Source organism: Thamnophis elegans, chromosome 9, assembly GCF_009769535.1.
Source record: "Thamnophis elegans isolate rThaEle1 chromosome 9, rThaEle1.pri, whole genome shotgun sequence".
NCBI classification, from domain to species: Eukaryota; Metazoa; Chordata; class Lepidosauria; order Squamata; family Colubridae; genus Thamnophis; species Thamnophis elegans.
In genome coordinates, this window is record NC_045549.1 from 13,717,258 (window position 1) to 13,789,346 (window position 72,089).

General features: G+C 39.1%; 1 protein-coding gene across 1 annotated transcript; it reads left to right on the plus strand.

The window, feature by feature from the left end:
• The first annotated feature begins 10,035 nt into the window (after positions 1–10,035).
• On the plus strand, positions 10,036–57,218 carry DSPP (dentin sialophosphoprotein). The gene is made up of 2 exons (XM_032224326.1): positions 10,036–11,789; positions 56,266–57,218. The coding sequence occupies exons 1-2, from the start codon at positions 10,091–10,093 to the stop codon at positions 57,216–57,218; spliced, it is 2,652 nt and encodes an 883-aa protein (XP_032080217.1). The 5' UTR covers positions 10,036–10,090.
• The last annotated feature ends 14,871 nt before the right edge of the window (positions 57,219–72,089 follow it).

Consider the following 72,089-nt stretch of genomic DNA (forward strand, 5'->3'; position numbering starts at 1 on the left):
CATAACTAATTGAGAAGGGGTTGCTGGACAAGGGGTTGCTGAGATTATGAAAATGGAAATGATTAGGTCCCAATAAAACAGAAAAATATGCTGTAAATCGGTACTCTTGAACAGTTTACAAAGGGAATAACACTGGATTGGTAATTTAGTCTCTTATCTTTACCTTTAATAATCTACTTTCACTACCATTTTTTAAAAAACAAACTATTGTTAGCCTATATATATTAAAAAGAACCAAACAGAAGTTTGACTCAGTTAAAGTCAGTTCTCTAAACCAGAATATTTTGATATCAGCATTTTAAAATGGGAGGAGGGGGAAGGGAAGATGGTGGAAGCCAACAAGAAAAAAATGCTAATCCCACATGTGTGAGGTGGCCACAACCAGTTTGAATCATTAGACTCATATAGAGTACGTACCCATCATGAACCAAATGTTGCTTGCCTGTGTAAACATATTTACTATGTAGCCATAACCATACGACCCTCCTCCCACGCGGGTAGTTATCAGCAAACCTATAGGGACCCCAACTTTGCAAAGTATAAAATAGATTTGGTTTTTTAAAAAAAAATCTTTGGGTTAAGGGTTGGTGAGGAGAGACCCAACAAAAGTCCCAGAATTCAAAGCATGTTCTCTGAACAAATACTGGTGGTTTGCTGTTGGGGAAGGGAAAGCATGGGATAGAGTATTATTTATTTTTATGTATTTCATTTCTATCTCGCCTTTATCCAGAGAAGAACTGTGGAGCATTCACATAGTAAACATGCATTTACTATTTCTTTAATGTTCCATTTTCCTTTGTGTCCTGAATAGTACAGGACAGCACATGCTGTGTACTATTACTGTATACCTTTCTACAGTGTATTTGGATTTCATGTTCATTGAATTATCTCTTTATTTGCTGTTTGTTTCCAAGGTCAGGCTGTGCCTGTCGGTGAGGATGAAGAAAACAATTGTGTTTCTTTGTATTGTTGTAACAGCTTGGGCACTCCCGGTAAGACATTTTTATGGCTTCATGGAATTAATGACAGACCTTTACATTTGGAACTGCATAGTTTATGGGGGGAAATGAATATTCTTCTACAGGAAAGCAAGATTATTAGAACAGAACAGAATAATAGAATTGGAAGAGACTTTGGAGGTCTTCTAGTCCAACCCCATGATTAAGTAGGAAACCAATTCACCATTTCAGACAAATGGCTGTCCAGTGTCTTCTTAAAAACCTCCAGTAACAAAGACAAGCCATTCTACTGATTAATTGTTCTAACTGTCCGGGAACTTTTCCTTAGTTCTAGGTTGGTTCTATCCTTCACTAGTTTTCATCCATTGCTTCTTTTTCTGCCTTCAAGTGCTTAAGCCCTCTTTCTTGGGGAAGCTTTTAGATATTGGAACACTGCTATCATATCACCCTTAGTTCTTATTTTCATTAAACTTGATATATCCAATTCCTGCAACTGTTCTTACATAGAACAGAGGATGTAGGTATTCCCATTTTGGTTTAATTCTACATCACTCTCAGAATTCATTTTTTAAAAAGTCCATAGGATGTTTGCATGTTTTAATGCAATTCTTTGAAAAATCACTTTTAAAACTACTTTTCCTAGCATGCTCCCATTTTCAAGTGAATTTTCTGTTGACGTTGCACTTTTGTACGTGCATTTATTCAAGTTGCAAACAGCACAGTGAAATTCTGAAAATTGCAGATTTAAAACATCAGTTTGTCCACTTATTTATTTGCAATAAAATTTGACACCGCCCAATCCAAAGAAGTTGTGCTAATTTGTATTTTGCTCAAAATGCAAATTGGATACTTTTATATAAAACCTGACAATCCATTGCTGTAACTATAGTTAGGCAGACATCCATCATGAATACGCTTAGGAGGCTCCAGGATGTTGTCTGACAATTAATTCCGTAACATGCCAAAGGTACGCAATACACATACACAACTCTGTAAACTACAATGTGGACCAGAATTTCCATTATGCTCTCATGGATCACATCAATCTCTTGATGAAAATGTTCCATACTCAATTGTTAAGCAATGATTTTATCATGACACATCTGGTCAAAGAGAACATACCGTAACTCCTGCTCAGAAGCAATTAATTATCTGGTAATTTATTATTCAAGAGTGTGCTATTTATTTACTTTACTATTCATATTGGGTGAGTACTCCTTTTTGAAACTTGGTACTCTGTTAATCATTATCATATCAGAAAGAGGGGAAAATAAATATTCAAAGAATTGATGACAAAGTGCAAAAAGAATTCATTCAAGTGACAAATCAAATAACTTTCTTGGAGCATGTACAAATTAAATAGATTACTTCTATGGAGTGCTCACAATCTCTTTTGTTTAAGCTTTTCCTCTCCATTCTTTGCCAGATTGTTATGTCATATCGCATAAACTGCAATGCCATTTACAAATCAAGGAGAAATATTCTGGGTGTTCTACACTGATTATTATTTTCAATAAAATTTAATTGCTGTTTCAATTGTTTTTCTGATTTACAAGCTCCTTCAACATGAACAAAGGAATATTATTAGCACTGTGGAAAATGTGGTGAGTAAATCTCTATAAAATTTCAGCATGTGTATGTGACTTAATTAAACAATGACAATATCAGATTTCCTTTAAAATATGTCTACAGTTAATTGGTTTTGGACATTATTTCTATACTGCTTTTCTCATTGCTAAGAACTCCAATATAGTTTAGAATCATTTGTTTTCATGCCTTTCTCCAGAATACAATTTATCAAAGAATTCAGCAGATTAAAAAGAAATAGAGTTAGCCATGCCACATTACAATGGAGATATGGTTAAGAGTAGGGGAGGAACAGCTTAATAGACATAACAGTTTTTGGACTGCATTTATTAAACTTCATATCTTCTATTATATTTAAACTAAATATCTTCTATAGCACAAAATATCTTCTCTCACAAAACCATTACGAAGGGTGAGATAACATTCTCTGAATTTGGAGTATCATAATGAAAGGACAGTCATTTTATGAAAGGACAGTCACTTAAATTTAATAGGTGGGTAGAAAGACATTTTGATTTTTTTCAGTCTTGGGCATCATATAACTCCTTCACCTTGAGAAAGAAACTATCTTTGTGCTACCCATGATAATTTATGCAGTAATTCATTTGTATAATTCAACAAAACTACAAGGTATTTATCCTGAGGTGACTGGCATAAGAATAGGAACAAATACCAAAAATTTCTTGATGACAAAGTAGGAATTATTGTGATACATAAGATGGAAGAGGGACAGTAAACCTCCTAATATGACATGTTAAAAAACAGGAGTTTGCTGCCAGGATAAGGTCAAATTATTTGTTCAAAAATCTTGGCCTTTGAGTGGTATGTCAAGGGTGAACTGTCCAAAAGTAAGCAGGACAAGTCAAGAAAATGAGTGGGACAAGGACAAAAATTGTATTTGTTTTATGATTATTTCCATATTTTCAAATGGCTTTACGTTAATTAAATGCTAAGGGTACAACATTCGTTCTCCCTGTATATTTAATAATTGTCATCAGAATTCATGCAGTTTGGTGACAAACATAGACATGGTTAGATTTAGGTTTTCGGGGACCACCAATGGTTTCCAACCTTGAGGCGCATAGTACCACTATACCATAATACTATTTTCTTCATTCACTGTAGAAATTGATTATTGTGTTATGCCTTTTCAGAATCAAAGGCTTCTTAGCTGGGCTATATCTGTAGCATAAGAGAAGCGGATTGGGTGGGTGGGGAAAGGTCAGCAAATAATGCAATGACTCTTCTGGCATTTTTCTTAATGACAGAAATAGAAGGAACAGGTGATGCTATCTTTATACCAACTGTGTCGTTTTGATCTTGCACGCCTTTGAATTCTGACATTCTGTCCAGGTTTAACTTGGTACTTCCTGACAAACTAATATTTAAGGAACAGTGGTTTTCCTGTCCATGCCAAATTAAGCTCCCGTTTTAGTTTCTAACACAGGTGTCAATATTTGGCTCAAACCTAACAACAGAACTCTGCCCATCTGCCTTTGTCACCCTTCAGATCATGCAAGAGAGCCCTATCAGTTGGAAGATGGGAAATCCTATCAATGGGGGAATGAACTTTACAAGTGTTTTAAAAAGTGTTAGTAAAGATATTATTAAAGAGACTTTTCTTTAAAAGCAATGTAATAATTATATTGAAAAATAAAGAATGTGGCAGAGAGAATCACTATGATTAATAAACTAGGATCTTAATTATAATTGTTTGGATCTGTTGTTGTTTAAAAAGGTAAATTGCTTATATTTGTTGTTTCAGTCTCTGCTCCCCAATATTCTTTATCTCAGACTTGTGTCCTGTTTGTGACTTTCCCTTTGTCACGCAGAGGGAATAAAATTCAGGCCAAAATGCTTCTTATGTCTTAAACAAACATATTTAGTAGCTGAGATGGGGGACTTTTTGCCACGAGTTTCAATTACAGAATCTCCCCTTCCATGGGAACTCATGATCATCCTTCCTTGCAGATAATTTTAATTTTAATTTAGGAAGCCTGCAAAGCTTTTCTTTAAAATATTCTTCTTTTTAAGTCAGTCAAGACAGTCAGTCAAGCTCTTTTGTGTTTGAGTTATTATTGATTTTAGCATACAGATACAGTATATATCTCCTCTTGTGAGCAGGTTTTATTAAAAAGTGAGGTATTAATTTGTAAAAAGTGAGCAAAACAACTTTTCTTTCATACAATTGTTATACACTGCTGGTAATGTGAAGCCCTGGAAAACTTCTCACTGGAAAACTAAACATCCATGGGACAGCCAGATCTCAATGCCAACCTATAAGTGGGGAATTGTCCACATGCAATTTAATAGTGCCAGCATCCACTTGTTAGAGTTTTGTTCAATCTGACTAAAACAAGCAAAGACAAAAGACAATTAATTGTTCAGGTCAGTAAGTAGACATGATCTGATTACCTTGATGGCATCATATAAGATTCTGGATGTTTTGATAGTGTTGTTAATCTTCTACTTACTTCCTTGTGCCAGAATTGAGGTATAGCTTGCAGATTAGAAACCTGATAACAACAGAATGTAAGTAAGACTATAACAAAATGCTTCGAGCCAAATATTAAAAAAGGAAAAAAGTAGCGCTTCAATTGCAGTAGCAGCCATCAACTTGCTTTTTCAATCATACCTTGCAGATACCCCTACTCAGGATAGATGTTCATGTTTAATCTTTCAATCATTCTTTCACTCTCTTAAGAATATTTCATCCTAGAGGCCAGGGGTGAAATTCAGCAGGCTCTGACAGGTTCTGGAGAACCGGTAGCAGAAATTTTGAGTAGTTCGGAGGACTGTCAAATACCACCTCTGGCTGGCCCCAGAGTGGGGTGGGAATGGAGATTTTGCAAGATCTTTCCCCCAGGAATGCACTATCCTTCCCCTATCATGCCCACCAAGCCACACCCACAGAACCGGTAGTAAAAAATTGAATTGGCCCTCTATTCATTTTTCTGTCTTTTCTTCTTATAGTTAATTAGTATTCTAAGCTATGTTCATTTCTCATTTAATTGTTTTGCCTTCTCTCCCCTTTTCCTTCCTTCCTAAAAGATATTTCAAATGTTTGCAAATATTAGGGTCCTCCCAAGCTTCATAATATTTCTTTCCTGAACATGGATAATGCTGATTTGCTACATAACAATAGGTGCTATGGAGGGGATGATGATTTTTTTTGTTAGTATTTTATTATTTTTATTAGTATTTTATTTTATTCAGATTAATCAGATAGTTATTATCAGGAAACATATATTTTGTTTGAGATTTCTCAGCTACTTAATTTATGATCCCGCTTTGAATCTCTTTTATGCATCAACTACAAAATGATGTATGGGAGGCTCATATATTGCTATGTTGCTACTCTGAGAGCAGAAACCTGGTTAGCTCAGCTTTGAGTTGACTCTTCAAGACTCTTCTCAGCAGTGGTGAAATTCATTTTTTTTTACTACCGGTTCTGCTGGCATGGCTTGATGGGCGTGGTGTGGCTTGGTGGGCGTGGCTTGGTGGGCATGGTAGGGGAATGATACTGCAAAATCTCCATTCCCATCCTATTCTGGGGCCAGCCAGAGGTGGCATTTGCCGATTCCCTGAACTACTCAAAATTTCCCCTACCCGTTCTCCAGAACCTGTCAGAACCTGCTAGATTTCACCTGTTTCTTAGGTTTTTATGCTACCACCAGAGACAGCAATGGAACACAAATTCAACCTTTAAGTTCACCTTTAAAATGTCACGCTTTTCATTTCTCTCTCTTTACTCCTGTTCTTAATCTTGCACTCCTTTATAGGATACATCAAATGCCGATCATCTTGACAACGGTGGAGAAGACCTTAGAGTTTTACTCAACAACCTAGGATATACCAATGGAAATATTAATTGTGTATATGGAAGGAGTATTGGCCCTGGACATGAAGAATGCAAAACAGAAGAATCTATTACAAATGCAGATAGAGTTAATGGAACTGCTGGTTTTGTTAATGTCAGTGAAAATGAAGGTGGAAGACCTGAAGATAATCTGAGAATAAATGAAAACAGAGAATATATACCTGCAGAAGCAAATGCTACTGAAAGAAAAGAAGTTACTCTAGAAGGTGAATATTTCAGTGATTCCAATTATGGAATTGCGGAAGAGAATATTAACTACACAGCACCAGGAGAACTTTTTGAGAGTGATCCAAATGATAAGCAGCATGGCACTGAAGATCAAATTAATGATCAAACTGGAGAAGAATTTAGAGACAGTAGAGGACTCCACGGCAATCACATCCAAAGCTTTATTGACATGGATGAAGATAGATATGCAATTTATGGGCGCGGAGATAACACAGAAAATATACTGATGGGAAGTGAGGCCCGTGGGGAAAGTATTCATTGGGCATACATTGATGAAGGTGGAAGTGGTAATGGTGGAGATCCCAATGAAGAAGGTTCTAGTGATGGTTGGGGAGATGGAACCTCAGAAAGTACAACAAACCATGGAGAAAATGAGACAGAAACCCATAATGATAGGAACAACACTCAGGCTTGTGATACAAAAATAACCAACCCAAACAAGGAAGGAGAGGGTGATGCAGACACTGTGGAGGATTCTCTCAACACTGATAATGAAGAAGGTTTTCAAGGTCGTGGTGATGTAAGCCCTGAAACTAAGCATGTGACATGCCTTGAAAAGAAAAGAAGTGATGGACTAGACTCAAATGGCAATACTAAGGTGAGCTATTTATTTAATTATCCAAAAGATGTGCATACTATTTGTGGCTAGAAAAGATCAAACCATCATCATTTTACAGATGATAGTAGTGTTTGTATCAAGGCACATAAAATTTTGCTATGCTGTTTTCCTCAGACTGATTTTAGAATACAGAATAACAGAGTTGGAAGGGACCTTGGAGATCTTCTAGTCCAACCCCCTGCTTAGGTAGGAAACCCTACACTACTTCAGACAAATTTTCCAGACATGTAAACAGCCACTAGGGATTGAGGAAGAAATAAAGAAAAGGAAAGTTTCCTTCAATGTTACTGTATTTTGTAAGTTAAATTAGCTTACAATCTCAACGATTTGAAGGATATTTAACTGTTAAGTCAGTTTCCCTCCCCTCTGATGTTGTCAGAAGTACTGTATTCAAATTGGAACTCTTTGATATTCATAATCTTCCGGATGTGATAGGCTGTGGATTCTGGGAAATTACCACTTTTTCTTTGCTCTGGCCTCAACCATTTCAAAATGCAGAATAACAGAGCTGGAAGAGACCTTGGAGGTCTTCTAGTCCAACCCCCTGCTCAAGCAGGAAACTCTATGCTATTTCAGACAAATGGTTGTGCAGTTCCTGGGTCTTCCAATCTTGCCTGCTATTCATGAATCTCTTCACGTATGTATGTAACTCCTAAATCTCATCCTATAGATGGAGTGACATCTGTATATGATTATCTCTTTGATATGAGAGTAATCTACTTCTCTTGCTGGAAGATAACTGTAACTCTCAAAGCCTTTCCCATTAAACATGGGGCTAGTCTGACCACCCATTCACTCTCAGGCCACTTACAAGAGATAGTTACTCTTTGAAACATTGTGAAATAGGCTTCTATGTTGTATTCCTCTGACAACTTGGAAATTTTTATGTTTTGGTGGATATCCATAAAAATAAGTGGGAGATACAACTCCAGGGGAAACCACACAAGGGGAGATGGCTTAAATTCAAGCAGTTCAATGTGTGTTCTGGAAACTTTAGAACTGAATGTCTCTCTTCTGGTTACTGTATCCCTTTAAATAGGTCCATCAGCCCCTTAAACTCTCCCCTTCTTACCTCTATTTCACTCCTTTCTATTCCAGCCTATCTTTCCTTTCCTTCTCCCTCCAAAGCAGCTCTTCTTCCTCTTTGATTAACCACAGCCTTTCTTCCAGCTTCTGCCTTATCAGTTCTGTAATCATATTAGCCCAAGTATCTGGGCCTAGAACCATTTCTGACTAGTCTACCTTTGCTTTGGCTTTACCGCATGTTATGGATAGATACCTGTCTCTATCAAGGTAAGAACCTTTTCTGAGGGAGAATCGTCACTTTTTGCTTTTTCAGTGTGTTTGGTGTAAGCTCTGATAAGAGACCTGGTTTCTGCAGCCAGGATGCTGGTTAATTCCTGCAAAATCTGAATTCTGCAAAGGACCCTTCCTTCTTTATAGCTCCTTTTAAAGCCAAAGCTTGTTTTATTTTTATGGTGTGTATGTGTGAACAGAACTGCTTTACTTTAAGCCATCCCCACTTGTATGGTTTCCCCCTTGTGTTGGATATCCCACCTCTGCCACCACTTTATCATGCATTTTTTTCAGTATACCCAGACTCAAGAGAAACAATATAACCACACAAGCACTCAAGGGATAGTACTTACTGCTCACTACTCCACTCTTCCCCAGTTCTACTACAGCTTCTAATACTTCTCCTTCACTACTATTACTTGTGTGTCCTATTGCTGGAAAACAGCATATCTTTCTATTTGCCTTAGGCTGTTTCAGGCTTTATTTAGAAAAAAAAACTTAAGCCAACTTTTCTCTCATTCCAACTCCAACATTATTACCCACAGCTGCCTATCTGTTTATATTTAATAGTCACTAGTTGGTTTGCTGAGTAGGAAAAGGTCTGAAAAGGACAGAGTAACAGCAGCCAAGATGCTGGCCATTATTGAAGGCAGCTTACTCTCGGAGTGATCAAGAAATCTAATTGAAGTCCATTCTCAGAATTAGGTGATTTTGGACTAAGCATTCAGCCCAACTTACCTCACTGAGAAGAAAACACTGGGTATACTGGAGGAAAGGCAACAAATAATTAACTACTACAAAGAAGCCTTGGTAATTAATTTGCATTTCAATTCAATTACATTCATCATATTATCTAGGGCTCTAGAAAGAAGTTCTGTTCCTTTGACAGAAAAAATGATGCTTGCAAATTTTGGGAATTTGATCTGGTACAGATATTTCCATTGAAATATCTGAACAGATATTTCCATTGAGGGGTTGCCTCAGATTAAACTAAAAACCTTATAGCAAGTTACAATCGAAGGCCAGTATATCTCTCAAGGGTACTATGCCAAAGTATTATGCCAAATCTAGTGAAGAAGCCTTGTGGAAGAAAAGATATCCAATGCCTAAGGGGCTGCCACAAAGAAGGGGAAGTCAACCTATATTCCAAAGCACGTAAAGGCAGGACAAGAAGCAATGGATATAAATTAATCAAGGAGAGAAACAACCTAGAACTAAAGAGAAATTTCCGGAGAGTGAGAACAATTAACCAGTGGAACAGCTTGCCTTCAAAAGGTGTGGGTGCTCCAACACTGGGGTTTTTAAAGAAAAGTTGGAGAACTATTTGTCTGAAATGGTATAGGGCAGTGGTTCCCAACCTTTGTGGCTTGGTGGCCTGGATGGGTGGGGTGAGAAGGAAACTGGGCTGAGTGAATGGCTGCTCCTTGATATACTTAGTTTATGCTTTCTTTTACTTTTTGTCATCAGGACACAGAGAATAACACTGAAGCTGTAAATAATAGCACTACAAATGGTGCTAACATGCATGATAAGGTTATGAATATACCCAACCGTGAAACCGTCCATCAAGATACCATCCAGACTCCACAGAGAAGTGACGCAGAAGGTAGCAGTGGCCATGAGGACACCAGTGAAAATGAGAGCAACAGTGTGTACAGCTTCAGTGATGAACTGATGCAAGGGGATGAACCCAACCAAAGCCAAGATTCTGAAGGCTCAGAAAACAGCAGCCAGCAAGATCTCCCCAATCAGGCTAGTGATGGGGAAAGCACATCTTTAGGAGAGGAAGAGGACCAAAACAGTAATGCCGGCAGTGAGCAATCAGACAGCAAAGGTCAAGACAATGAAAGCCAACAGGAAAGCAATGAAAGTAGCAGGCACCCAGGCGGTGATGACAGTGACAATAGTGGCCCATCTGTCAGCAGCGAAAGTGAGAGTCAACCAGATAGCAGCCAGAGCCAGTCTGAGAGCAACAGTGAGAATGACAGTGAGAATGAGAGCATCAGCGAAAGCGACAGTAAAACTGAAAGCAGCATTGACAGTGGCAGTGAATCCAAGAGCAGCAGTGAGAGTGACAGTGAATCCGAAAGCAGCAGTGAAAGTGACAGTGAATCCAAGAGCAACAGTGAGAGCGACAGTGAATCCAAGAGCAGCAGTGAGAGTGACAGTGAATCCGAAAGCAGCAGTGAGAGTGACAGTGAATCCAAGAGCAGCAGTGAGAGTGACAGTGAATCCGAAAGCAGCAGTGAGAGTGACAGTGAATCCAAAAGCAGCAGTGAAAGTGACAGTGAATCCAAGAGCAGCAATGAAAGTGACAGTGAATCCAAGAGCAACAGTGAGAGTGACAGTGAATCCAAGAGCAGCAGTGAGAGTGACAGTGAATCCAAGAGCAGCAGTGAGAGTGACAGTGAATCCAAGAGCAGCAGTGAGAGTGACAGTGAATCCGAAAGCAGCAGTGAGAGTGACAGTGAATCCAAAAGCAGCAGTGAAAGTGACAGTGAATCCAAGAGCAGCAATGAAAGTGACAGTGAATCCAAGAGCAGCAGTGAAAGTGACAGTGAATCCAAGAGCAGCAGTGAGAGCGACAGTGAATCCAAGAGCAGCAGTGAGAGCGACAGTGAATCCAAAAGCAGCAGTGAGAGCGATAGTGAATCCAAGAGTACCAGTGAGAGCGACAGTGAATCCAAGAGCAGCAGTGAAAGTGACAATGAATCCGACAGCAGCAGTGAATCTGACAGTGAATCCGACAGTAAATCTGACAGCAGCAGTGAAAGTGATAGCAGTAGTAGCAGTGAGAGTGACAGTAAATCCAAAAGCAGCAGTGAGAGTAATAGCAGTAGCAGCAGTGAAAGTGATAGTGATAGCAGTAGCAGCAGTGAGAATGACAGTAGCAGCAGTGAGAGTGAAAGCAGCAGCAATGAGAGTGAAAGCAGTAGCAGTGAGAGTGACAACAAATCTGATAGCAGCAGTGAAAGCAGCAGCAGCAGCAGTGAGAATGAGAGTGAGAGTAGCAGTGAGAATGAAGATAACAATCAAGCAGACAGCAGTGAAAGTGACAGCCAATCCAACAGTGACAATGAAAGCGATTCAGCAAACCAGTCCAGCAGCGACAGTGCTGCAGATACAACGGAGGATTCAAATGAAACTGAATCTGAAGCAAGTGAAGATAGTAACAGCAGCTCTCATTCAAACAGCGCAGCCTCTGACAGTGACTCTCTAAGTCAAGGAAGTAAGAGCAATGATTTAACTAGTGATTACTAACCCAAGAGAAGAATGAGCAGATGAAAATCCATTTTCAGCAATGGGAACTGTTGGGATGGCAGGGGGGGGGGGGGGGAGATACAAAGTCTATTTGTAGAAGCCAAGTCAATAATCCTTAAACCAGTTATTTTTTTTTAACGTTTAATCAGACTTCAGAATAAGTGCAGTTAAGGCAAACTAGGGAGCCATTAAGAGAGAAAAAAACCCACGTCAGGTTTTGGTAGAGATGAGCCAACAATGCTCAAAGCTTTTGTTTCGAAGTAGAGCCATTTTGCTTGCAATGCATATGTAACTTCACCTGCGGAATTTTGATTGTCAGTAAATAGGAAATAAAATCAAAGCTCAGGTTCAGTTCTTCATATTACATATCTGCTCCTAAAAGGGTGGGCTTGATTTACTTAAGCATACTTATTACTTGATTGCAACATGAAATGATGACTTGAAAGTGTGAATGAGCCTTTACTGATATATCTCCACTTTTAGCAACCCAATGTGGATCTGATTTATTTATTTGTTCAGTATTATGGCTCCAATATCACATGTTTAACTCTACATAATCCCCCTGTGTAAACTGTAAAATAAATTATTATTTTTCATGACGTCTCAGGAATATTTTTTAGGAATAGTTCACCCAATTTTTATTCTGTGATTCAAAATAGAAAAAGGATGTTCCTAAGCTGCATGTATCTTTGGGCAGAGGCTATAATGTGTTCTCTGCATCCAGGATTTTTATCCTAATTAGAATTTGTTAACTAGTGCTTTTACAGCCCTCTCTAAGTGGTTTACAGAGTCAGCCTATTGCTCCTAACAATCTGAGTTCTCAATTTACCCACCTTGGAAGGATGGAAGGCTCAGTCAATTTTCAGCCGGTCAGCATCAAACTCCTGACAATGAGCAGTGAGTTAGCATGCAGTCCTGCACAATCTTTTATTTGTAAGCTTTCGGGAGTTCCTCTTTTTCTTAGGGCAAACTCTTATGAAGAAAAAAAGGAAACAAAAAGCTGAAAAATGCCATTTGCTAGATAGTCCCTTTGTTTACAAGGAACATTTTCAAATTACAATTAAATTCAGACACTGCTTCATTTAAACAGGGGGAGGGGTGAAGTTTGCTTACTATGCTTTTCAATACAGTATTATCTAATATTGTATTTCGCACTAAGCTTAAATATTTCATCTCTGAAATATTTAATATTCAAAAATTGTGCAAAATATAAAATACATATAGAGAGAGGCATCAACCTCAAATGAAAGTAATGTTAAAATATATCCTGTTAGAGGGTTTTGTTTGGTAAAAAGTGCATGTCGGGCAATATTGTATACAAAAATACAAATATTCAAAATAAGGCTACAAAAATACAGTTTTCTGCTTAATATAGGCATAGAATGAACCACATTTTCCGTGAACAAATATAGTCTGGGAGAAATCAAACTCTGTTTTTAGATAGAGAAATTCAGATTGGCAGATTTAATCATCCATAATCAGTCTCAAAAACTCCCAGTTTGGAATTGGATTTTTCAAAACTGACATCCTTCAGCAAAGACATTATATTTCATTCAAGAATGTTGCCAATTATTTATTGCAGTGGTCTCCAATCCCTGAACCACAAACCGCATTAGGAGTTGGCCCATGGCCCATTAGGAACCTGGCCACACAAATGTGTCTACACATGCACAGATCTACATAGTGTGCAAAACTATGTCCCCCTTGGTCTATGGAAAAAATATTTTCTAGGGAACAGGTCCCTGGTGCCCAAAAGGTTGGGGTGGGGTCACTGATTTATTGGGTTTATTATTCCACGATGTGCTATTTCTTTCTAGAAATGCAGAGCTGATCTGAAATTGAAAATGGTTGGAGGGTAGGAAAAATGTTTCAAAAATACCACAAGCCATATGTACAACATATTTCTGAAACTCTGGCCTGGCTAACATATAGTTCCAGATGCTATTGCCTAAAGAAGAATCTGAGAAATACATTTTGAAGAAAAACGAATCAACAGTCTGTGTCTGAGCACCACATTAAGATACGAAAAATATATTTTAAGAGCATTTGTTCTTTTTATATTCTGAACCTCATAATTATCAGAACCGGATAAACATACAACTGCGGAAGTGAGTCTGCTCTCTTTGGCACGCAAACCCATGCAATAAACCACTTTTATTTATCAGAGTAGATCTACAACGGGCACAATATGTAAACTGCAAGTTTGAAGAAATCTTGATGATACTAAACATAAATCACATGAGTGCCAATTCCATGATGAAATGTGGTTTGAAATTGACTCTAACCTGGCCTTCTAAAAAAGTATTTCACCCAATTGTGACTATTCAACAAGTCATAATTAAAACATGGTTCAGCACCTGTAAACCCAAGTCTCAATGAACCACAATAAGTTGTGATCACATAGAAGATTAAGCCATAAACAAGTTAAATTCATACAGCTAACATCAAACAATCCACAATATGATATAGAATAATATGCAAACATGATTAACTTCTTGCCATATTAGGCATGTGTCAATTTCATCCTGCAACAATCCCTCATATCTGCCCTTCAAAAACTGGAAATACTAAGATTTGAACCCAGACTATTTATTATGCCAAGCATGGTTTCATTTCATTTCATTTCATTTTAATGACATTTATAGGCCGCCCTTTTCCCTGAGGGGACTTTAGGGTGGCTTACAATAAAATAGGAAGGGGGTGCAAGACAAAACACAAGAAAAAAAACGTGTGAATAAAAAAATAAACCAGTAAAACACAACATTCATTCAGCATTCGGGTGGGGCGAGGTTAGAGTCTTATCCCCAGGCCTGACGGGAAAGCCAGATCTTGAGGGCTGTGCGGAAGTTCTGGACGGTGGTGAGGGTGCGAATCTCCACGGGGAGATCGTTCCAAAGCGTCAGAGCTGCAACTGAGAAGGCTCTCCTCCGCGTAGTCGCCAGTCGGCACTGACTGGCGGATGGAATTCGGAGGAGGCCTACTCTATGCGATCTGATGGGACGAAGGGAGGTAATTGGCAGAAGGCGGTCTCTCAAATAGTCAGATCCACTAATCATCAAGCTGCAATTCCACCTTGTAGCATTATTCTCATAATAAACAATACTTTTAATATCCCCTTCTTAAATTACATTTTAACATGCCCTTCTTAAATTAAATTGTGGGCAACTCATAATCCAAGGATGAAAGCAAAAATTACCAACAATGAAACAATGAAATATTGTATATATACCAACAATGAAAGCAGTAAGACAAAAAAACAAAAAAAGATCTGGCAGCATAGCCAACTATTACCTATTAGAACCAACAGTCAATAAAATTGGATGAGATTAAAAAAACAACAACCCAAGAAGCAGTGTAATGGAGAAGGACTTTCAAATTGCAAGCTGGCAAAAGAGAAACCACTTCCAGTTTTGCAGGCAATGTCTGTTCTGAAATCTATTAGTGATTTTTTAAAAGTGTTTTTGAAAGCTTGTCTCCATATTGTGTCAGAAAACCTGGCTTTTCAAATGAGCTTGGGAGAAGCCCTTCCTGGAAGCTATTCCTAACATTCTTTGTGGGTGTTACAAGGAAGTGGCTGAGCTATGCGTGGGGAATTGAGGAAACTGCTTGTTCCTTTCACAGTTCTCCTTCTACTTGGTTAAGTGCTTCTCTGCCTCAGTTGCTCATGTCTCACTAACAGGATGTGGCCAAGTTTTATTTCAGTCCAGTTGAGTGCAATTGGTGATGTGAGGCTTCCTAATGTTTCTTCATAACTATGGGCAAACCTTCTAGGAAGGGTCTTTTCGTATTCACATCAGTTCATTCTTTCCCAACCTATTTCCACATTAAACCCTTACTTCTTAATTTTTTTAAAAAACTTTAAACATAGCTAAAAATACACTCAGCAGTAGGAGACATTCAACATTTGATGGATAACTCATTCAGCCATAAAAATGGGATTGCATCCATTTCAAATTCCTGAAGCTTCTTACTACAGTACTTTACTGTAGAATGAGTGTTTTGGAAATGTAGGAGATCAATGAAAATAAAGACCATTTTAACCTCTAACAGTGACCTTTCCCCATCTATGACTTCAAGATGTATTCATGTTCCTACCAACCACACAGAGCTCTGGGACCTGTAATCTGATAAATTTCAAGATTTAATTTTCAAGATGTAATTAAAAAAAATAATATGGAGTTCATTAGTAAGTGGGTTTGTTTAGTTGTAGATTCATTTCCAAATGCAGGTAATCCTAAACTTACAACAGTTCATTTAGTGATCATTCAAAATTACAATGGCACTGAAAAGAGGACATGATAGAAGGTGTTGACGCCACAGGCGGCAAGTGACCATGCAATATTGGAATTCAACATTATGCAAACACAAGAAGTAGAACAAAGCCAAACTAGAGTCTTGGACTTTAAGAGAGCTAATTTCAATAAACTTAGAGAGAGCTTGGGAAAAATTCCATGGATGAGAATCCTCAAGGGGAAAACAACTCAAGAAGCTTGGGAAATTTTGAATGAGATTACAAAAGCTCAGCCTAGCACAATACCAAAAAGAAGAAAAATAACAGCTCCCAAAAGAAACCAGCATGGCTTCATAAAGAACTCTCTGACAAATTGAAAGACAAAAAAGATGAGTATAAAAGTGGAAAGAGAGAGACATAACTAAGGCAGAATATTAGCAAATAGCCCGAGCCTGTAAAGATGAAATGAGGAAAGCTAAGGCTCACAATGAAGAAAGGCTTGCCACAAAAGTAAAAAATAACAAAAAAATCTTCTTCCAACATATTAAAAACAAGAAAAAAGTTAAGGAAACAATTGGTCCATTGCTGGGAGAACGTGGCAAGAAGGTGACAAGCAACAGGGAGAAAGCAGAACTATTTAACTCATTTTTTGCATCTGTCTTTACACAAAGGGATAAAACAGTCCATCCTATCAAAAACAGCCCCACAAAAATCAGATTAGGAACACGTTGAAATAGGGAAGAAAAATGGTAAGTGAGCACCTGTCTACCCTAGATGAGTTCAAATCACCAGCACCGGATGGATTACACCCCAGGGTTCTGAAGGAACTGGCAGATGAGATCTCAGAACCACTGAACTATATCTTTCAGAGATCCTGGAACACCAGGGAATTACCAGAGAACTGGAAAAGAGCTGATGTGCTTCCCATCTTCAAAAAAGGGAAAAAAAATAGATTTTTTTTCAGCCTATCAGCCTGACCTCAATACCAGGAAAGATTCTGGAAAAAATAATCAAGCAACAAATTAGCGAACACCTAGAAGCAAACAAAGTAATAGGCAAAAGCCAATATGGGTTTGTCAAAAACAGATCACGCCAGACTAATCTTATTGCATTCTTTGGTAATGTGACAAAATTAGTGGACCAGAGGAATGCCGTCGATATAGTTTACCTGGACTTGGACTTCAGTAAGGCATTTGATAAGGTAGACCATAACCTACTACTAGAATATGGGTTAGACAGCATCACCACCAGATGGATTCGTAACTGGGCGATCAACCACACTCAACATGTAGTCCTCAATGGAACTGCATCTACATGGAGGGAAGTATGCAGTGGAGTACCCCAAGGCTCTGTTTTAGGCCCAGTACTCTTCAAAATCTTCATCAATGATTCGGATGAGGGAATAAATGGGGAACTCATCAAATTTGCAGATGACACCAAGCTGGCAGGAATAGCCAACACTCCGGAAGATAGGCTTAAGATACAGAAGGATCTTGACAAATTTGAACATTGGGCACTATCTAATAAAATGAAATTCAATGGTGAAAAGAGTAAGGTTCTACATTTAGGCAACAAAAACCAAATGCACAGGTACAGTATAGGTGGTATCTTGCTCAATAGTAGTAACTGTGAAAGGGATCTTGGAGTCTTAGTGGACAGCCATTTAAATAGGAGCCAGCAGTGTGCAGCAGCTGCCAAAAAAAGCCCACACAATTTTAGGCTGCATAAATAGAGGGATAGAATCAAGATCACGTGAAGTGTTAATACCACTTTATAATGCCTTGGTAAGGCCACACTTGGAATACTGCATTCAGTTTTGGTCGCCACGATGTAGAAAAGATGTGAAGACTCTAGAAAGAGTGCAGAGAAGAGCAACAAAGAGGATTAGGGGACTGGAGACTAAAACATATGAAGAACGGTTGCAGGAACTGGGTATGTCTAGTTTAATAGAAAGAAGGACTAGGGGAAACATGATAGCAGTGTTCCAATATCTCAGGGGTTGCCACATAGAAGAGGAAGTCAAACCATTCTCCAAGGCACCTGAGGGTAAGACAAGAAGCAATGCGTGGAAACTAATCAAGGAGAGAAGCAACTTAGAACTGAGGAGAAATTTCCTTACAGTTATAACAATTAATCATTGGAACAGCTTGCTTCCAGAAGTTGTGAATGCCCCAACACTGGAAGTCTTTAAGAAGATGTTGGATAGCCATTTGTCTGAAATGGTATAGGGTTTCCTGCCTAGGCAGGCGGTTGGACTAGAAGACCTCCAAGGTCCCTTCCAACTCTGCTATTGTATTGTATTGTATTGAAAAAAAGAGGGTTATGATCATTTTTCCCATTTATGACCATTGTAGCATCTCCATGGTCACATGATCCAAGTCCAGACACTTGGTGATAGATATTTATGGTAGTTGTAGTGTTATGGGATCATGTGATCAACTTTTCTGAACTTCTAATAAGCAAAGTCAATGGGGAAGCCAGATTCATTGAACATCTGTGTTACTAAATTAAGAACTACAGTGATTTGCTTAACAAATATGACAAGAAAAGTTGTAAAATGGGACAAAATTTATTTAATGTCTTGCTAAGCAACAGAGATTTTGGGTTCAATTGTGGTCATAAGTAGCGAACTACCTGTATTATTCAAAGCCATTCAATATGTCTCCTTGAGATTAGCAATAGCAATAGCAGTTAGACTTACATACCGCTTCATAGGGCTTTCAGCCCTCTCTATTGCCCCCAACAACAATCCAGGTTCTCATTTTACCCACCTCGGAAGGATGGAAGGCTGAGTCAATCTTGAGCCGGTGAGATTTGAACAGCCGAACTGCAGAACTGCAGTCAGCTGAAGTAGCCTGCAGTGCTGCATTTAACCACTGCACCACCTGGCTCTGTGATTAAAAGAGATTAAAAAAGCAAGCTACTTTTTGGAGTAAGCCTTAAAGCCAGATTTCCAAAATAGTTTGAGTCTTCAACAACAAAAACAGCTGTAATGGAAATATTGATAAAATCACACCTGAAGTTCCCCCTTCTCCAAATCTGTCTACAGCAAATATACAGCTTTATTGTATTAATGCCACAAAAGGAAAAACCAGCAAATTTCCTTTTAATTTAAAAGCTATTCCAAGCATCCTCCTACCTAATGGCTGTCAAACCAGAAGACATGATTAGTCCTCAAATAATGTCATTGAAAGCAGTTCTTGAGACAAACCAATTGTTTGTACAACACTTATTTTAGCAGGAAGCATTCTTGTTTCAGGTATGAGAGCATCCTGGCTCTATACAAGGCTGATAATGTAATTGTTTAGTCATAAACCTGCCTTCATGTGAAACACCATAATTTTAGAATTCCAAATGAACCCTTAGTGAGATTGTTCATAAAAAAAAAGACAGTCTAGTCATTTTGAGAACCACAACTTATTTTTAGGAAAACTATCCTTCTGGGGGCAGAAGGGAAGCGTAGGCAGACTAGATGGATGGTGACAAGTGATGACATCACTCTTCTTTCCCAAGGCAGCTGATTGGTCCTCTCTTTACTTGCGCAGAGTTTAAATTCATGCACTGTCATAGGAGATACTAATTCCTGGGATTTGAAAATAGGATTCAATTTTTTTATGCTGTAGGGGAATTATTTTTTCTTAAGACAAAGACTTTTGGATTGAGCCATTGGAATAAGTAAAGGTAAAAAATATTTTTCTATCTTGTTCTGAAATTGTTAAGAATAAAAACTAATGCAAAAAACACCTGATATGTAGTGATAGTGAAAGAAATTAGAGAATAAGTAGATTATTATTACATGTAAAGGTATAAATCTTAAATATCAGCTTTATTATTTCATCTTTCAAATATATACATGTAAAAGTGTAGAATGAGAACCATAAAGGAAGGTGCTCTAATAGAATAAAATTTAAAATATTTTTAAATAATCAATAATTAAAATATGCATTATGTGTTTCTAAAAAACTAAAAATGTTAAATAAAGCAAATAAATTTTGAATATAAATTAATTTCACCTTTGTGAATAAGATTTAGTTAGATTTAATTAATAGTGAATTATTTCTCTACAAAATTTTTAAAAGCAGGAAAATTTATTCCTAGATATCAATTAATTGGACAAGGAAAAAACTTGTAGATTCATTAATTTTAGTTGGGCAAAATTCAAGCTAAAAAAACATTCTTAATTGTTGTGGTTGTTTATGTACTGTGGAGGGAAAGGGCAGGTCTAATTTATGGCATCAGAATGCATACAATCAATCATTAAACATTGCTCTCAATACACTATGAAAAGACCATGTACATATAAACATATATACATATAGGCATTATGATGGTCTCTCCTTTGTTGCCATGATCATGGCAGTACAATTAGTAGTCTGATAGTTATACATATTTTCTAGGTCTATGAGAGCAAATTGAAATTGGCTCACAGATATATTTTCAATATCTTTGTTATAGTCATTTGTACCTTCTGCCTATTTCTATCAGGTTTTTTTTTTAAATAAAAAAGACAACTTTCCCAATTTACAAATAATGATCTGGAAGGAAAAGTCCTTGTCTTCCTATGGTAACTATGGTATATCAAATTAGACATTGTTTCTGTAAATTGTGTCTTGGAAAGCTAAATCTGGCACCCTATGGGCCAAATCTATCTTGTAATTTACTTATGCCATCCTATCAATAGCCTTTTGCTATAAATGAGCTAAGATGTATCTCAACACAATAAAAAGGAAGCAACAATCAGAGTTCGTTGCTGATTTGGGTACCTATCTTTTATTTTTACAGACATTGTAAAATAAAAATGAAGATAGCTGGTGTCTTGCTCATCTCATTATGGAGTCTCTGCTGGGCTCGACCTGTAAGTAATCTTTAATGTTTTAATGTTTTAAGGTGACTCAAAATATTCTTCCAAAATCTTGAAAAGACATTTGCCCCTCTAAGCCAAGAGTTCCTTTTTAAGAGGTTTATTGATTTATTGATAACATTTGTACAGCCACCTTTTTAAAAACCAGATTCTGAGTAGCTCATAATAGATGTTCAGTAAAAATATTTATTCCCCCTTCTAATATTTTCAGGTATCCAGATACCCAGGTGCACACCACAGCAACTCCAAAGAACACTGGGTAAGTAAATCAACTTCAATATTTGTTTTCAAACTGAGATTATTTTAGAAATTGTCCTTATAACGCCTATGCAAAATCAGAGTGTAAACAGGTGTGGAATCTTTGTGGTATTGTATCCCCCACCCCAATGTTTTAACATAAATCAATCCCCCAACCCTCCCCTCCTCTTATTAGGATTGAACAGCCCTCCCTCAACAGAGAGGAAGGAATACAACACAACAAATCTCATTTCTCCAACATAGTCCTTTCAATGGCCTCAACAACTCTCAGAAACTTAACAACTTTGTGTTAGTGACTGCAAAGAATATAAATCCTTCCATTCCTCCTACAGTCAGTTAGAACTGAAGAGGCTTCTTGGATGAGAGGTGAAATGTTTTCAGAGAAAAAAACCCCCAAGGAAGACCAGTTGCCTTTTGGAAAAAGCACCTTTGGAACAACCATGACCTGATAATTGAAAATCTCCATAGACAGCTCTTCATATCCCCCATTCTTTCTTGTCTACTTTCAGCTACTTTTCTTATGCTCATTCATAATTTTTTCTCCCTTCTTCACCTGTTCTCTTGAGCTTTTTTGGCTCACTCTGTCTCATTCTATTGCTCTTGATCTATCTCTTGCTCTGTCACTTATCTGTTCCATTGCTTGTTCCCACATTCACACAGTCTGTCACCTGCTCTATTTGCTTCGTTGCTCACTCCACTGCTTACATTTCACTCATCCTCTCTATTACACAACAATCCATCCTCTCCTCTCATGCAGCCTTACCTTGCTTTCTCTCATTTTTTTGTGAATGTTGTGGTTTTGTTTTTAAAGTGTTGTCTTTGTCTAGTTTTCCCCCTTTCCCTTGTCTATTGTGAGCCGCCTGGAGTCCTTTAGGAGTGGGCGGCATACAAGACAAATCAAATCAAATCAAATTTTGAACCTGCAGTGGGGCCTTCTGACAGTTGCTAGGGAGTGGACTTTCCTACTTCTGTCAGTGATGCTCCATTGCCCAAGTTGCTGATCAAACAGAATTCATCTAATCCATGTAAATTTTACCTCCTGAGGTGACATCTGCCTCAATCCTTCTGGCCTTCAAACCTGGCTCTGCTGGTTGGCCTGGCCCCCCCAATGGGGGCACACTATGCTGGAGGTGGTGGATTGACTGACAGAAAATAGTCCACCCATCCCATAATGTTCATGCTCTTGATTTTAACCTTTTATTTATGTAATTGTTTTTAATCTCAATTTTAAGGCTTTTAATCTTTGTATATTTATATTTTTATACTATCATAAGCAGCCCAGAGTCATTTGAGATAGTGGGAGAGGTGGCATGTTAATTAATTGATTATAATAAATTCAGAAATCTTATAATGCCTGACTAGTGCTTCTTGTAAGCTCAGCCAAGTGGTCATGAGGAAAATTGTTAAAGAGTCCTCACCTCTTGTCTCCCATCTCATAGATTGTAAACTGTAGTAATGAGGCTAATGTGAGGAGTCAGTGACCTGGATTCGTTCTTCATAGGGGATGCATTGCAAATCCAATGGATTATGCTGTGTCAAGATTCTTAATCAGCCCTGCAGGTACTATGGATACATTCCCTCCCATTGTAAGCCATGAGATAAGATTCTTTACATAGAAAAGATGGCAAAACCATCTCATTTCTGAGTTCTGTCTTGCCAATAGAATATCATTGGACGCTAAATTCCATGAAACATCTGATATTAACTTGCTCTTGGGATGACAATAAAATTATCTTGTTTCTATATTATAATATGAATATTATATCTAGCAACACATCCTCTTATTTCCATTTCTATTTCAGTCTATTTCAGTTGAACAAGGCTTGGACAAGAGACCTGACTCTACAGATCTTAGTGAAGAAGATGCAGGAAACAGACTAAGCTCAAGCACAGAAGACAGAAAAGATCTTGGTGACAACAGCTGTGAAAGTTGTGAAAGCAACAGCTTCCCCAGGGAGGTTTCTAGCAGTAGCATTGAGAGTTTTTCAAAAGATGATCATGAATGGAGCACTCAGGACAATGAAGATGGAGGTTATTTTGGACATCAGATGGTCTATAGGAAAAGGGCAGACAACAAGGATTCCCACTATCACCGAAAGGAAATAAATAAGGAGAGTTCTGATGACGAGTCTGCTGGCAGAATGTCATTGGTAAGTCTTCAAAATTTTCTTGTATAAGCACCGAAGTACAATGGATGGGTTTATTTTGACATTAGAAAAAAAATTAGGAAGCTAGGAATAGTCAGCGTTTAGTAATACAAAATGCTATTAATTTAGGGCATGGGGAAGGAGACCAAAAGTCTATGGAAGACTATAAGAAGGTCTGATTAATGATTGCAGGGATTCTTTGCATTTTTAACTGCATAAAACTCATTTTAAGGGCCAGAGTTCAGTTTGGATATGTTTCTTACCTCTAAATGATAGAAAATTAAAATGCCTATTTTTTGATTTGTGAAAGATTTAATGGGTCAGCATGGATTTCAAGGATACCATGGATTACAGAAGTAAAAGCAGCTGCCAGCTATTCAGAAACAAAAATACTATTAAAATATATTAAATATACATTATTATTATGACTATAAATCATAAATTAAATTTTATGACCATTGCTTTAGTAAGGCTCTCCAGTAGTGTAGAAAATAATATTATATATTTTAAAAATGTTGCTATGAGATGCACTTTTATGAATGATGCTGGATAGAAGCCAGAGCTACAATTATTCTATGAAGCCTATGAAGTCTTACAATGAGCTTATGTTACACCCCCCCCCCCTTATTTGTCTTCTGGCACAGGAGGACCAAAGTGAAGGTCGCCTTTTTGGGGCTAACAAAATATCCAAAGAACAGTTTGATGTTGAAAATGATGGCATGGTTTATACCCCAGAACAAGTCCTTTATACTTTTGTGGAGAAAGGGGGAAGTGATCTAACAGCTGAAGATATCAGTGGTGATGATTCTTTAGATGGAAATAATGATGAAGACCCTGGGCACACTATATCTCCAAGTGAAGTAGATCCTCTGCAACCTCCAGCACCTCATGGAGAACAGGATGGTGGCCATACCGGAGGTCGACATTCTGATGATAGTAGCAGCAGTAGCAGTAGCAGCAGTGAAAGCAGAAACCTTGAGAGAGAGGATAATCACGTTATTGATTATGGCAGAAGGCATGGAGGTGATAGTTACAGTAGCAGCCAAGAGGATGGATACGATTTTCAAAGTGAAGAAATGCAAGGAGACGAGCCAATGACTTTTGAGAGCCATGGCAGTGATTCCCACATGCTTCCTGAGGCTATTCATTCAAAAGAAAGCAGCCAAGAAATGCATAGCAGTAGCAAAGAAGTAGAACATCTTGAAAAGAAGGCATATCATTATGTTGATGGTGATTCAGATGAAGATAACAGCCCTGAGCATGAACAGAACAAATCCTCAAAAGAAGATGATGATAATTCTGACAGCCAACTTGTAGAAGATGTTAGTCAATCAACAGAAAACGTTCCCAGTCAATCCAGGGAAGATGAAACCAGTCATTCTGGGCAGTCTGTAGAGAGCTCATCCAGGGGACAATCTAGAGAGAACCTCAATAGCCATTCTAGAGAAGATATCCATAGTGAATCCCGAGAAGAAGATAAGCACAGCCAGTCCAGGGAGCATGATAAGCACAGCCGGTCCAGGGAAGATGATAAGCACAGCCAGTCTACGGAAGATGACAAGAATAGCCAATCCACAGAAGATGATAAGCACAGTTGGTCCAAAGAAGATGCAACCAGAGGGCATAGTCAGAGCCAGTCTAAAGAAAACAGGAGCAGCCATTCCAGAGAAGACAAACATAGCCAATCACAGGAAGATGATGTTCATAGTCAGTCCATAGAACTCGCTAGTCAATCAAGAGAGAATGAAGACACAGTATCTGAAGAAGATGTAAAGAGTGACTCCACTGAAGATACCAGAAGCTCCCAAGAAGAAGTTGTGCAAAAATCTAAAGAGACAGAAGAGGAATCCAACGAGCACAATCCTAGCGAATCTCAGGAGAGTCACTCTGTTGAAAAATCAGAAAACATGCCACCAAGACCCGCTGAATCCAGAGAATTCAAGAGGCATCAGAGCAGATCAAGTGAGAAGAGCTCTTCTATGGAAGAGAGTGAAGAGTCAGCTGAAGACACAACAGAATCCGTCGAGGACGATAGCAGATTGTCTCAAAGTGCATCATCTGAGAGCAGCAAAGTGTCTGAAGAAAGTGCCAGCAGTGATGATAGTAATTCAAATGAAGGGCAAGATCAGCAAAGCAGATCATCAGAGACCAGTGAATCCAAAGAGGAAGCCAGCAATTCTATTGAAAGACCCAGTCAATCCAGAGAGGATACTAGGAGCCAATCTGTCAGCATGGAAGATAGCAGTTGGTCAAGAAGCAAGGAGCTTGAAAGCCGAAAACTAATGCTTGACTTTTACCATAACAAACCCTTTAATGATTATGATGATAATGATTGCCAGGATGGGTATTAATTTAATGCACAAAAAACAAAGAAACTCAACTTTGTATAGTAGTCGGAGGTCAGGATTCTTTTTTTTAATTTATTTAATTGTTTTAGAAATGTGAAAGTTGACAAGTAGAAATGATAATTCTAGAAGAACCAGAGGCTCCAATGTAGCACAAATGCACCTGAGAAATGTCAAAGAAGATGAAATCAGTTTCTGAAAGATTTGACACTCATTGATTGCTGTGGAATTAAATTAAAAGAAAAATATCAGTTAAAGCTGGGTGACAATTTCTCAGAATAAATAACTGAGGAATCTTGCAGAAACTGAGAGTTTGAATAACAGTGATAGCTGCCAATGGATTTCCTTCACAAACTCTTTCAGCTGTCATTTAATACTTTTTTAGAGGCAGATATTCATTTTTTTCACATAGGCCTACCAAAAAAAAACAGTTTACACACATGCACATACATGTTCACAACAATCCAAAGACATGTGGTTGATTGCTGTTTTCAATTGTGTCAATTTAATAGGAAATTTTCCCTTTAAGTACACAGGGTTCCCTATCATTATTGTTATTTTTTGATGCATAGATGCCCCTGCCTCCTAATTTACACTGCTGAAATCTGGTGGCACAATAGAGATCCTCCCATACTAGGTACCATCCAATAACAAATCTTTGGGACAAAGTCCCAATTCTTTGTCACAATGTCAACAGATTATCAGCACATTTCCTATGGGCTTGGAGGAAGAGAAATAACATGTTAATGACATAGGTACAACATTTGTGTATTAAGATTAGACTCAATGGCTTGTGATTAAGTGGCACTTAAAGAAATTTAATTAATACAGGGACTGCACAGAAGGAGACAAAGAGAATACATGTCCTATGTTAAATTCCAATGCACGTCAGCTGGTCTGCAGCCTTACAAATATCAGTAATAATATGGGATGTATGTAATATTTTGTAATAAATGTATAGCTGTATTGGAAAATATTATATTTTAATCCCTTCTTTTTGTACAAGTGGACTTAAATTAAAAAATAACACAATCCTCTTCTTAGCAATAAAAATATTTTTTAAAACCAAATAATTGATTGCCTGCTTTAATATTTATGCTAAGAGGCACTTAAATATATTGTATTAAGATTTGAATTCTGGTGTATCACAATAATAGCATAATACATAGGTACTTGAGAAATAGAAATGCTTCATTCTCATACACTAGTTTTAAGCAAAAACATTTGGAAAAAAGTAAGGAGATTTTTTTTGAGAGTAAGAGTAATTAATCAATGGCATAACTTGCCTCCAGGATTGTGGGTGCTCCATCACTGGAGGTTTTCAAAAATAGACAGGGCAACTTTTTGACTGGGATGGTATAAGACTCCTGGCTCCTGCCTTGGACTAGAGGACCTCCAAGGTTCCTTCCAGCTCTATGATTCTATGAAAATTCAAGAGAAACAGATTTTCAAAAATTATGCACCCATAACTAAGTCTCCAACCAGATCTAATTCTCTTAGATAACATTTTGGAATTTAATGGAACAAACAAATTAGAATGTTCCAACAGTACTTTTCAAAAGGCAATGGGACTTTCTTGGTTTTTCCCATGAAAAGTTTTGCTTCTCATCCAAGAAGCGAATAGATGAGAAGAGAAACGTCTTCAAGGAAAAACAAAGAAAGTCCAGTTGCCATTTGAAAAATACCTGGACAACCATTACCTGGATGATTGAGAATCTCCATAGACATCAATCAACCTAGAAGTTTTGTGATAGCACAGCTTTTTCTTTTTCAACTTGACACCTTTCTGATATGTTGGGAGAGCAGTGTCCAAAATTCCCAGCAAATCATTAGTTGTACTAGTGGTAATTTTTGAACAGCATTGGAGAAGACCAGGTTGGGGGAAAACTGCTGTATCACAATATCTGGATATCTGCTGAAACAAAAAAGGTTAGCCCTTCCTCCCCAATCCCTGAAAACAGTCTGGTATATTTCTGAGCTCATATAAATTAATTGCCACCATTTTCTTCTTCCATATCATGCAACATGACAATATCCCTTGGCCAAAAGAGATTCCTGTGTAGGAAACCTGAAACATTTGCTGGTAGAAACCCAATAATGTTTATTAATTTGGGCATAGCAGGTTACATTAGCACAGCAACTGTATTTAGTTAATATGAGTTTAAGTTTTAGTATGTTGTATGAACCCAATCATTGTTTAGTTCTTCAAAATATTTGTCATATAAGTACTATTCCTATCACAGTGCTTGAGTCCCGTCAAGTATTCCTTTACAGATTCAACTCTGAGTAATGGATGCTTCCTCACAGCAAGGCACAAAGTCATAGTGTTGTGAGAGGACAGCAACACTGTCACAAGCCTATACTTTAACTTTAACCAGAAACTTGTAAAAATTGCAACATTGCAAACAGCCAGAAAGTGGCACTGCTGTGTAAATCAAGCATTGTAACTATCCAGCTGTTTTTGGCTGGACTTGAATATTTGCTGGGCAAACATTCCATAGAAGTTTAGAATGTAGAATAACAGAGTTGGAAGAGACCTTGGAAGTCTATTAGTCTAACCCCCTGCTCAAGCAGAAGACCTATATCATTCCTGACAAATGGCTATCTAATCTCTTCTTGAAAACTGCCATCCCTCATAAAATCTCTGACATCTTAGAGTTTGTGTCACGATTTAATGATTTTATTTACTTGTTTGTTTTCTGGTGCCTTCAAGTCAGGTTTGACTCCTGAAAACTACCTAGATTAGGTAGGATTAGGTCAGATTAATATAGCAGAATTCTTCTACCTTTTTTTGGCAAGCACAGAAGATTAAATACTCGGGAAGGTGTGCGTTATAATATTAATGACTTCAAGGATTCTTCCTGAATGATTGAGGCATGCCTGGCTGTTGTGGCAATTTGGTCCGATCAATAAAACTGAAACAAGAGTCTCATTGAATTTTCTGAAAGGAAACTTACCACTTGTTTCATAGGCACTTATTAGCAATTTTGCTAAAATAAGGACACTTCCATTTACTCAGATTTTTCCAGAGTTCCTTGGTGATCTTGAGTATGCTTTGACTCTTTTTAGAGTTGGCTCAAAACCACATAAATATGGAAATGACTGATCTGGACAATCAATCGGGAGATTTTCCTTCAGTCCAATTCAGTTCACTGATCCTTAACCTAGGAATTTCTTTGTGGCTTATGCAAAATGTCATCGAAGATTTGTCATTGCAGTAGCAATTCCATAATATATGACATTGAAAGGAACCCAAAGCAAAATAAAAACCCCAAAGACAAACAAATGTATACCATGCACTTTGGAGATTTTTTTTCAAATGTCAGAAGTGCAAGCTTCTTTCATTTGGTATAAAAAGTAAAATTGGAAATGGGGAGGAACGAGACAATTTGGTGCCTATCAGAAGGTTTGGAGTTCAGCTCCCATAATGCCTTGCTAACTAGTCCTAGTGTAGGCTGAAATCAAAATCCTCAGTTTCTGGAGGGTAACAAATTGTCTAACTTTCTTGTCAACTGTAGCCATATAATGATTAAAATATCTGTGCTATTTGATGACAATACATTACCAAATTCCTAGATTTGTAGTTCAGCTACACTGGTAGGGAATCAAAAACATCTTACTGGGGTTAAGCTATTTGTACATTTATCCTACAAGTAGCTATTCGGACTAGATGTTCTCCAGCATGCTCTCCAGCATATCCAGAAACAAGACAACTTTCTATATCCTGGCATCAGATTCTTCAAAGAATGCTAAGAGCCAGAACCTGTAAGTTACTGTATTCAAGACAAGTGGGTCTAGGACAACTTGTCGTGGATGATTTGCTATGGCCATCTCACCCTGGCTGACTTATCATGGGACAATTCAACACAAGATAAGGGACAAGTGAATTGCAGTGGCCTTGCCTTGTTTTAGATTTGAACCTTCTCAAGTTAGAAGTCCTTGACACTGGGGTCAGCTATAATTTTACTCTTCCCTCTGTTGAGTTATCCTGCATTGAATTGTCCTGCAGCAAATTATCCCATGGTGAGTTGGCTATAGTAAGTCAGCCATGGCAAGTCAGTCAAGGAGGGACAGCTGGGGCGAGTTGGCCAGGACGAGTTGTTCCATTCCATAGACAGATGCCCCTAATTATGGCCATTCCTCAGTTTAACATTTGTAACAGGGTAGAATGTATAGTTTCTATTAAGACCTCACTCAATAGCATCAATTTGCAAAAGCATTCTAGTTTGTCAATTTCACAAGAGAACCTTTCTTTTTCTCCTCACCCAAAGCATGGGACTTCCAAGTCTAGAATAACAATGTCTTAGAAGATTGAAGGGAGCCAGTTTGGTGTAGGGTTAACGGCAGGGGGCTAGAAACTTGGAGAATGAGTTCAAATCCTATCTTAGCCATGAAGTCATTTGGATTTCATTGCACAATATTGGGCTTCTCAGCTAGGAAACAGAGATGAGCACTGTCTCCTAGTGTCAGGCACAACAGGAGAGGGGAAACTTTTACCTTTTTTCAGTCACTAGCTATATTAGGAAAAAGGCAAAGGCAAAACTTTCTGAAAAATATTGCCAAGAAAACAGCATGGCTGTCCAGGCAATCACCAGATGACTTGAAGGGAAGCCCCCCCCAAAAAAACCCCTCCAAAAGAAAATAAGAACCTGTTTTGAAATGCTGCCATATTGATTTCTGATTTATGCTCATCCTACTAGATAGACAAATGAGCTGTATGCAGTTAGCCTTGAGCAAATATGACTCCTTGATAGTACTGTATTCTTCAAATACCTGAAAAAACATCACACTGATACTGAGGCATATCTTTAGTCAACCCGAAATGAGCAACATGGACAAATGGCCTTAAATTAAATTGAAATTTAGAAAATCTTGAAAACTATAAAAGCACTGCCAGGGAACTAGTTAGTCACTAACACAGAGAGAGATGGTGGTTTCTGCTTCACATGATACTTTCAAAAGAAGTGCTTTCATTTGTATTCCAGCAAGAACAATGAGCTGACTTTAGTCATATAAAAACTGTTTTCAACTATTTGGGCCTAGATACTGTCATATTTATCTCAATCCAGAAGTAGCAGTATGACATTATTATCAACTGATACATTTTGTCATTGGGACCATTTTGGGTTAATTTAAAAAAAAGGAGCCTGGTTTGCTGTATTATTGAAGAAAAAACAAACCTCCGAGCTTAAGCTTTTTTTCTTCTTCTTCCTTCTTTCTAAAACTAGAAAGAAACATAATGGGTAAAATACAAAATTGGATCCTTATGTCAAATTTTGTGTTCTTCTTCAGTTAAGGTGAACTGCGGCTGCTGGGAGAACAAACGGTCCTTTTTAAAATTTGGGACATTGGATAGTATCGTGGAATTGCACAGCAGCTGTCTGGATGAAGTCAGAGCCACTAATATAAACTTATAATCTTTTATATACGCATAAATATGTTTAACATTCAAAGTTACAGCAGTTTTTTGTCACCATCCAGAAAGAAAGAACACAAGATAGTCAGAGACACAGGAACTTCATGAGGTAAATTTAAACAGCATGCAGAACACACAGGAGAAAAAGGCGGGAAAAAAGGGAAACACCCCCTTTATACTTACAGCAACCAATCATAGCGTTGATTGCCTCATGCATGAGTCAGCACTCTCTATCTAATCAACTACAACTGTGTGTTCTGGCCTATTGTACACTTTTCTATTCCAGCTACTAAATTCAATATCTTAACAGATAGAAAAAGCAAGGCATGAACAATTTCTCCAGGATTTGGGGTTCCTGGTGATTGTTCCTGATGATTAACAATAATTATATCATATATTTATCTGTGATTATGATAGTGGCACAATAGGGTCTTTCAGAAATACATCCACGTATTTCTTTAATCAAACGTTGACATGTCAAAACGGAAGAGCTACTTTTAATTGCTCTACATGGGGCTGCCCTTGAAGAGCATCCGGCGACTTCAGCTAGTCCAGAATGCGGCTGCTCAAGTGATCGTGGGTGCACCGCGGTTCGCCCACATAACACCTATCCTCCGCGAGCTGCGCTGGCTACCTGTTGATCTCCGGGTGCGCTTCAAGGTGCTACTTTCCATCCATAAAGCCCTCCATGGTAGTGGATCTGAGTACTTGAGAGACCGCCTCCTGCCGATTACCTCCCTTCGACCTATTAGATCGCACAGATTAGGCCTCCTCCGAGTTCCATCCGCCAGTCAGTGCCGACTGGCGACTACGCGGAGGAGAGCCTTCTCAGTAGCAGCTCCGACCCTTTGGAACGATCTCCCCGTGGAGATTCGCACCCTCACCACCGTCCAGACCTTCCGCACAGCCCTTAAGATCTGGCTATCCCGTCAGGCCTGGGGATAAGATTCTAATTCGCCCCCACCCGAATGTTGAATGAAAGTTGTGTTTTATTGCTTTATTTTTTTCTTATTCACGTATTGTCTTATGTTTTGTCTTGCACTCCCCCTCCCATGAATTGTAAGCCACCCTGAGTCCCCTCAGGGAAAAGGGCGGCCTATAAATCACAAATAAAATCTAAAATCTAAAAATCTAATTATCACACTTCTGCAACCCTTACCTTCTCCTCTCATTCCGTTTCTATTCTCTCCTCCCCCACCCCTCAAAATATTATCTCTTGGATTATTTTGATGAAAAAAATACCAGTATCTCACTGGTGTTCATTCTCTCTAAGGGCTCTCGTTGTTCTAAATATGTTTTCTTGCTTTTCACCACAGTCCTGCGGTCATTTTTGTTTTTTGTTTTGTTTTAGATACATGCTTTTGGCCCTTCCCGTATTTTTTTTTAACCAGGACTATATTTTTTAGGACACCAGAATGCAATATTAAAACTTCAAGCTTAATTATGCAGACAAATGTATCCTTAATGCCTGTTTGCCCCCCTCATATATAATAGTATACCACCACCAAGAACAACAAAAAAAAAAAAAAGGAAAAGGATTTCAAAGCATTCTGTACAAAAGACGACTCTTTCATTTGGCCTTTCATTGAGAACTATATTTTGGGAACACCACAGGAATGTGGCCTTATTTTTAAAATGGACTTTTTTTCAAGCTCTCAAGCTCTCCCTTTGCTGCTACACCTTGTGAGAAGATGTGGGAATCATGGCAACCAGGCATATTATATAATTTCAAATACTGTTTTCGAGATGTGCACAGGGGCTGCCACAAGGGAGAGGGGGGTCAACTTATTCCACAAAGCCTCTGAAGGCAGGACAAGAAGTAATGGATGGAAACTAATCATGGAGAGATCCCACCTAGAACTAATGTTTATTTATTATCATTTAATGACAGAACAATTAATCAGTGGAATGACAGTGGAAGTTGGGGGTGCTTCAACACTGGAAATGTTTAAAAAGAGATTGGACAACCATTTGTCTGAAATGGTATAGGGCAGTGATGGCAAACCTTTTTGGCACCGATTGCCGAAAAGGAGTGTATGCTCGCACATCCCGGAAGAGGAGCTGCAAAGGGGGAAATGAACTTCCAGTTTCTGGCACTTGCATGCGCACGAGCCACGTAGTCTTTCAGTTACTGGCACGCATGCGTGCACGACGATCAGCTAACTGGCATGCATGCCCGCACTGGAAAATGTTCCAGTTTCCAGCACTGCTGCATGGACGAAGGCCAGCTGATCATCATGTGTGCATGTGTGCCACAAACCTGGAAGAGGAACGGGCGATGCCATGCATGCCAGGCAAAATGGCTCCATGTGCCATTTCAGGCATGCGTACCATAGGTTCACCATCACGGGTATAGGGTTTCATGCCTGGTGTTGGATTAAAAAATGTCAAAAGTCCCTTCCAACTTTATTATTATTATTATTAAATTAATTCATCTTCAGTTATCAAAAAAGTTTCCTGTAGCTGAGAGAGAGAGAGAGAGAGAGAGAGAGAGAGAGAGAGAGAGAGGGAGGGAGGGAGGGAGGGAGGGAGGGAGAGAGGGGGAGAGAGAGAGAGAGAGAGAGGTACCAGATATTCCAGGATTCTTGCATGAACTAGACTGAAGCAGGCATGCTTTTGGGTCTTGTGAATTAGAAAAACAAATTTATTTCTTTTTCACATTTAGAAACTGCCCTTCTCCCTCACAGAGGTGGCCATAGATGCTTCACAAAGGCAGGAACATAAAGTAATATAAAACTCCCTCTGTGATTCAATCTCTTTATGCATAGACATGGATTGGCCTTGATTTGAGTGATTTCTTTTGGGAATACTTTGTTTAATTTTTGTGGTCCATGCTTGGGTGACTTGTTTAAATCCATATATACTCTTGTAATTTGCACACATAACATTCTCTTGCTGAGTCTTTGAATCTGATGCTTTTTTTCCATAATGGTGTCTTCTTTTAGCTCACAACGTAGAAATGGCCTTTTCATGTCCAGATGTTTCATTTGCGTCATTTGCTGTCGTTAGGCTCAGCAGCATTCTGATTGTTGTGTATTTAACTATTGGAATGCATGTCTCATTGTCATCTGTATTGTATTTTTGTGAGTAACATGCCACAGCTATTCAAAATTGCTTTTGACATCTGCAACATCTTGATTTTGAATGTTCACTTTTAACTTACGGGTTTTCTTTTCTATGGTAATAGAATAAATGTTTTTGTTTGTTTGTTTTGCTTTTCTGCATCAGTTCACCTATGAAACTTGGCTTTTTGGACAGACAAATGGCTGGTTTACTTTTGTTGGCTCTAACTTTAACATCTGCAGTTGCTTGTGTTTCCATTTCATTTGTCTCTCTACTGAGTTCAACCAGTAGCTCAGAAATGTGGATTTAGTTATTCTATTAATATAGTCACCCATCTCACATACGTGACTAGGGGCAGCTTAGAGAATTAAATAAAAATAAAATAAAAAATTACAATTAACCAAACGAATGAAATGGTAGAGAGTCACTAGAAGACCTCCAAGGTCCCTCCCAATTTTGTTCGTATTCAAAACCACTTTATAGAAATTACGATATAATCAGTGAAATGGGGGAAAAAAATGATAAAGGCACACAAGAATAAAAGTACCGTTAAGCAATAGTTTTGAACTCAAAAGGCATGAATTCCTTTTTTCCTACAGATAAATTTGTGCTCAGGGCTAACAACTCACCTTTTCACTGCCACAATTAACTTCCTTTTCCAGAGTTGCCTTTAGAGCTCTCAGCCCCCTTTATTATACTGTAAGTAATGCAGATGTAAAGGCCAGAGCTTATTAAAGACACAGTACAATACAGAACATATAAAGCCCACTGCTCTCTAGAGAAAGCCCCACATCAAGCGGATGCATCCACAATGTCAAATGTAAGAAGTTTGTCACTCTTGTCCATTTTGGCCTCTCCTTCAGAGACCTCTTGTGCCTGGATCTTCTAGCTTCTGGATCCAACTCAAAATGTTGGTGATTGTCTTGAAAGCCTTACAAAGTTGGCACCCAGGTACTTGTAGGATTGCCTTCCTAACTAGATTCTACCTACTTTGTGTGTTTTGTTTGAGAGCAGGCATGATGAGGCTTCACATCCGATGTAAGTAGAGGAAGTGTCTTCTCATAGTTGCCCACTCTTTGGAACACTTCATCTGCTGCCTTGGAGAAGGCATTCCTTCTGCACTTATGGAACATGACCACCTTACCTTGGTTAAGTTAGGGGATATTGTTATCATTCTTTTTTAATCGCTTCCCATTGTTAGATTATAAATCGCTCTGAGCCTCAGGAAATGGAGATTCTGTGAAAATGTGTATAAATAAGCATACACATCATTGTAAAGTATAAGCAATCTGGGGCCTAATCTGCAGTGGACCCAGTTTTGACAGTTTATACTTCAAATATATACAGTGAACATTTCCCTTCCATTCCCACTTTCGAGTGTAGGTAGTCCTCAACTTATGATCATAATTGAACCCAACATTTCTGTCAAGTGAATTTTATGACCTTTCTCAATTTGGCCAAGTGAATTTGTCAAGTGAATTTTATGACCTTTCTTGCCACCCTTGTTAAGTGAATCACCTCAGTTCTTAAATTAGTAACATAGTTGTTAAATGAATCTGGCTTTCCCATTGGCTTTACTTGTCAGAAAGTTGCAACAGGTGTTCCCATAACCCGTGGTCCCTGCAACCCTCATAAATATGAGTCAGTTGCCAAGTGTCTGAATTTTAATCCCATGACCAGGAGTAGGATTCAGCCAGTTCGGACTGGTTCGGGCAAACCAAATATTAATTTTAATCTGGTTCGCCAAACCGGTAGTTACAAGAATTGGCTGACCCGCCCCTCCCCTCCCCTCTCAGGAGTTTCCACGTGGCCCATTTTGGATGCCAAGTAAGTGCAGGGTCTGCGCAGAGGCTCTGGGAGGGGGAGAAATGGGCATACTGGAAGTACCAGAAGTTTGGAAACGGACCTGTTTCCGGCCTCTGGAGGGCCTCCAGAGGCTGGGAGAGGCCATTTTCGCCCTCCCAGAGTTCAAGGAAAGCTGCCGGAGCCTGGGGAGGAAGAAAACGCCCCCCACCCCTGCTGCCATGGTGCGGGAACCACTAGGCCATCCCCCCATAGCCATGTTCACCCAGCAACCAGGCAGAGAACCAGACCCTGGAGATGCTACAACAGTCGTAAATGTTAAAAACAGTCCTAAGTCACTTTTTTCAGTGTTGTTGTAACTTTGAACGAAACCAACTGTTTCAAGTGGAGAACAATGACCGTTTCTCTTTCCACTTTTAAATATAAGCTGGTTTTTTCTTTGTTGAATCACAATCGAAGAAGGGTTCACAAGGCTTCAAACCCATTTTTATACATACAAAAATTATTCCTTGCAGACGTGGCTGAGGTTGGGAGCCAGACTAGATGATGAACATACTTCCATTTATATGATACTAAACAATTATTATGTATAAAGGGGAAGCAACACCTATATTATTGGTGAGTTTTGAGCAATTTCGTAGTACTTGACCTGCTAATCACCCACACATTTCCAAATAGCAAAGCTGTGATTATATGGCCATCAACAATTTTGGTGGTTTGCACATCTATTTGCCCATGCAAGGTTATTTCCTTCCAGAACTGCACTGCTTTCATTAAAAAAATTGTGTCCCCTCTGTTGGATCTAAAGAGCAAATGCTTTCTGATGTTTGTTTGCTGTTCTATTTTTGTCCACAGCTTGCCTTTCCATGTCACATTTAAGCATCGACTCTTTAAAGAGTTTACTTTGCAGAAGATTCCCATATATTTGCAATCTAAACACAGTGGCAGCAAAGTTTTATGTCTATTTCTAAATGAGGCTCTTTAGCCTCATTGTAGCTTTTGGTGGGGTGGGTGCAAAAGTAAATATTGTGTCATATTAAAAAATCTAGGAAATCCCAAAACTATAGAAAGGAAACAGCACACCATTCTATTCAGTTGCAAAGAAGATTATGGGAAGTCGCAAGGAATCACCTTCGACTCAAAGGGAATTTGTTTTTACCCTGAGGGCCAAATGGAAGTGACACTGTAACATCAGAAGAAAGAAAGAAAGAATTTTTAGGTTATGGCAGTAGACATTTTTGGTGTTTGAGTTTTTACAATAGATTAAATGTTAAAGAATACAGGTAGTCCTCTAATTACAACATTTTAAAAATGACAGCTCAAAGTTACAATGGCATTGAAAAAAAGTGATTTATGATCATTTCTCACACTTATGATCTTTGCAGCATCCCCATGGTCATGTGATTAAAATTTGAACCAGTGGTGGGTTGCAGGCTCCAGTACGGGTGTACCGGAGCCTGCCTGGAGCACCGGATACCGTTCCGGTACGATGCTCCAGAGGGCCCACCCGCCCGCCCGAGCTCCTTAATGTGTTGTAAAGCTTTTGGCACTTCCATGCACGCGCATGGTGTGTACAGTGCCTGCGTGATGCTCCGCACCCGTCCATGTGGGCGATGTTGGTCCCGTTCCAACCATACCGGTTGGAACAGGATCTGGAACCCACCACTGAATTGGACGCTTGGCAATCAACTCATATTTATGACGGTTGCAATGTCCCAGGTTCATGTGATCACCTTTTCTGATCTTCTGACAAGCAAAGCCAGATCCACTTAACAACTGTTATTAACTTAACAACTGCAGTAATTCACTTAACAACTGCAAGAAAGGTCATAAAATGGGGCAAACTCACTTAACAACTTTCTTTCTAAGAACAGAAATATTGGGTTCAATTGTGCTCTTAAGTTGAGGACTACCTGTAATCTCCAAAATTTGAAGAATACGTTTGCCTGTTTTGTTCCTTATTTCTAGCCTGAAATTACTTCTAGAATAATTTCTAGATTATTCAATAAACACCTAACTGCAACAGCACAAAATAAAGGAAATCTAGGGACTAAAGCTGGGAGCTTCAAATAAGATGTGATTCATGAATGCCCATCCCTAAGACACATCTATTAAAAAAATCACTTGTATTTGGTTTGTAAATACTTTCAAGAGGGGACTGTTACATAAAATGCTATTTCCTACTGCAGTGAACATCTAAACACACACAAAAATATACTTTTGGGTTTGGCCCCAAAGCTATTCAAATATTTTAATTCCTGCTGTACTCATCTTCAGGGCAAGTCCTTATCCTGAATTAATATTTGCCAGCTAGGAGAAACAACCTAGAGCTTAGAAAGGTATATTTAAAAGACTTAAGCAAATTTAACACCAGCTCCTAAAATACTACCTTGTCTCACATCAGATAAATTCTTTAAAGGAAGAGTGGGTTGACTAGACCTATGGAATCCATGTTTGCCTTTTGCTGAACCCACAGCTGGGGCCAGAGGCAAAACAGTGGTTCAAGATGAAAGTACATGATGAGATTTCTTTATTAGTTATTTTCCAGCATTGCTGTAATGGTTTAGCATGCAACCCCAATTTTATTCCCCATGCTTAACTCTTGCAACGCCAAAGTTTACATAACTATATGCTGATGTTTTCTGTACCAAACAACAGCCAGTCACAAAACAAGCAGAGAATCAAAAAAGTCATATTTCTGCTCCCAACTCTATTGCCATAGCTAAGGCTCATTGTAGCAGAATTCGAACAGAGAAGCCATTTTTATTGTCTCCAAGTTTTCCTGATTTCAGAAACCTAATTTGGAGTGAGGTTCTTCTATTGTTTAACACTATCTTTTACTGATTTCCTGCAAATCACACAGAGATATTCCAGTAGACTTACTTCTGCATGTTCCCTTTTAATGAAGCTGCTATCAGTCTCGCAAGGTAGGGCAAACAGGAAGTACACATCTAGATGAATTACTTCTACTTTATGGTTACATTAACAGAATCTTGCAAGTCTGAAAGTTGATTTCTTCTCCATCACCTTTACAAGCTTAGAAACTAGGGAGGTTCTGTCTGTGACATTTACCATGTCCACATTCCTTCTGTTGAGATTCCTCTTGTCCAATCGTTCCCTGATTATGGCCTTCCTCTGTTCCCCAAAGTCACCCACACACACCATTACAGTAGTTCAGAAATGTTCTTCATGGGACAGAATGTTCCCATAAACCAGATCACAATTGCAAAGGGGAAAAGTTCGATCTTGACCAGCTCAAGGTTGACTCAGCCTTCCATCCTTCTGAGGTCGGTAAAATGAGGATCACGTTTGCTGGGGACAATATGCTGACTCTGTTCACTGCTTAGAGAGGGCTGTAAAGCACTATGAAGCTGTATATAAGACTAAGAACTCTATTAGTGAGATTGGCCTAAGCTTTTCTTTCACTATGAATCACTCCTGAAAATGCACTTGTCATTTATAAAGTATTTGAGTAAACTGTAAATAAATGGATACAAATCTGGGAAAAATGGAAGATCTTCTAAGGGAGAAGTTGAAGAGTTATTTCTATTTCCTTGCACAAATCTCTTAATATACAGAAGTAAAACTCCTAAAATGACTCTATCGAAAATGTGGAGACTAGAGGAAACTATGGCATCTATGCATGCAAACAGACAATCCCATTTCACTTGAAACCCTGGAAAGAAAATAAGCCAACAAAACCAAAAACTCATCTCTAGTAACACATGAAGAGCAATTCTGTGAATGAAAAAACAATACTGGATTAGATGAACATCTGTGTTAGGGATATAATCTAATGGTTGGGTTGGCAATATATACATCAAGTAACAATGTTGTACTTGTTTCTTTAAATCATACTGTAAAATGTGATTGGTTGCTGTTTTCCCCAATTGGCCATAAGAAGGAGTCAGAATGACTGTTAGCTCTCTGTTTTGTTAGATGCTGGGCTGATCTGATCTGAGTGTTTTGGAAACTGGCTGTTAGAAAGTGCCGTGAGCTATTGTAAGTTTTGCAACTGCTAGCAAACTTTGAGTACTGAACTGATTATATGATACTGGACTATGTTATTTGGATTATCCCCTAACTGAAAGACATTGATGATTGACTGTCTTATCCGTGTATGACTTGGACTGTTTGATGGACTCTGATACCTCTATTTACACGAAGGTAAAAGCCTATTTAAATTGCAGTGTCTCTGTATGGGTTTGTGTGTTCTCCAACACAACTCTAACAATGCTTCTCTGAACGTACTCATTCTCCCAATGGGGAGCTTACCTAATAATCTGGACTTAGAGTTGGCCTTCAAAGATTGCTGAACCCTCTGTACTTGTCCCTGCTGAGTGGAGTTGCTCAGAGTTGTAATTTAGAAACAGCTGGAGATCCACAGATTTGGCATGATATTAGTTCCCAGTGTCCCAAGTTAAAACAGCAGAAGACTAGAACGGTTGGCCTTGCATGGCTATCACAGAATATGGAAATTACTCACATCAACTAAGTGTCCCATTACCAACTCTACTCTCCCCACAAGAGAAACTGTGGGAGAATATTGGTTAGTTGAACACAAACACATTGCAGCAACCCTGAACATCAGGAAAAGGAAACAACATTTTCCAGCAAAATAGATATCCACAGAACTTTATCAAAAAAATGCCTGGCCACTCAACCCACTACAGTGCAGTTAACAAGAAGCTATGAAAAGGATAACACTGCCATATATTTAAAAAAAACATCTCAGAAACCAACAAAAGACTATTACAACCATGTGGCATCACTGTAGCACACATACCCACTAAAGTCCTCTAAAACATCCTAAGTAAACCAAAAGATACAGCAGTCCCAGAAGAAAAACCAAGTCATTTACCATATATGTACAACAGTGGTGGGTTCCAGATCCCATTGCAACCGGTACGGTGCAACAGGGCCGGGCGCCCACCACATGAATGTGTGCAGCACGCACATGCGTACTTACCACCCACAATGCTCTGTGAGGCCTCCGCGACACACCAGCTGCTCGGCACAGTGTCACGCAGGCGCAGTACGCTCCGTGCGCCTGTGTGGAAGCCCCAAAAACTTCAAATACCTGTGGGTAGGCGGGCCCTCTGGAGCACCGTACTGGAACGGTACCCAGTGCTCCTGGCAGGCACCAGTACACCCGTACCGAGGCATACCGGTCGTAACCCATCACTGATGTACAATGTAAGGGTTGTAACAGCCATTGTGTAGAATAAATAGGCAGAAGAGTAGCAGAGGGCATCCATGAGCACAAAGTAGCAGTTAGAAGACATGATGAAAACTCCTTAATTTCACAACACCCGGACAGACTTAATCATAGCTTCAACTGGGAAACAAGGCATCTTAGACCAAGCAAAGTCCATAAATACTAGAGAATTCCTGGAAGTTTGGCACCCAGACAAATCAATCATCAATAGACACATATAGATAAACAACATCTATATACCGTTCAAAGGAGACAATCAAAAAGTGAAAAAGGAAAAACACGAACCAAAACACCTCACCATCAGCAATCAACACCTAGATAAGAAGGGATTGAAACCAAGATTAATACTAGAACCAGGATGGTGAACCTATGGCACGCATGCCACAGGTGGCACACAGAGCCATTTGTCAGGGCACCCGAGGCCAGCTGAGTTCAGCCTTCTTTAAAGCCAGTTTTCGCCCTCCCCAGGTTCCAGAGGCTTTATAGGAGCCTGGGGAGGGTGAAAACAGCCTCCCTCCCAGAGGCCTTCCCTTCAGGGAAACTCCTGAAGCCTCCTGAGCACAAAAAACCAGCCCTACGGACTTCCGGTTTGCTCATTGGGTCATTTTTCATCCTCCGGAGCCTTCAGGGAAGCCTCCTGAAGGTCCCTGAAGGCCCTGGAGGGCTTAAACCGGTCCTACGAGCAAACCGGAAGTCCATTCCTAAACTTCTGGTTTACCCGTAGGGCTGTTTTTTTGCACTCCGAAGGTTTCAGGGAAGCTCCTGAAGCCTTCGGAGGGCCTCCTGAGGGGGTGTTTTTGCCCTCTCCAGGCTCCTATAAAGCCTCTGGAGTCTGGGGAAGGCAAAAAAAAGCAAGCAAAAAATGGGGGGCGCCACCTGTCATGCACGCATGCGCGCTGGGGTGTGTGTCACACATTGCATTGTGGGTGTGGCACTCCCGTGCACCACCCCCCTGCACTCCCTCTGCTTATAGCACACGAGCCAAAAAAGGGTCGCCATTGCTGTACTAGAACAACAATCAAGAAGTAAACAATATCCCTATTAGGAAACTACCAATTCAGACAAGCTAGTTAACAGAAACAACAGCCTAATTAAGAAGCCATCAACATTCCCACCAAATCTGACAAGGCAAGCCACTGGTAAAGAAAAAGAGAACACACCCCAGCCCCTTACTAGCACTGATGATATTACCTAGTTTGGTCATGAAACACCTGCAGGAAAACAACCAAGCCCAGAGAGTATTAAGGACCCACACAGTTCAACCCTGAGCAACAAGCATTTTTCTCCCATTGGTAGAATATGGAAACTAGTTGTTTGCTAGAGAAGTAATGCTTATGAATAAGCGTTCTTGTCCATTGAGCAAGTGATAAGCTTCCCTTCTTATCTGAGGCTTATTTCTATCTCAGAAAACAAATCTAGAATGTCCATATAACTGAATAAATAGGGTTAATACAATAATAACAGCTGCCAAGCAAATATGCCAGTTATTTGTATACCTGCAAAATCAACAACAATAAATTGTATAATAAGTCTCTAGTTTGTTTCCCATCGTCTCAGAAATTTTTGAAACCCACCACTGGTCCTTGGAGATGATTATTCTACACTATCATGCTCATATTTATAGAACTCAGTGCCTCTGTGAAAGGTAAGGATGACTACTGCGTTTGTGGTGCAATCAGAAAATTGCATGTGTTGAAGTTGTTTTAACGCAAACCAAAGATGCCTTTTAAAAAACAAGTTTACATCATATTCTTATGCATGCCAGTGCTGTGTGTGACGTAATTTAAGGTGGTTCTGACAAGTGTCGTCGGCATCTTCATATCCGGTCACATGGGTGGCAAGCCACTCCCACAAAGGAGGCCATTTTTGAAACCCACCACTGGTACAGTACAGCAACCAGAAAGCAGAAGTTGAGCAGAAATTTCCACATTTGTCCTTTTTACAGTTAGTACATCCTAGTCTCCCTTTTGTGGCAGCAGGAAATATTGTTTTGCCATTCAGCTACCTGTACATGATATGATGCAGATGACTGTGAAAATTAGTCACCTGTATGAACCGAACTGGAGCAGAATAGCAGCAGCTATTCAGAAATAGTGACCAATGATGTATGGATAGATGCAATGAGCAGATATGTTACAGTAATTCAATGAACAGTAAGCATCAGCTTCCAGAAATTTTATTGAAGTTGCTGAGGAATTCTGGGAAGGACTGATAAAAGAAGAATTCGCATTCGCTTTCCTACTATTTGTAGATTTTGAGGACCGCTAAATATTTGAAATCCTTTGCAATTGACAAAAGAGTTCCTATTAATAAAGGAACATAGTCATTTTGAAGTTAAATTTTACTGTTTGTTGACTACTCTAAGCATACAAAGTTTTCCAAATGTTTGCCATCTTATATCGTTCAATAATAAAAGATTAGATCTCCTTTCGTTATAATGAAATTTCTATAAGCATTTGGGGGCTTAGAACAATTAAAAAGCACAAAATACAAAACAAAAAAATTAACTCTATACAATTTAATTTAAAATCAAAACTTAAGATTTATTTATTTGCTAAAATGGTAAACTAGCTAATTCCCAAAACTCCAGACAGTTTTCAAAATATGATCAAAAAGAAGAACCACATACATATAACATAGCTTGAGCAACTAAAACGTCATAAAACAATCTTTAAGGAATAAAAATGACTTGTGATACAGTTTTATCCTCCCAAAAAGCCATAGCCTTATGAATTGGGATGTGTACAAATTTCAAGATGCAATCTATTCCTTATGGTTTGGACCGCTACAGAAAAGCTTTACTTCTGTTCCTATTGATGAAAGAAACGTCCTTCTGGGTTTGGCTCCAAGTGGGGAAAAAGACACTGGAGACATGGAGGCTGCTTGGAAAGAGGGTTTATTGGTGGACAGGACCACATGGCTTGAGTCCTGAACAGAAAAGGTGATCACATGCTTCAATGGTGGGTGGAGAAGAAGAGAAGGGCTGAGGGAGGGGCTTGCTGGGCTTTTTATAACCTGTTTAGTCCCACATCTCTGTTTTCTTGTTCCTGTGTAAGAAATGTATTCTGATTGGTTGTCAGACTCCCATGGGGCTATGCAGGGGCAACTCTCTAGGCTGTGTTTTGAATCCAGGTTTGGTTGAGTTCTCAGATGCCATGTGGTCAGTTGGGTAAAGGGCCATTATCATGCTTTAATCCCATCCCCCCTGCAGCTGAAGTGGAGAAGTCTTTATTATGTAAAGTGGACTAGCTTGGCCTTCTTAATGGCCCATTGACCAAGTGGGGATGGGCAGGAAGCTACAGGCAGCTATTCTGTCTTTTAAAACATGTTTCTTTCTTTTCACATCCAAAGAAATATTCTGCCTTTTCAATATTTCCTAGGATATTTCATTTTTTTGGGAGAAGGCTGGGTGATAACATCCTACACTATAAAACACATAGCAAAAAATCTCTATACAATGTCCATTGTCTATGTGCAGAGCCTCTTGGCCATATTCAATGTCAGAGAACATCACAAAATTTGGTTTAATGTGTCAGAATATAAACAGATAGTGTAGCACATCCATATCTTTCTTGTTCATATTCAGGCTTACTGTGATATCTGATCCAGGTCTCTGAGTCAGAGGAAGGTATGTGATGTCTACGGTGAATAGATACGTTTTTCATTATAGCAAAAATCAGTACGTGGAGGCTTTGTAAGGAAAACCTGAGTATGAATAAATAGAAGCCTTTGACAATAGGCAGGCAAGAATATGTGATTAGAAGCATCATAAAAATAGTTATTAAGAGTAAACTGGTGTAACAGATAGCCGGATCTAGGTGTCACTAAAATGTTACCTTTTGGTTAGAAAGCATCTCCTGAACATCTCAAAAGGAAAATGTAGGAGAATAAAACTATAATCACAGACCAGGAACTTATCTGGCATTCATAATATATATTATCTTCCACAAACAAGTCATAAAATATACTTATCTAGTATTTTGCAGGAGTGTGGGATGAAGAGAAGTTCAATTTAGTGCAAAGGTACCTAATAATTTCAAGGACAAAAGGAGGGATTAGTGGGTTTCCATTTAAGACCATGTGAAGTTGCTAAGCTCCAATTGGTTGCTTAGAAACTAAACCACAGTTTATATTCTTGCAGGGTACCATTCTGGGTCTTCATCTCAAAGACCCGAGGCACAGAAGCATCCAGTACCCCAATGATTTTTCAACTATTCACAGGTGTCCAGCAAAAAGGTGCGTTGATTTTTTTAATTGGAGAAACAAAAGTTCCCATATAATCGCTTTATTAAAAAAAAATATGGAGGAGTGTATAGACTATTGAGTATACCTTTTCTCCAAATAAATGGCTGTTTGAAATTCTTGCACTGGCTGTTCGTTTTAAAAGCAAGTAAGAAAATTTAAGTGAGAAAGACTAAAAGTGATTTAGCATCATTCTGCTGCACGAAAGCTGCTTTCTGTATTTGCACAGAGTTGTATGTCATAAGTTTGTATGTAATAGACAAGAGTTCCAAGCGGAAATCTAAATAACTAGAGCACTTCTTCATTCAGAAATGTTTGATCTTGTCTGCTGTATTTTTGCCATTTGTGAAAAAGCTAAAACAAAATAATCTATATAATTGTGATAGAAAGAGTAGTTTCTATGACATTGTTTTCAGTAGGGACAAGAGTACGGCTAAATTTTCTTAAGTACCGTAGGTACCGTTGAGTTGTGTTCAACTCCTGATGAAGTAACAATGTTCCATTTTGACTTGTTCATCTCAAAATATGAACAAAACCAGTTTTATATTTTCAAATAAAAAAGCATGGAGAATGATGCATGCAAATATGTAAATTTCAAAACTCAAAAAAGCAGAGCAATGGGAGCAACTGAATTTATGAATGGAAAAATTTGAAACTATGAGAAGTTGCAATGTGCATATTTGTCCTTCCATTATTCTCAAGAGTGATGGAATAAAACATTAATAGCCTGCATATAGTCAGTTTCAGCACAGAATAGCACAGTTGGAAGGTCTCCTACCACACCCACCTGCTCAAGCAGGAAACCATTTCAGACAAATGGTTTCATTTAATTTTGGTATAGTACTCAACAGTACAGTAAATTTTAAAACTGAGGATGTTCTGTTTTAAATTCAGGGAACTGAAGCAGTTATGGTTATGTCTGCAGAATCTAACATGCTGATAACATGGTGTGAATAAAATTTTTAGGACTAAATACGGCACTCTTCTAGCTAGGACCAAACTGAATGTGGTATGAAATGCATATTTGTTTTTAATGTGCAGTTTTTTCTCAAAATGTGAATAATCTAAGCTGGGAATGCTAGCAATTACCGGAACTTCAGCAGAGAGCGAATTTAATGTCAAACCTGATCCTTAAGCAGCTGCATTTTGAATTTGGGGAGATGCTATCTCAGCAGCTGTATGAATTTAGTGGTGAGATAATGATGGCTTTGTGGTTGTTCTTTCAGCAACTGGAAAGGATTAGAATGTAGAATATGAGCTTGGACTTTCAGAAAGGGGTTTTAATTCTTCTGGAATATCTAGATGAAATTAGTTTTTCGGGAAAATGACACACGCTGAACAGATTTTTGACAGAATTTATGCACAAGGAAAGGATCATCATCATCTTTGTTGCTATCTGAATATTTTTCCAAAATTTGACAGATAAAAATAAGAACATGATCTGCTCCTTTAAGATAATATGAAATTTAGCCCAGAATAGAGTGAAAGAAACTGTAATAAAAGCAATAACAATGTATAGGTTGGCTTGCTACAGGTTGAAATCCCTATAAGTTCCTAGAAGGCAATTAAGATATTAGGAGAATTCCTTGTTTTAACCATGTTAAAATATTATTTATTGGAGATGTTATCCCTGATTTGGACAGATGGTATTAGGTACACTTCTATTTGGTGGCCTTGGTTCCATTTCTCCTTATCATTATTTACCCTTCTACTTGTTTTGAAACCTAGGATGAAAAGATAACAGAAAAATGATGATGTTAATATTCCTCTCATGTACTTTGGGGGTTTCTTTCTACAGCTTAATCAGGTTTGGTTGTCCTCTTCTGATGTTAATGCCTTTTTTTGAACAATTACAGAAGTAAAAAATCTGCTCAAGGAGACTAACCATCTAGTCCTTCCGCTACATTAGCACAGTTGTTTCTGGATAGCTCACAACCAAGGTATGAAGGCTACAACTTTTTTCCCCCTACCATTGCCTCTTCCTCTGTCTTCACTGGGATTCAGTTGCATATTATCTACTGGCTTAATGGTTCAATATGTCCATTTCCAGCAGCTATGGGAAAATTATATAACCAACTGTTCCCGAGTTATCCCATTGACAGAAATTATTGAGAAGGCCAACAGCTAAATGACTCTAAACTCCCCATCTTTGTTCTTGAGTAGAAGGGCTAGCTAGGTGGGTCAATTTTATGACATCAACTTTGAAACAAATATCATTGCTGCATTTGGAGCAATAGAGTCCATCAATTAACACATTCCACGAAGCAGCATTTTCTTTTACCAGATCTGAATTTATTGCCAATAAATGTCTAACTTTAGCAGAGAACAATATAGCCCACTCTGCCTTCTTCACATTACTATGTACAATTTTATAAGTCTCTAAGATGCCCACTTTTTTCTTTTAATGGGAAAGACTCGATTGCTTTTTTTTTTAAATAGGCATGAAATTTTAATCTCTTGCTTTTATTTGAAAGTTACTTCTGGTCATTTCTCTCACCATTACAATAATGCTTTCTGAAGATATTTGAAATTGAGAGAACCTCTTCTATTCTCTTGGCAATTGCCTGGTTCCACCTCGCTGTGGAAAACTTAAAACCCAAGTGGTTTGAGAAGAATGTTTCAATAGATACCTTGGTTTTAACCAAGCACAATAATGAACTCTTAAGTACTTTAAAAAAAGAACATTGAGGTTTTTTACCTTATGATATACTGGACTTTCCCATCTATTTATTCTGTATGTTTCTCTTGAAGCTTTTTTTTTCTCCCACCTAAATTGGGATGTCCCATCTTGTGACAGCTAGAAACTTATTATTATGAGTTCTCACCTCTCTCTGGTGGTTTTACAGTGCCTGGACCTTTATAGCTGCTGAGATAGCTTTTTCATAGTACAGAATCATTTGACCAGCAGAGAGGAGATGATTAACAACTCATGTGGCTTCTTTGGTCTTGGGTGGCATATCAGCCCAAGGGCTGGTGTTGATAATTAAAGCCTACATGGGTATATTTGCTGCCATGCCTTTGAGAATAAAAAAAACCAACAACGCTCAGCCAGTTATAGTGGTCACAATAATAACTTCCAGATGTTCCTGTTAAGTTCTTCAAATGTACAGGATGCAGAGAGAATGCAATCTATGTGCGCAAATCAGTAAATATGACTTATTTGTCTTGATGACCACCTCATCAATGTAAGAAACAATATTAGGTAGGAAGGAATTGTGTGTTTATTTCATTGTGGTTTTTTTTTTCCTTAGGAGGTTTACTGAGACTATTTAGTCAAATATGATGTTTATAACATTACCTACAAAGACTCTGTCATTATCCAAAGTCAATTCTAACTCCAATACCCGTAAAGTGAGCCCCCAAAAAAGAAGTGGGGGGGGGGGAGAACAGGTTAGAGCTGTTGGAACTCAAAGCTGAATTTAAACTAGCATGGAATTGTGTTCTTTGTATGCCTTATATTGCACAAGCAAGCACTTATGTAATTGCAAAGGCTTTGTGTTAAATATAGCAGCCTTTCATAACGCCTGTCTTTTTTGCAAAAACCAATATATTTTTAGACTTCTCATGGGTAGTCTACTATTAGCATCTTGCAATAGCCCTGAGCCAATTTTATATGAATGGGAGACCTGTGAAGAGGATAGCAGGTAGTTCTCCCCTGTTCAGTCAAGCTGTCCAGTTTTAAAACAACTGTCGTTCGATAGAGTAGTTTTTATTAACCTTCGGAAGCTGTGGGTGCTTCATCCTTGGAAGCTTTCAAGAAGAGACTGGACAGCCATCTGTCAGAAATGGTATAGGGTCTCCTGCTTGAGCAGGAAATTGGACTAGATGACCTACAAGATCCCTTCCGAACTCTGTTATCCTATCTCTACAATCTTGACAGCTTTAAGATGTGTGGACTTTAACTCCAAGAATTCCCCAATCAACCAGATATCTTAAAGCTGTCAATATTCAAAAATACTGCACGAGAAATATAGTTTGACTAAACAGAAAAATTCTTGTTTGAAACCAGAACAGTGGTGGGTTCTGGATCCCGTTGCAACTGGTATGCTGCAATGGGGCCGGGCATCCACCACACGCATGTGCACAGCACGTGCGCAGTGCACGCATGCATACTTACTGGCCGCAGGGCTCCAGCTGCTCAGCAGAGCGTAGCGCAGGCACCATACGCTCTGTGCGCAGAAGCCCCAATTGGCTCAAATATTACTAAGGAGGGCAGGTGGACGGGTGAGCCCTCCGGAACACCGTACCGGAACGGTACCTGGTGCTCCCAGCAGGCACCAGTACGCCCGTACCAGGGCGTACCGGTTATATCCCACCACTGAACCAGAACTACTAACACCCCCTTGATCTGAGTAATGAGAGTACAAAATTCTTCAGCAATTTTTTTGTGGCAAGAGGTCATATTTTTTATTTACGGTATTTATTTATTTATTTCATCAAGCATGTATTAGATAACAAATATAAGTATAAACATGATTATTAATACATAAAATGGATACAAATAAAAGGGAACATAAGGCAAGGACTTTGGTGCGCTTAGGCATGCCTCTTAAAGACTTCTTAGGAATGGGGAGAGATTGACAGTAGACAGTCTAAGGTTAAAGTTTAACCTTTAACCTTAATTAATTCTCAGCATCTTCAGTGAATCTTCTTTCTACTCTCCTTTAGATTCCCTTCTGATAGCTATTCTAACTACTGTCGGATCAAATATTATTAGTCAGCTTATTTTACAAACGAGCGGACTGGATGGGAACAGAAAAACATGGGTTTAGGATGGGGAGATCAATCATGGATCAGTGTTAGATTTTACAACATTATACATTATACAAAAAAAATACTTATCAGCCTTCAGAGGAGTCGTATACATATGACATTTGTTGACTTCAAAGCTGTTTGACTCTTTCTAGGGAACTATGGAACAAATTAGAGATCTTATCCATTCATAGGTGCATCTTGACATTCCTTATTAAAATGTTGCAAGATAATACCTTCATCTAAATTAAATTTGACAACTAAGATCAGTTTTCTGCTCTGGTGCCTTACTTCCAGAGTGTTGGACAAGGGTACATTTTAAATGATTTCCTATTTATTTTTTTTTGTATCCATTTTATGGTGGAAAAAGTCACAAAACTGAGGCATCTCCTGCAGGGGCTGGTGGGCAGACCTATTATTTCTATATGCAGATTATGAAATCAATTTGTCAGTTTAAGCTCTTGGACTGAGGAGAGCATTAATTAGGTCCATCTGCCTCCCATTGTTCAGATAATGACCTGGTTATTAACTATAAATTATGGGTTTCCCCCCCCCCCAAAGAAAACATAAAAACAAACAGCAAAATAACAGGAATGTTATTGAATAGGTTAAGACCTTTGATTATCTTGGAATTATTTTTCGTGCAACAGCCTTAAGTTCAGCTTTGAAAGAACTGGTAAAAAGCCACAGCTGCCATATTAAAGTATTTCCATACAACAGGAGGTGATTATATATACCAGCTGAACAAAAAGTGTTTGAAGTTTGAGTACCTCATTTCTTATGGGTGGTCCTTGCTTAATTACCATTAACTTAGTGACTGAAGTTACAGTGGCACTGAAAAAGGAACATACAACTGGTCTTCCCACTTATGCCCATCACAGTTTGCCATGAAGGTTGACATTTGCAACCTCCCCAACCAGCATTTGGCAAGGAAAGTAAATAGGAAGCTGGCAGGACATCAGAAGTTGTGATCAGATGATGTCTTACTTAATGTCTGCAACCAGGACTGCTGGAACTGCCATTGCTAAGCAGGGAGATCATGTGGGAATTCATTTAATGGCCGCTTCACTCAGCAACTGAGTTCCCAGTCCTATTTAGATCTGTTAAGCAAGAATTACCAGCATGTGCCTATAAGGACATGGATCTGTTAGAAGCTGTTCAATCAGGATTTCTATGGGACATTTTGGGACTCTCTATGCATCCCAAACACAATTCTTTGCATTGAGATGGGAGGACAGGTAGCAGTTAGCCATTGGTTTGGATTATTTTCAAATCAAATGGTTTGACTACTCTGACTCTAAGATAAATAGCAGCCTTCCTAGTGAAAATTATTTCATTTCAAGTTCACCTTGTTCACTTTCACTTACTTGTACCAATCCCAATGGCTAGATCAGGGGTGTCCAACCTTGGGAACTTTAAGACTTGTGGACTTCAACTCCCAGAATTCCCCAGCCAGCATGGCTCCCAGGTTCTCAAGTTTGCCCCCCCCCCTCCCGGGCTAGATAATTCTTTCAACAATGTGTTGAGTGATTGACTTTTAAAATGCCTTACTTTATCCTAGAGAGACCAAAATAACAACAAGTCCTTATTATATATTGCTGCAGTGTCTTTTTATAGACCTATTCATGCTATATGAGTATTTTCCCAATTTCAACATGATATTTAGAGAGCACTGAGGATGACTAAGTCTCCTACTAACTAATCAGTAGGTGGAGATTTCAGGAAGTAAAGCCAAACTGAGTATCCTGACTATGATGGATTATAAATAATTTCAAGGGAGGCATTGTTATATAAGCCTAATATAATTTTATATATGCTTTGGTATATTATTTTAGCTGTATTTGAATCCCCATGGACTTATTTTATTAATAATTTTAAAGTTTTTCTCTGATGATAATAAAACAAAATAAACTTTATTTAAACATTTTATTAAATAAGGAACCATCTATTTTCCCCAAATGTCTCAAATGTGCTATTTGAGGCTTTTCTGAGGGGACAATTTCAGCCTTCTGAGGGGAACAAAATGGCAACTGCCACTTCTGCCATTGTTTTCCCAACCTGATATCCCACCACACCCAAGTTTGGTTCTAGGATACCTATGTCAACTATGGAATTATGGGAAATGCACGCCCAACATAGGAGAGTAGTAATTTGGGGGAGGATGTGTTAGATATTACAAACTGTGCCTGGTAAATGGGAACAGGTTATTTCTACTGGTAATAGAAAAAACATGGTATAGTGGTTAAGCTGTCGATCGGGCTCAGGGAGATCCATGCTAAAGGCCATCTTCATCCATGAAAATTCATTGATGTCTTTGGAACAGTGAAGATACCTCTCTCCCTCCCTCTCTCCCTTCCTCCCATGTAAATCATTCTGTGTGTGTGTAAATAAATAAAATAATACAAATCCCAGCTGAAAGATATTAGATCAGGAAAAGATATTCTGGTATGCAACTCTAATAAAGTATTGTGCCAATGTTTATATTTTAGGGATGAGTAAGTTTATTGAAATTAAAGAGAAATTTTCAGAGTAGAAGTCCAGTAGACGGCAGTTATTTCTGAGATGAAACAATGATAAAATGGAACTTCAGTCTTGTACACAGTTGCATCTCCACCAATTCTCAAAGGTTCATTCTATGAAAGACTCTTGGGGCTCAAATAATATTGCTGACTGAATTTAGTAAACATTCTGCTTCTGGAGGAAAATTATGTAGAGTGAAATAAATACTGTCAACATTTGTATTATGAAACGAATTTCTTGGTATTAATGCTAAAATGTACTTTGATTTCTTCATAGGTAACAATACCAAATATGAAGACTCTGCTTCTCCTTATCAGTATTCTTGGACTAGTTGTTGCTTCTCCTGTAAGTGAACTGAACTATAACAAAAATTAACTAAAAGGGTCTACTAGATGTAGTAGGCAGTTTAAATAAGCCTGATGATCAAGTAGTTAGATCCAGAGCAAACCTGCAAAATGGCTTGTTTAGGGAAAAAAACCACTGAAAAATAGAAAAGAAGTTTCTGGGGAATGGGTGAAAACCATGTCAATTCATAAAAACTCTGCAAGATCAAAGGCAATTAGTTCTAGACGCAAACAAATTTGAAATCCTGATTCACACATTCTGAGTCACCCAAAATTCACATGTCTTGCAATAAGAATGTTTGCTTATGTTCTTTGTAGTTATGGACATGCTGACTAGGACTTCTGGGAATGGTAATGACTACATATCTAAAATTTGGGAAATTGCTATATTGACAACAGATGGCTTTGTGGCACATAATAACTGATTAGGTCTCATCCTATGTTTTGCAGACATTTTTTGGGGAAAAAAACATGAGTATTAATACAAGAGTGGAAATTCAGTTTTTCTTCTTATTTCATTGGCTGTTTGTTTCATGCTAGTGACTGAACAGCATCATTCAGCAGATGTTAAGTAATCTGTCAGTAATGGAGATGGTTTATGCCACTCCAGTGTTGACTGGTTAATGATGTTTTCTGTCCCCTCCCCTAAAGGACAACTTGTGGCCCTGGGGCATAAGAAGTCCCTCAGACTTTGTGGTGGGGCAGTCTCTGACAGTTTCACAGATTACCCTGTACTGAAAATCAGTAGCACAGTATTGGAAAGAATAAAGAAATGAGAAGTAAATTAGCATTAATAAATCTATCTACCTTACAGAACAATAGCCCTTAGACTTATATACCACTTCACAGTGCTTTACAGCCCACTCTAAGTGGTTTACAGACTCATTTTACTGACCTCAGAAGGATGGAAGGCTGAGTCAACCTTGAGTCCCGTCAGGATCGAACTCATAGCTGTGGGGAGTTTCCCTGCACCGTCAATGGACTTACACAGTTTTCATATTCATTTCATATTGATTTTTAAAAATATTTTATTTCCTTCTAACAATCTTGTTATTTTTTTTATTTATCTAAATTACTAGAATTTTTAAATTTCATTTATGTTATTGTATTTAGTTGTAGTCTTGTGTTTTCTGATTTTATAAAGTTTTATCTACTTAGATAGCAAATTTTGGTATACACTATGTGCTGGTTTATGACTATAATAAAACTTACTTATTTCAGAAAATGTATAGCGCCACCCGTCACTCTCAATAATTCAGGGCAGCTTACAAAGATAGAAACTTACACAGCCAATGTAAAAACAAAACAAAAAAAATCAATAACCCCCATCCTCCTGGGGACAACAATCAATCAAATAAGCCAGTTGATAGGCTCAATCCCACTCTGGGGTCCCCAGACCCATTGGCAAACCAGGTTTTCAGGGCCTTGCGAAAGATGCTTTATATTTATTCCCATAATGCTATTTCCTTTCACTATGCAAAGTGTAAAAAAGAAGTCTAACAAATAATAAGATAAAGAAATTATAATATGAGATAAGAAAAGGAAATGTAACTAAATCTAGTTTACACCAAAAACATTCTGTATACGTAGCTCTCCGTAATTTGACTTGCAACCATTGCAAATCAACTAGCTTTCTATTCTATCTAGTGTGTCAGACATGGCTTTGTATTCTTGCAATTTCTCTCTTTCCGAGGATCTCATCGACTCCATCTAACTTCGACCTCCTCAATCTTCTCTTTCTTTTCTCTCCATTTGTTCTTCCTTCTCAAGTTTGTTTTTATTTTGATCCTTAATATAGGATGTCAACAATTCTTTAGTATGGATATAAAGAGAATCACCAGCACAAAACAAATTTGTTCAGATAGTGGTTCTCTTTGTACTAAAGAGAACTAAAGAATTATTGACATATACCCTATGATATAACCAAGGGTGGGATTCAGCAGGTTCAAACTGGTTTGGACGAACTGGTAGCTCCGACAATCAGCTGAGAGCAAACCGGTTCGCTCAGACGATCAGGTGGGCCTGTCCGCCCGCTTTTGCACTTTACTTACCTATATCCTCTCAGCTGTTTAGCGCAGCAGAGTGGATTGCTGTGTCTCAGCTGTGTTACTCCCCAAGCAGTAATGTTAAAAGTAAGTTTTGTTAAAAAATGTCCATGCGCGCGAAACACGCAATCACTGAACCAGATGTTAAACCGGCAGGATCCCACCAGTGGTGGGTTCCAACCGGTTCAGACTGGGTTGGCTGAACTGATAGTGGTTTGGCGGCCTCGGTTGCTGGAACTGACAGCGACCCAGGCCTGCCCCCCCCGAACCAGTTCTCTGGGTGGCGCAATAGGTGCCGCCATCTTGTTTTTTGCTTCTGTGCATGCAGAGAGCAATTTTTATTGCACTGCACATGCATGTGCAGCACACACAAAGCGGGGTATGCCCACAAGCAAACCAGCAGTAGCGACTGCAGGAGCCCACCCCTGGATCCCACCCCTGGATATAGCCCAGATTAAATAAAGGGGTTTTTTGCTCCAAAATCCACACTTTTGTGTAACATGTCTCTAAATATGTTCACATGCTAATATTTCATGCTTCTTCATGACAGGTCCAGAGGAGTGATGTACTTAGAAGAGGCTCCAGAGACAATCTTAATTCTACTAATGTAGATCAAAAAATATTAGTTAATCCTGCCCATAAAAATGAGCAGAAGCAAAACAGAGATGGTGAGAGGCAGCGGCTTCAGGATGGCATAGGAGGACTTGCACCAACCACAAGGAACAGCCAGTATAATACACAGGAAAATCTGGGTCAATACCTTAAAAGTTCTGAGGTGGATCTTCTCAAAAAGACCAGCCATGTGGAAGAAAATTACATGGAGGATAAGAGAGAGAACAATGCAGTTCTAGGTCCAGCATCCACAAATGGAAGCCCCAACGTTTACGAGACAGATTCCTTTGCTGAACAACGATATAGCGAGGACTCCCATACCAGGAATGGTCTTAAGTCAAGAAAAGATGTTGATGTGTTCCCTAATGATCATTACAGTTTTGACAGCTTCAATTTATATGATGAGGGCATGCAAGGGGATGATCCTGGATACGCTGATGACTCTGATTCCGATGAGAGCAATTCCAACCAGCAACCTGAGGCACCAAGTAGTTCAAGCGATTCAAATGATGAGGAATCAGAACAATCAAGCCATTCAGCAAATCCTGGAAGCCCAGGTGGTTCCAATGGGGCCCAAGAGTCCAGTGACTCTAGTGATTCCAGTAGCTCAAGTGACTCCACTGATTCTAGTGACTCTAGTGATTCAAGCAGCTCCAGTGACTCCAGTGATTCAAACAGTTCTAGTGACTCCAGTGATTCAAGCAGCTCCAGTGACTCCAGTGATTCAAACAGTTCTAGTAGTTCCAGTGATTCGAGCAGCTCCAGTGATTCCAGTGATTCAAGCAGCTCCAGCGATTCAAGCAGCTCCAGTGACTCCAGTGATTCCAAAAGTTCTAGTGATTCTAGTGACTCAAGCAGCTCCAGTGATTCAAGCAGCCCCAGTGATTCAAGCAGCTCCAGCGATTCCAGTGACTCCAAAAGTTCTAGTGATTCCAGTGACTCAAGTAGCTCCAGTGATTCCAGTGATTCAAGCAGCTCCAGTGATTCAAGCAGCTCCAGTGACTCCAGTGATTCCAAAAGTTCTAGTGATTCCAGTGACTCAAGCAGCTCCAGTGATTCCAGTGATTCCAGCAGCTCCAGTGATTCAAGCAGCTCCAGTGACTCCAGTGATTCCAAAAGTTCTAGTGATTCCAGTGACTCAAGCAGCTCCAGTGATTCCAGTGATTCCAGCAGCTCCAGTGATTCAAGCAGCTCCAGTGATTCCAGTGACTCCAAAAGTTCTAGTGATTCCAGTGACTCAAGCAGCTCCAGTGCCTCTAGTGAGTCAAGCAGCTCCAGTGCCTCTAGTGATTCTGGAGATTCTAGCAGTGATTCTAGTGACTCTTCTAGCAGCTCCAGTGATTCCAGCGATTCCAACAGCTCCAGTGATTCAAATGATTCCAGTGACTCTAGTGATTCTGGCGATTCTTCTGAGTCCAGTAGCTCTAGTGATTCCAACAGCTCCAGTGCTTCTGATGCCTCAAATGATTCTAATGGCAATAGCAGCTCCAGTGATTCTGGCAATTCTAGTAATTCCAGCGGTTCAAAATAAACTATTTGAGAGGCGAAAAAGTAGGAAAAAGCTGCACGTATGAATATAATAAGTCAAAATGGTAGCATTATTGGCAAAAGTGTGAATAGTACATTTCACTCTTATTTTGATAACTGCTTCACTGTATTAGGCAGGGAAGTTCAATGAAGTAACCAATTCTTAAACCTTTTTATGCAACACTTGGTGTCTATTTTGGCTGCTGTACTGACCTCACTATTGCAAAAAAGATAACTGCCCATGAAAAGAAATATTCACAATTACAATAAAATACAGAGTTCTTAAAAAAAAAACCTACTACAAGCCCTAAGCAATTTTCAGATTTCTCCAGTAATAAAAAATGCAACTGGTTTTAAACTGTTTTGTGAGCAACAGGTGCATTTTGAATTAATAACAGTATCCTTTTCCCAGACATCCATTTGGAAACTAGAGTTCTACATGTGCACATATGTGAATGCAGCTCCTCATGATTCTTTCAAGAGTGTCACAACATTTAAGGTCCTCTAAAACCAATTGCTTGTTCACCTTTTGCACTCACTGTCAAAATGTGCATTCATTTTTTATGAACTTACCATAATGTCTGACTTAACGTAATATGTGAGTCCAGCCTTTGGGATGTATGGCTTCAACAACTGTACAAACACAAATGTAGCACATGTAGATCTAACAATTATAAATCTAGGGTGTGCCGCCCTAAATACAGAAAGAAAATTGCACAAGTAGATCATGCATTACCAGATCTATACCAGACACTGAATTAAGTATTGAAAAAAATATATGTTACAGACAGAAAGTGATCTACAGGTAAAACTGAAAATGTTGAGGCCAACTCTACTCATCTGATGTTCTCTAGATATCTCTAAACAACAATTGCTAAAATTCTCAGCTCTCCGGCTAGGAATTCTGATAAATGCAGTCCTAACTCGTGCAGAGGGTACTTGGTTGAGGAAGGCTAGAGTAAATAAACATTTCCTTTCTTGTGTTCTCTGTGATTTTTCCCTCTTTTATTTGACATTTGTTTTCTTTTCTAATTTGGGGGATTGTGGCTTCTTATTATAGAACTAGGGTGTGGAATCTCGACAGCACCACAAAGCTAGTGTGTCAAGGTTCTTTAAAGCTCAGGCTGTGCTGTAAATGTGCTGGCAGAACAGGGTCCAACATCTCTTCCAACTTGCTTAATACATATTATAGCAATATTATTAATAATAAAGAAATATCCTATCAAATCTTGGACATATTATAGACCAGGGAGTCAAAGTCATTGAGGGCCACTTCAGGTTGTGTTTGACCTCGTGGGGAGGGGGCGTGGCCAGGGTGGGCATGGCCAGCTTGATGTCACTCATCGAGGCTCTGTTTTCGGCCGCAATGGCCTCCTGCAGCCCTCTGCCAGTGAAAACAGAGCCCAAGCCTCCCAGTGCACGGCCTCCCCAACCTCGATTTTCATTGGCAGAGTGTTGCAGGAGGCCGTTGTGACCAAAAAGTAGAGTCTGGGAGGGCCGCAGGTGGCCCTCCTGAGCACCGTTTTCACTGGCAAAGGCATCGCAGGGCAGTCCTTTGCTATTTACAGGGTGGCCCCGCAGGCCAGATCTAGGCCTTGAGTTTGACAGCCCTGTTATAAACTATCAGTAGTAACCAGTTCACTTAAGTGCCTGCTAATCATTTTCATTACAAGTAGTCCTTGAATTACAATCATTCATTTAATGACTGCTTAAAGTTACAACAGTATTGAAAAAAGTGACTTACATCTGCTCCTCACACTTATGACCACCACAGCATCCCTGTGGCCATGTGATCAAAATTTGGAGATTTGACAGTTGGCATGTATGGCATTGGATGGTTACAGCATGCCAGAGTCGCGTGATTGCCATGTGCAATCTTTTCAGCCCGTTTCCAACCAGCAAAAGACAACAAAGGAATCCAGATTTGCTTAATGACTGTGTAATAATTCACTTAATGATGACGGTGATTTGCTTAACCAGTGTGGCATAAAAGGATGCAAAATTGGGGGAGGCTCACTTAATGACTGCCTCACTTAACAACATAAATGCTAGTCCTAATTCTCATTGTAAGTTGAAAGCTACTTATACAGTGAAATCCTAGCTAAGATAAAACACATGCTGATCTATGCTGAAACACTAATCAAAAGCTACATACGGAAAGTATACTTAAGTAACAAAATGATCCAGGAAACAGATAAGTTGACCAATATGTCACAGAATGGAGACAAAATTCCTTTAAAAAGGAACTAAAGGAGGTCATGATGAAGGGTTTCCAAATTACAAACGTCTGCAACATCATGAAGAAAAGATTTTTCTATCTCTGTTCCCAGTACAGAACATCCATTGGAAATGCTTAGTGGAAAAGAAATAACTTTATTACCTGGTGCGCAATTCTTTTACTCTAGAAACCTTTAAATGGGGATCAGAAGTCCATCATTCATTATTAAACATTGTAAAAAAAATCTTTAACCTAATAGTTAAATAAATACATCAACTACCAATCATCCATAATATACTTTATCACCTAATACCATCAATATTGCAAACTTGGAGATATTACAGTGTTGATTTGCTAGAAATTTTAAGCTGATTCTCATTGAAGGATTCTAAATTGGATTTTGCAGAGGGAACTGCAATCACACACATCTGGAGGGCACTAAATTAGAGACGGCTTATCTTGTACAGAGGAATGAACTTTGAACACTAACTCCTTAACTTTCCTGTCCTGTCCTAAAATTCACACTAAAATTCTTACCTTCAAGCTAACCAGAATTTGTACATTTTCAGCCTGGAATACAGCTACATGCAGAATACATGAACATATCCTGCGGGAGCTAAAAATGGTCTGTTTTCTGGGAATGCCACCAGTGGCACAATGGTTTGGCAACTTTTGAGAGTCCAAAGATATTTTTGCACCATCTGATCTAAACTATTATTGGAAACATCCAAGCTGGATTTTTGTCTGAGTTTTTCTCTTAACTATTAGCTTTGCTGTACATTTCACCCCATAATCCATCCCTTCCCAGTCCCAAGGTTTTTGTTAGGATAAAGCAAGCAATTAAAACAAAACTGGCTGGGAAGCATATCAAGATAATGAGCCTAAAAGTAGATGCACTAGGGCTGCAGATCCTCACCAATGCAATGTTGGTTATAATATTTGGGAGATATAGTCCAGTAAGATCTGGAGGTCCCCAGGTTTTTCATTTTTGTGTTATAAGAGTACATTTATTATTTAAACTCAGCAAAATCAATGAGATATTTCATTTCAGTAACTGTGGTCACGACTAGTTTGTTTCATTATAGACTGTAATATGCTTGAACTAAATTTTTTCATTATCAAATGTAGTAAGTTAAATAAGTCACTGTAGTCTTCCTGCAAAATAGATAGTTACTTCCACATTTTTATTAATGTTATCTTTACTGGTGAATCTTTTATGTAACTGTGATTTTTACCATAGGGTTGTTACAAGAAAGTTTCACTGGATGTAAGTAAAACTCAGTGCAATAAACTTGCTTATTCGCCAATATTTTCGAAGTATCTGAATTCAGCAGCTAAGATCCCAAAGGCAACAAAATACTAGCTCATGATGCTTACAGAATACTGCCACTTGTACATTTATAAATGCTGCAAAACATTGGATAAGGTAGTAAAACGGATTTCATTTGAGCTCCTATTGCCACTGCTAAATTAAAGTGCTAAAGGGCCATCTTTTATTTTGCAGAAAACTATACACCTATCAAATTGGCCGTCCCTGATGCTCACCTTGTCTCTATCACCTTAGGCCTTGCTAGTCACCTCATTTTCCTCCAAGGTAATGAGTGACAAAACCTAACCAATTTAAAATGTTTTAAAGCTGCCCCTGTGTGGTGTCAGAATCTGGGGGAACTCTACTTAAACACAGCAACAGATCAAACTGTTTCACCCTTGTTGAATGGGGAGGATATGAAGACAACGGAATAACAGAGTTAGAAGGGGCCTTGGAGATCTTCTAGTCCAACCCCTTACTCAAGCAGGAAATCATATACCGTTTCAGACAAATGGTTGTCCAATCTTTTCTTAAAAACCTCCAGTGTTGGAGCACTCACAACTTCTCGAAGCAAGTAATTCTACTGATTAATTGTTGTACTTGTCAGGAAATTTCTTCTTAGTTCTATATTGCTTCCCTCCTTGATTAGTTTCTATCCATTGCTTTTTGTTGTGCCTTGAGGAGTTCTGGAGAATAGGTTGACTTCCCCTTCTTTGTGGTAACCACTTAGATATTGGAACACTACTATCATGTCACCGCTAGTCTTTCTTTTCATTAAACTAGACGTAACTCAATCCCTGCAACAATTCTTCGTATGTTTTAGCCTCCAGTACCCTAATCATCTTTGTTGCTCTTCTCTGCACTCTTTATAAAGACACTCAACATCAGGGGTTGCCACAAAGAAGAGGGAGTCAAACTATTTTCCAAGGCACCAGAGGGTAGAACAAGAAGCAATGGGTGGAAACTAATCAAGGAGAGAAGCAACTTACAACTGAGGAGAAATTTCCTGGCAGTTAGAACAATTAATCAGTGGAACAGCTTGCCTCCAGAAGTTGTGAATGCCCCAACTCTGGAAGTCTTTAAGAAAATGTTGGATAGCCATTTGTCTGAAACGGTATAGGGTTTCCTGCCTAGGCAGGGGGTTGGACTATAAGACCTCCAAGGTCCCTTCCAACTCTGCTATTGTATTGTATTATTGCATTTTTTACATTGTGGCGCCCAAAACTGGATGGAATATTTCAAGTGTGGTCTTATAAGGTACAAAGAAAGAGATTGCCAGGTTGTGTTTGTTCTGTGACTAGGTACAAGTGGACAAAGGTCTTAAAATAGCAGAGTTACAATCATCTGGGCATTTGTCAAAGCGATAAACTTTGTTCAATGTTCTACACAACAAAGAACAACATACCATGTTTCCCCGAAAATAAGACAGGGTCTTATTTTCCTTTGACCCCCCCAAATAAGCGCTTGGCCTTATTTTCAGGGAGGTCTTATTATTTTTGATATGCAGGAGGCCCCTTAACCTCAGCCCGCGGATCAGCTGATCCAGAGAGGGATGGAAGTTCTGTCTGGCACACTCTTGACAGCCCTAGTGTCGCTGGGCCTGCTGTTCTTTTTAGCGGCTGCCACTAAGAGAAGGGGCACGGTAGCTAGTGTTTGCGGGAGCTGCCTCTGCGAGGCCCTTCCACGTGGATGGCAGGTTCCACGTGGATGGCAGGGAGCTGCGAGGCCGTTCCATGTGGGACACATGGAGCATGTTCCCCTCCTCCCTGCCCAGGAGATGGTTGGGACCGGCTGCGCATGCATTTAAATATTTTAGGGGAGGGCTTATTTTCAGGGGAGGGCTTATTTTAACACATGCGCTCAAAAGCTTGATTGGGCTTATTAGGTCTTATTTTGGGGGAGACAAGGTAAATTTGAACTTGAATCTTCATTTAAAGTGTGCTGAGCTGGCATCATATGACAATGTCAACAATTGGTGGGTATTTTTGCCCTGGAGCTTCATTTGAAATCCAAACTGAGCTTCAGGCCTGCTTTGTAATTAAACTTTGCCACAAGAACACAAGGAGCTTTGAAGTTAATGCCTTGGCAAATCCAAGTGGTTTAGCTTTATATCACTGTTAACACTAGCATGGCAAAGACAGCTTGGCAGAGGATTCTGAAAAGGAATCAGGCCTTGGTTTTGTGCGCATTGTAATAAGCAACCCTTACCCAGCTTATAAAATTCATCTAATAAGTTTTGAAACTATGGGAAAACCCCACTGCAAATTATCTTGAGGAAACAACCACACTTTAACCTAAACTAAGAGATTAATATCTTGGCAGGAAAGATCAGAAATGATGCCTTCCTTGCAAATAATTGGCAACCAAAAATGAACAAGGAAGCAAATACTGTAGTGACAGGATGCACAGCCCCCCTTAGGTCATCGATCATATGTGGGAAATGGATGTCTTAGCTTCTGCTAAGAGGGTGCTTTAATCCTCACCATGCTCTACTGGGCCCCATCATTCTTAATCAACAACAAAGGGATTCTGTGAGGATATGTGGATAAGTAATTTTACTTGAAATGGTTAATCTATCTATCTATCTATCTATCTATCTATCTATCTATCTATCTATCTATCATCTATCTATCTATCTATCTATCTATCTATCTATCTATCTAATCTATCTATCTATTTAAAAAGCCAAATGCCATTCACTCATCACGAAATCTCCAGAACCGTAAAGCCTACAAACTTCAAATTTGGCACAAATCTTCCTCTTGGCTCCTAGGTTTTTTGAAATGATCATAAGAACATGAGTATTTTTATACAGTAATTAACACACTCTGATGCTAAGGAGTTTTACTCCCCCTCCCCACCTGAAAAGAACTCTGTTCCAACTGCCAGTTGCCTTATATTAACACGCTCTGATGCTAAGGAGTTAGACATCCTACTCCCCCTCCCCACATGAAAAGAACTCTGTTCCAACTGCCAGTTGCATCACATTCCGTTACCCCAGTTCAAACTGGCAGATGTTCCACTCCTTCACTCAGGAGCAGTCTGGGGCTCCATACAGTACTAAACGTCGGTACCTCACTAAAATGTCTACGCCTGTCACGTATGGAACTGCTTCTGTACTCAAGGTGGTGGGAGCAATATTCCTTTATGTGTTTCAATCACTGACCACCACTAAGCCAACAGATTGTGGACTGAATTTCTCCTGCATAGCCCAATCACATAGTTTCATCGCGAAGCATGGGTATCCAGCTGGTACATTGATATGCATATGATACTGCAGTTCTTTGGTCAAAGTAACTTAATGGAGTCTTCAGAAATAACTATCCAAAATTGTAAATTATATAATTGCAGTCTTCTCTCACTTATTTTACAAATTTGCATATAAGGAGAATGTATTTTAAATAAATAATTGGTAAAATACAGGTAATATGTTTTGAGGACCCAGAATATTGGGCGCGATATGCTGACTCTGTAAACCACTTAGAGAGGACAGCAAAGCACTATGAAAATGGTATATAAATCTAAGTGCTATTGCTATTCCCAGTCTTCATTTAATGACTGACTCTTTTAGTTATCATTCCCAGTTACAATAGTGATGAAATAGTAGCTTTGCAATCAGTCTTTGCCCGTACAACCTTTGCAGTTCTGTAAAGCAAAGAAAAACTGAAGTAAGATCATAACAACCATCTAGTTTTACTTAATGACTGATTCACTTGAAGACTGAAATTGCCCAATTGTGGTCACTAAATGAGGACAACCAGTATTGCAAATTTTGTCAATAATTAAGAATTGAAGGTTGGAGGAATTAGATGCAAATCAAATACATTTTTCGTTCTTGTAAAGCAGAAATTGTAATGATGTCAGTACATAAATAATCCCATGACAGATTTAAAAAACCCCTCTTAAACTATCCTAGGATATGCTTGAAAATGTTAGCTGATATTCTAATGTAAACTAGTAGCTGCTGTTTTATATGAAGACTACTTAGTATTTAGCATCTGTCTTCAGATTGGTTTAGAGCTGACAAAATTAGATTACTCAATGTGGGTTTATAGAAAAGGCAAAAATATGTTTCTTACTATAAGGAGTAAAGGAATATGTAGAGAATTGTTTTTTATTCAAGTTTCTCTTTGCAACTTTGAACAAAATATAAAAAGCAAAGAAAACCTTGGTCTATCAAACAAACAAATCCATCCAATTGCCAGCAACGCGTGAATCTACATATGTTAATGTAGATTAATGTAATGTTTATGTTAATAACATAAACAATAAAGATAAACCCTTTCTAATATTTTGTTGGGTCATTTGATTGTTTCAGGGTCAGTTTTTATATCGTTTTCTCTATTTCACTAGAATATAGAACATTTGACTTTGTATCTCCCATTAAACTGAACATTAGCCAGGATTTAACAGATAATGTGACCAATTCCATATGCCTAAAAAGTTTTGAATATGTATTTTTCTCATTGTGCTAGTTGGTAAACTTATTTATCCTGGTACATGTCTACAGTAGTAAACATATAATAATTGAAATATAGCAGAGTAAGGCAGGAATTTAATTGATTTTATAACCAGGTGATAACCTGGCATTTCCAGGGTATTTATTTATAGGGGGAAATGTCTGGACCAAATGGATTTTCTCCCTTACCAGAGGGAGGCCCCTTGTGGAGTACTGTGAAGCTGTTACCATGGAAAACTCCACTGCACTGTACAGTAGAAGCCATTTTAAGGCCCAACAGGCTGCATCGTAACAGAACACACATCCCGAGAGGTGTTAGGGGTGTCTTATCCCAACAGTATTGGTTTCCAGAGAGTAATTCATCTGTGTACCAAGTTTGGTTGAAATTGCTTGAGGTGTTCCAGAGTTATGCTGGAACACACACACACACAGCTCTGTGTAGATAGATAGATAGATAGATAGATAGATAGATAGATAGATAGATAGATAGATAGATAGATAGATAGATAGATAGATAGATACATAGATACATAGATAAAACAAATGCAGTATTTGTGTCTCATGTTCTGTACCATACTAAGAAAAACTCTAACATTCTAATAGAAGTATTAAATGTGCATACATATACATGCAGTCAATTAAGACAACAGTTGAGCTCTCTACAACAGCCTTCTAAGGACATGGCTGCTTTCACACTTCAAGTGTGAAACAAATCTTTCTTGCTCTCCATTTTATATCTAGTTTAGAGAAGAACACCCAAGATGAAAATGCTTACGAAAGATCCTATTATAAAGATTCTTTTATTCCAATTGGACCAGCGGTGGGATTCACTTACCTTCCCTACCGATTCGCAAAAGGAGCATGTGTGCGCATGCGCAGAAGATTGCGCATTACATCTGGGTGGGTGGGCAGAACCTCCCGCAGCCGCCGATACCAGTTCACCTGAACCGGAGAGAACCGGCTGGATACCATCTCTGAACTGGACACTAAATCGCAAGGAAAAAAAGAAAGTCATATTTTTAGCATCCATTGCAATTGCTTTCCTTTATCCTGGGCTCGCTATAAAAAAACAGGAATCTATTTTTAGAAACGCAATATTTTTAGAAATATTTTATAGAGCGGGCTCTGTAATGAGCATAACTAGGGGTTACTGTGAAGACTTTGGCAGGTCATGACTTTCCCAAATGGATTTTGCCGACAGGGTAGTACGTTTAAGATCAAGATATTTAAAGTGAGTTTCTTCCGAGAGAAACCAAGGCTGCAGCGTGCAGTCCTCATACGACACTGTAGTAACTGGATTCAGCCTACTTCCAGATAACCAAATCTAGGTGTGAGGGATTGACTGCCAAAACTCTTCTACCAAATGGTAACCATCCCCTTAGAACAGGGGTGTCAAACTCGATTTCATTGAGAGCCACATCAGGGTTGTGTTTGACTCCTAACACATCTTTAGGGCACAATCCCTCTACAGTCACCTCAGCACAATCTCAAGCCGACTCCGCAATTCGACATCAACAATTAGTAGGCCACCCTGGGCCTAGCCCTTCCCTCTTACATCGCCCAGCCTACCTTCTCCATTCAGTTCACCAGTTGCAGAAGGAGGGTCTTCTGACGTCACCTGGAGCTCTACTCCCCGAAGGGAGGAGCTCTTACAGGGACATCTAGTGCCAAATCCGCCTGCAGTACAACTGCGGCGGTCGGGGCGTTTCCGCCGTTCACCAGCATATCTCAACAACTACGCGTGCGCAAGTCTAACGCATGCGCACAGCTGGGGGGGAAGAAGTGTTGAATAGCCTCGTAAGTCCTCACACTTACGAATGACAGCTCGGCAGCAGCCAGGCGCGTCTTAGCCAATCAGACGCGCCTGCCGGTTGCCGGGCTGTCATACGCGAGGCGATTGGCTAAACAGTTTGACAGCCGAGTATAAAAGGCTGCACAACTCCGGAGGCTATCCGATCTACCTTGCACAACTCCGGAGCCTATCCGATCTACCTACAGTTACTGTTGCTATACGTTCTTGTTACAATAAATGGTTACTGTTACCTCAGACGCCTCCATTTTTCATACTGCCGATCTAACAGTAACCATCCCCTTAGAACAGGGGTGTCAAACTCGATTTCATTGAGAGCCACATCAGGGTTGTGTTTGACTTTGGGGAGCCGGGATGGCATGGCCAGGGTGGGTGTGGCAAGCTCAACATCGCTCGTGTCGGGGGTTCCTGTGGAGCACTCTGCCAGAGAAAACGGGCTCCCGAGTTCTGCTTTCAGCTGCAACGGCCTCCTGCAATCCTCTGCCAGTAAAAACGGAGCTTGGGAGAGCTGCACGTGGCTCTCGGGAGCTCCATTTTTGCCTGCAACGGCCTCCGGCAACTCTCTGCCAGCAAAAATGAAGCTCGCAAGGGCCATGTGCAGATCTACCAAGGTCTATTTTCTCTGGGCAAGGCACTGTAGGCCAGTCCTTCTCTGTTTTCAGGGCAGTCCCACAGGCCAGATCATCCCATAGGTGAGATCCGGCCCCTGGGCCTTGAGTTTGACGTCTCTGTCTTAAAATAACAGAGTTGGAAGGGACCTTGTAGGTCTTCTAGTCCAACCCCGTGCTTAGGCAAGAAACCCTATACCATTTCAGATAAATCGTTGTCCAATCTCTTCCTAAAACTTCAGCTTTGGAGCATTCAGAACTTCTGCAGGCAAGTTGTTCCACTGATTCGTTCCAACTGTCAGGAAATTTCTCCTTAGTTCTAAGTTGCTTCTCTCCTAGATTAGTTCCTACTTCATTCCTACTGATTCACATGGAGACACATGACTTTGCCACAACATACTTTGAATGTTTCCTGATCATCGTGCACTGGATAGGAAGGTGAAGGAAATGGAACACAAATACTACTTTTGTCACTTTTTCCAGTCATTGTGTAGAAGGAGTGTACAAGTACCAATAAAGGAGAATATTTGTAATTCAGGGTTGAAATAAAGGGTCCTTGGTGCTTTATGAGCTTGGTTGGGGTTTTTTTTTTGCAGATATTTCACTGTCCACACTAAATAACATCATCAGGGTTAGTCTAGCACTGATGATGTTACCTAGTTTGGATAATGAAATGTCTTCAAGGAACCAAGCTTGGAGTGTAGAGGTTTCTGGAAGTGAACAAAATGATTATGTAGATGGTACAAAGGACCCATTGACCATGGACTTCTACTACTTACATAAAAGTTTCCTGGAATCTCATGAACATTAGGAAGAAGAACATGTTTCCCAATCCCATCAAGTCATTAAACTAGAACAAAATGGAAAGTGTGGCAAATGCCCAAAACTGATGTACTACCAGGCATTGGGGCCAGAATTATAGAAGACAAAGAAAGAAGAAAAATGGGGAAGCAGGACATAGCAATAGCAATAGCAATAGCAGTTAGACTTGTATACCGCTTCATAGGGCTTTCAGCCCACTCTAAGCGGTTTACAGAGTCAGCCTATTGTCCCCAAAACAATCCAGGTCCTTATTTTACCCACCTCGGAAGGAGTCAACCCTGAGCCGGTGAGATTTGAACAGCCAAACTGCAGAACTGCAGTCAGCTGAAGTAGCCTGCAGTGCTGCATTTAACCACTGAGCCACCTCGGCTCTAAATTAGCAATGTTACACCATAAAGGTAGTAGATATATTATTCACATTCCCAAGGGTTTTTTTTAATGTCCTTCTATGCCAGGGCACAGAGTATGAGAAACGGAACTTAAACATCACTGGGATTTGATAAGATGACCCACAACTAGAACATGACTCTGAAAATCTACAATTTGTTCATAAGGAGCAGATTTAACAAAATGGGAAAGATTATTATTATTATATAGTAGGCAATTTTGGTAGTTGAAGTTTACACCTTTTAAAGTTGTCAAGCTTGAGAAAAAAATGATCAGATCCTTAGTAAGTAATTGGAATCAGTTTTAAATGTGCAAGGAACATGGAGATAAGAGACCATGTAATCCATGAATTCAGTACATCAAGAGGAATAGAGAAAAGTCAGACATATATTAAAACTATGAAGAGCAGATTGAAATGAATAGGGAAGAAAGTTGGGTCAAATCTAGTGGATTGAAATAGATAAGGAAAAGGGTATCCAGGAAGGTTGGGAAGATTTTCCTACTGCAAAGAAAAGTAGGAAATTATCTAAAGTTATCAATGTGGTGTTGGAAGAAATGTCCATCTGGGTTCAATAATCAGTGGTGGGTTTCAAAAAATTGGAACCTCTTCTGTAGGTGTGGCCTGCTTTCCGGGTCCACTGGTGGAGCCTCTTCTAACCGGTTCGGTAGATTTGACGAACCGGTTCTACCGAATAGGTGCGAACTGGTAGGAACCCACCTCTGGTTCAGTTCCCCACTTGGAACTGAACCAGAGGTGGGTTCCTACCAGTTCAAAAGACACTGGAAACATGGTGGCTGTTTGGAAAGATGGTTTTTTAATGGTGGACAGGACCACATGGTTTGAGGTCCTGATCAAAAAAGTGTGTGCTTGTGTGTGTGAGAGAGAGCGAGAGCGAGAGTGAGAGTGAGAGCGAGCTATATCCTCTGTTGGGTCCCACCTTAGATCTTCCTGTTCCTGTGTAGGAAATGTATCCCATTGGCTGTCAGACTCCCAGGGGGTGGGGTCTTAAGCTAACTCTATAAGCTGTCTGTGTCCCAGGCTTGGTTGAGCCTTGCTGGGTGATGTAATCTTCCCAGGTGCTATGTGGTGAGATGGGTAGAGGGCTAATCCTATCATGTCCTGAGCACCATATCTTAATCCCATCACTCTGGAGCTGAAGGGGGAGGGGCAGGGAGCTACAGGAAGCTGCTTTGTCTTTAAAAACATGTTTCTCCTTTTCTCATCCAGGGAAATATAATAATATGCCTTTTTAATATTTCCTAGAATATTTCATTCTTCTAGGAGTGGGGTACACATAAGCTTTCTAAAAGGCTAAAATGAAAATGGGATATCTACTGAAAACAGAAGTAGAATAATATAACCAAAGAAGGATACTTTAGAAAAAAAATAAATGTACAGAATAAGCTTGTGCAAAATGACCAAGATAACAACAACATAAATCTTTATTGTGTGTGCCTTTGTTGTGTCTGTAGTAGAAACATTACAAGTATGTTGCAAAGGAAAAAGTAACAGTTAGAAAGCAGAATGTCTGTAGTTTAAATGGGTTTTCCTTCAAGAAAAAAGGGAGTATGAGTTGGCTATTATTTTGTCTGCAGTAAAAGGAAAGAACTGCAGCTCAGGGAAGACAAGGGAAGAATAAGAATTAGGTAATACTTAGCTAATTTAAATGCATTGAAGTCTCCAAGGCTAATGAAGGCTAAATATGGCTGTTTCAGGCTTGCATATTTTCCAACAAGACAGACCAAGACAGGAAGATCATTTTATTACAATTTATTAGAATATTCAGACAAAAGGGATTCCTCTCATTCAAAGAGGATCCTTAGCTTATAGTTAATATAAAAAAAATGAAAGAGGAAAGTTGTTTGGACAAGATAAAAGCAATCCCTACTCTGCACAGTAAATCAACTATAAAGATTGTTTGAAGTTAGATAATTAAATGCCTGTTGACACTAAGGAACTTTTTCTTATCAGGAGATAGTATCCAGCCATCATTTTGCAACTTATCTTTTCACTTGTAGGGATGTTTAATCAATCCATAAAGCCATAGGATAAGATATATCTATATCTATATATCTATATATCTATATATATAGAGAGAGATAGTGTGGGGGTAAGACATACCCCTAACACCACTCAAGGTGTGTGTTCTGTTAAGATGCAGCTTGTTGTGCCTTAAAATTGCTTCTACTGTTTTGCTGTCAAATGGCTCCTACCGTACAGCGCAGTGGAGTTACCATAGTAACGGCTTCATAGTACTCCATGAGGGGGCTCCTTCCGGTAAGGGGAAAATCCAACATTAGAAATTACGTTTGGTCCAGACATTTCCCCCCTATAAATAAGTACCTGGACAACGGCGGGTTATCAGCTAGAAGTTTTATAAAACCTTGTCACCATTTTAAAAGAGAGAAAAGACTTAGACTTACAATAACTTTATTATCACTTTGAATGTACACTAATCAGCGTATATTAAAATGAAATTACATTGCATGCAGCTCTCAAAGGGTCTCCATCTCTAACATAAACTTAAACATGGCAAGATAAATAAATACAGAAATAAATAAACAAATAAATACAAAATTATAGATATACCCCCATATATTAAATGACACTGAGAAACATCACAGTCTAGTTCACATATATAAACGTACATGGCGAGATAAATAAATCTTGCAAGTTTACCAGACGAATGGCAAAAACAGTAAGTCAAATCAAAATATAAAGTAAATGTAAAGCCTGTTTAAAATACAAAGTAAAATATAAAGTACTCAGTTAGTTAACAAATTACAGGGTCCATGTCACGTGTCCCTCGCGGTTTACATGCTAGGATACCGAAGGAAATGGTGAAGATGACCGTAGAAACATTGAGTCTAAGAAGAAACTTGGTGTTTCCAAAGGACTGGAAGACATGAGTGTTAACTCTGTCTTCAAGTTAATTATAGTTATAGTTTATTGGTCTTGTATGCCGCCCACTCCCGAAGGACTCCGGGCGGCTTACAATAAAAAGGGAAGGGGATAAATAGACAAAACAACCATTTAAAATACACAACATTCATAGTTACCGTGGGGCTGGATACTTCAACAACCTCCCGGCCTGCCAGAGCAGCCAGGACTTAGTGGCTGCTTCAAAAATGGAAGTAAGGAAAACCCAGGAAATTACATGGGACCTCGGTTCCTGAACGCCTCAGATCACAAACAATTCAGGTGCTGACCGTAAAGCATATAAATATACAATGCATATTACCATATTTTTTGGACTATAAG

What these genes read in the sequence shown, in the direction of transcription:
- DSPP (XM_032224326.1), top strand. Translation starts at nt 10,091, where the DNA reads ATGCATGATAAGGTTATGAATATACCCAACCGTGAAACCGTCCATCAA. An exon ending in CTCTGACAGTGACTCTCTAA is followed by an intron (nt 11,790 to 56,265) that starts GTCAAGGAAGTA and finishes ATGGGGCCCAAG; the next exon opens with AGTCCAGTGACTCTAGTGAT.